At 42.5% G+C, this 70,647-nt stretch overlaps 5 protein-coding genes and 1 long non-coding RNA gene across 14 annotated transcripts; 2 read left to right on the top strand and 4 right to left on the bottom strand.

Moving 5' to 3' along the window:
• Positions 1 to 256: 256 nt before the first annotated feature.
• On the top strand, positions 257 to 6,182 carry LOC311034982 (uncharacterized protein). Of its 4 annotated transcripts, none has more exons than XM_084043025.1 (8): positions 257 to 1,256; positions 1,658 to 2,736; positions 3,008 to 3,203; positions 3,392 to 3,444; positions 3,665 to 3,801; positions 3,912 to 3,976; positions 4,270 to 4,349; positions 4,943 to 6,182. In XM_084043025.1, the coding sequence occupies exons 5-8, from the start codon at positions 3,742 to 3,744 to the stop codon at positions 5,059 to 5,061; spliced, it is 324 nt and encodes a 107-aa protein (XP_083899151.1). In that variant the 5' UTR covers positions 257 to 1,256; positions 1,658 to 2,736; positions 3,008 to 3,203; positions 3,392 to 3,444; positions 3,665 to 3,741; the 3' UTR covers positions 5,062 to 6,182. The 4 variants fall into 4 exon arrangements, with proteins under 4 accessions (XP_083899151.1, XP_083899152.1, XP_083899153.1 ...); XM_084043026.1 differs by lacking the exon at positions 257 to 1,256 and having other exon boundaries at positions 1,355 to 2,614; positions 2,686 to 2,736; XM_084043027.1 differs by lacking the exon at positions 257 to 1,256 and having other exon boundaries at positions 1,355 to 2,614; positions 2,665 to 2,736.
• Positions 6,183 to 13,337: 7,155 nt separating this feature from the next.
• On the bottom strand, positions 13,338 to 19,699 carry LOC311035350 (uncharacterized protein). 6 transcript variants are annotated; one of them, XM_084043502.1, is made up of 8 exons: positions 19,660 to 19,699; positions 16,783 to 17,861; positions 16,316 to 16,511; positions 16,075 to 16,127; positions 15,718 to 15,854; positions 15,543 to 15,607; positions 15,171 to 15,250; positions 13,338 to 14,577 (listed from the first exon to the last, which is right to left on the bottom strand). In XM_084043502.1, the coding sequence occupies exons 5-8, from the start codon at positions 15,775 to 15,777 to the stop codon at positions 14,459 to 14,461; spliced, it is 324 nt and encodes a 107-aa protein (XP_083899628.1). In that variant the 5' UTR covers positions 15,778 to 15,854; positions 16,075 to 16,127; positions 16,316 to 16,511; positions 16,783 to 17,861; positions 19,660 to 19,699; the 3' UTR covers positions 13,338 to 14,458. The 6 variants fall into 6 exon arrangements, with proteins under 6 accessions (XP_083899628.1, XP_083899627.1, XP_083899630.1 ...); XM_084043501.1 differs by lacking the exon at positions 19,660 to 19,699 and adding an exon at positions 18,263 to 19,262; XM_084043504.1 differs by lacking the exon at positions 19,660 to 19,699 and having other exon boundaries at positions 16,783 to 16,833; positions 16,905 to 18,164.
• Positions 19,700 to 30,472: 10,773 nt separating this feature from the next.
• Positions 30,473 to 34,143, bottom strand: LOC311034758. Its single transcript, XR_014599628.1, has 4 exons — positions 34,114 to 34,143; positions 33,681 to 33,748; positions 33,332 to 33,429; positions 30,473 to 30,545 (listed from the first exon to the last, which is right to left on the bottom strand). It is a non-coding gene; the product is annotated as an uncharacterized lncRNA (long non-coding RNA).
• Positions 34,144 to 49,178: 15,035 nt separating this feature from the next.
• LOC311035251 (uncharacterized protein) lies at positions 49,179 to 55,847 on the bottom strand. Its single transcript, XM_084043344.1, has 7 exons — positions 55,745 to 55,847; positions 53,667 to 53,885; positions 52,740 to 52,882; positions 52,420 to 52,508; positions 51,659 to 52,244; positions 51,394 to 51,430; positions 49,179 to 50,168 (listed from the first exon to the last, which is right to left on the bottom strand). Exons 2-7 carry the CDS (start codon positions 53,881 to 53,883, stop codon positions 50,125 to 50,127), a joined length of 1,116 nt encoding a protein of 371 aa, XP_083899470.1. The 5' UTR covers positions 53,884 to 53,885; positions 55,745 to 55,847; the 3' UTR covers positions 49,179 to 50,124.
• A 4,648-nt stretch (positions 55,848 to 60,495) lies between these two features.
• On the top strand, positions 60,496 to 61,185 carry LOC311034438 (polyubiquitin-B; the record flags this gene model as incomplete). The annotated part of the gene is made up of 1 exon (XM_084042318.1): positions 60,496 to 61,185. One exon carries the CDS (start codon positions 60,496 to 60,498, stop codon positions 61,183 to 61,185), a length of 690 nt encoding a protein of 229 aa, XP_083898444.1.
• Positions 61,186 to 63,115: 1,930 nt separating this feature from the next.
• LOC311035233 (uncharacterized protein) lies at positions 63,116 to 68,486 on the bottom strand. The gene is made up of 5 exons (XM_084043320.1): positions 68,427 to 68,486; positions 67,237 to 67,956; positions 66,946 to 67,065; positions 65,151 to 65,176; positions 63,116 to 63,554 (listed from the first exon to the last, which is right to left on the bottom strand). The coding sequence occupies exons 1-5, from the start codon at positions 68,479 to 68,481 to the stop codon at positions 63,417 to 63,419; spliced, it is 1,059 nt and encodes a 352-aa protein (XP_083899446.1). The 5' UTR covers positions 68,482 to 68,486; the 3' UTR covers positions 63,116 to 63,416.
• Positions 68,487 to 70,647: the final 2,161 nt, after the last annotated feature.

Raw genomic sequence — 70,647 nt, 5'->3', positions numbered from 1 at the left:
TAATTTGTTGTTTTTATTTTTGTTTCAATTAATCAATTATTTTATTTTCCTTTTAGTTTTATATAAAAGCCCTTTACATAGACTCACCCACAGATAAGCAGTTAAAATAATCAGACAACTTGTCTTTGTCTTGTCTCAGAGAACTGGGTGCTCTGCTAAGCAATCCCCTTCACACTCTGCAGTGCACATTCAATTCAAGTACATGGCTTTTCTCCAGTAGCCTAATGTTATGCAAAGCAGCCAGGTAGACGCTATTGAGAATGTGTCGCCACTGACGGCGCTAACCTTCAGAGGCTATTGTTTAAACTTTAAGGTGTTAACGACCGCCGCTGACGGTGAGTGCATGTTGAGCACGCGCGAGCCCCCAGCCCCCACAGTCTCATAACTAAGGGTACGCCGTACCCGCCCGTACCCCCTAGAGCTCAACCCTGGAAGAAACGGAAAAGAAATCAATAGGAAACAATGCTGTCGTCTTACCTCACACATGTGGTCATATTGGGGCCGGTGATGAAACCTCCATCTTCTCCATAGTACCCGTTCAAGTGAAGAGCCACAGGGAGACAGTGTTGCAAACATATGCATTTTTGGACCATGGAAGCACATCCACATTCTGCACTGAAAACTTAATGAGAAGGCTAAACATTACCGGACAAAAAACTAATATTCTTCTCCGCACAATGAACCAAGTGAAGCCTGAGACCAGTCACCATATCTCAGGTTTGGAAATAGCCAAGTTGGACAAAAATGATTTCATACAACTCCCTAATGTGTTCACTCATAAAACCATGCCTGTCTCACAACACAATATTCCAAAAACAACAGGGCTTGTCACCATGGCCTTATTTGAAACATATCAAACTGCAAGAAATAGACTCTGGTGTTGACCTACTGATTGGCAGAAATGCTTCAAAGTTATTGGAACCTTTTTGGAGGTGGTTAACAGCCAGGCAGATCGACCATATGCTGTGAGGACCCTATTGGGGTGGGTCATCTATGGTCCCTTGATAGGAGACAACAATGTCAGGGATGAGACTGGCTGCACTGCTGCGGCTGTCAATCATATCATATATCCAGAAAAACAATCAGGACTTCAGTGAAAGAACAAGCAAGGAAATGGAAGCCAAGTCAGGGTAGGATGAAAGATGGACTACTGCGTGAAACGGATCTGTTCCGCAAGGTGGCTTGCCTCCCACAAGAAACGTTGGTGGTTATGTCCTCATACCCTTTCGCCATGGTCTGGAACAGCAATATTAAAGGTTACATTTTATTTTTCTTTCAGCTAGTTCCCGTCATGGCTGCACCTTCCTCGATCATCACCTGCTTGTCTCTCTCAGCACACCCTAAATTTGCTATTTGTCTTGCGTTTCAGCATCCTTCTCCCTCCGCCTCAGATAAACCATCTCTACCTCACCTCTCGCTTTATCCACCTCTCTTGCTTTATCGTCTAACCTTCTAACCTGGGCTTATACTCAAATGTAGTCATTTCTGTTCTCATCCCTCCATGTTGCTTCTAATGAGAATCGTAGCATTTTCAATCCGGCCGCCTCTAGTTCTTTGCCCTCTACTAACATGACCACTTGCCCGGTGATTTATTGACTATGGTTCACATAATTTATTTTCTGATATTGCACTAACATGTTTGTGCTGTCTTTTTCAGGTCATGTATGCCAGGGATGTGTGGTTGGAGGATGGAAAGGAGACAGAGGGTACAATTCCTAATAATTGGATCGACAGGGGTAAGGGAACCATTAGATGGCCAAATGCCAAACAAACACAACTTACAAGATGAGAAAGGACCCCCAGGAGGACTGGCTGACGTCCCAGTTAGTCAAGATAAAGATGACTTCAGGCAGGTTTTTGGATCATTTACTCAATAATTCAAGTACAAATAGTTGAATCAATGTTTACAGTTGAATTGTATAACTTCTAGTTAAAGCTTGTGAATGTGACAACTACAACCTGACCAGCCAAGCAGAGGAGGAAGAGGAGGATGTGGATGTGGTGATAAGAGGGAAGAGGAAACCTGTTAAAAGACAAGATGATGACTGATGTAGAGTTCATATGTTTCTCAAGTAACTTCTAAATATGAAATGTGTTAACAGAAACTGGGCCTCACATTGTAGACCATTCATGTTTTATATGACGTTTTGGAGCATTATGGGTAACTTTCTTCTATAATCAATTTATAAGTCCATTGTCAAAAATGACAATCAAATGCTTTAATAAGCCGTATAGGTGCCCTCCTTTCCTATCGCACCAAGGAAGTTGCAGTCCAGCCAGGACAACAATGTGTTACTCAATGCTTGTTGAGTATTGATGTCAATTTATGAAATACCAGTAAGACTCCCTAATCGGGAGATAAGCGACCGTAGGTCACATGTATACAGAAGAGGGCTGTAACGGCGATTGGTTCCTAGTTGTGTGGAGGGATTGTTTGTGGGGGGCAAGCCCCCGAGTTACGGCATTTTATGTGAGCTGCAGTGGCAGGGGGTCCTTTATGTTTCAGACTCTGAAAATCAAGCCCTGGATGGCCTGGTGGATGTCGTGGTGGACACCATGTCTGTCGAGTTGGAGCATGCTGAGGGGTCTTGGCACAGGGAGATGTCTACACACAGTGAGTATGAATCACATTTAAGCAGTCACCTTTTGTATTTGGTATCTAAGAACATTCTTTGTCTTTTCCAGGCTCCCGACATGCAAGTGTAGCACCTCGGAGCAGAGAAATGTCCACACCCCGTGAGTATTCACTTTCTCCATTGCACCAACACATTTTAAGTACAGTCAGTACAAGGTGTTACATGTTGTGCATACTAAAGAAATCATTACCATACCTAATTCACAAGCAATGAGTAAGTAGTTACAGGCTCAATGTGTTGAACTATGTGTATCAGAGGAGATGTGTGATTGTCAACATCTAAGACCAACCAGTAGGGGTAGTCTTTTTCAGTGTGACATGGTGTTGTAGTAGTATTATGTCCAAGTATTAAGTCTTTAGTGATGGCTCCAGCCATCAGGCACAGTGATGGCTCCAGACACAGTGTCGGATACCGGCACAGCATCAGGACCAGCCACGACTCCAGGTACAGCAACAGCTCGGAGGCACTCTGTCAGGTCCAGACATGATGACAGGTCCCACCGCAGTGATGGGTCGAGGAACACGGTCAGGTCCAGACATGACAGATCCAGGGACACGGTCAGGCATGGTGAGTTGTCCAAAGGCCCCAAGTAATCAAAACCTTTACAATTCAGCAAGTAGTATCGTGCACCCCTAATTGTTACAATATGACATATTTATTATTTCTCATCTAATGTATAGTCATCTGTCTTGGAAAGTTTTAATGCAAAAATATCACTTTGTAATTTCTAAAATGTACTTTTGTTCTTATTACAGGTGCTATGCAGTGACTGAGAGGCCAACATGGGCATTCCCATTGCCAGCACAAGGTAAGTTCTGAGCTATTTCAATGAAGACCCCCAACAAACTGGGGGACACTTAATTTGCAACCCTTCTCTCTTCTGCCCATTCTCTCCTTTCTTCCTTTACTGTTCTCTCTGTCTCCTCTCCTATCGGGACACAAAAACTGCTCTTCAATTATATCAGTTTTTGTATCATTGTAGGGTGGTGTCTATAACATGTCTCTGTGTACACTTACTTATTTTTCAGTATACCAGAAGAAAGTCCTGACCATATCAATATTCACTAAAGAACCTGCCTCTTCAGCGGCCAGTCATGTTGAGAGAATGGAGGACTTCCAGAGAGAGGAGCAACTCCTCAGTGATGTCCAAGCTTTTAATACCCTGGTAGGCTTTTCAAGAGTCTGGAAGTAATGAACAGCATAAGATGCACTCGCACACTTTTTACGTTCCTCTGGGATATGTCAGTGAAAGTTTTCATGGACTTATTCCAACAGGTGCTGCAACTTTCCCGTTATAGAGGGAAGGACGTTAAGGACTGTGTCCACAAAGTTCTTGACAGGTATGTTTCAACATACACTATGAATTAACCCCTGTGTGATGTTTGGGTGCGCTGTGGTTTTCAATGTGTGAACACTTATTTGGTTAATTCTTCTAGATGAGCGCCTGACTGCATGTTTCCATTAATTTGCCTTTTTTTTTTTTTTAGCTTAACACCTGAATCCTCTGTTATGTCATGTCAATGACATAATGGTTGAACATTAAGTGAAAATTAGTAGTATAAAGGGTTTATACCATGTTTTACAATAAATCCTAATCCTACTACATTATCAAATGTATTTTGTTTTTCTTAAGGCTCTTCAGTAACAGTCTGATGGCACAGTTGAACATGAAGGGGGAAAAAGAGAAGACTGCGGCTTTCAGCGCAATACAAGGTAAGCCCATATTTCATGTTGACCAAGGACAAAATCAAAATGTAATTGGGTAAAACATGTCCTTTCCGGTTGACATAAAAAAAATACAATGCCAACTGTCTACCGTTACCGTTGCTATCATAACATTTTAAATAACTGGTGGTTAGGTGTAGAAGGGAGATGGCTTTGTATTAAACTAGTTGTGGATGTACAAGCATTTTTGCATGTCAATATGGAGACTCGCAATCAGTTTTATTGTCACTTCCACAACACACACTAGGCAAACAGGGGAGCAAAATGCCATTCTCCTCAACTCATGATGCACATTAAAAAGAGGCAAACATTAAAAAGTAAAGAGCAGACAACATTGGTAAAAAGTGCTGATGCATTCAAAGTGCAATCCATCTTTCAAGATGTTGGTTTTGGGGGCAATACATGGTTCAGGGTTCTGATGGTTTGGGGCAGCTGTTGGATGACCTGCTGGTGCTTCCCCCTGAGCTCTTGAACCTCCTACCAGATGGCAGGAGTTCAATCGAGCTGTGTATTATGTCAGATAGGGACTAGGACAGCATGTTGCCTTTGCACATTTTTTATTGCCTTTTTCTACTATGCAGATGCAGTCATGAAATTCGACCCAGAAGCCACAGAGGACCTCATAAGGCAGCATGCCGCAGACCACCTCAAGCATGCTCCAGCGAGAAGGGGAGGACACACAGCAGGCACTCAGGACTGATTTAACTTGAACTTTCACTGTCCATTGTGGGGGATCTTAGTGTCACAGTATTGTACAGTGTTGTGTAATTTGAACTTGTGTTCTGTTCAACGAAGTAGCTCTGGTTGGACCTTACCCTGGTAGCTCACTGGCTATTCAGTACAGCACTTGTTTAATATGTTTCAGTTGTTGTGGAACCGGCCCAAGCAAAAAGGGTGTCCCTGCAAAGTAAGCTGTGCTATTATGTTTTATTATTATTTTATTTTCATTCGACTAGTGACGTGGACTTGGACTTAGCCCCCCTCGGACATACCTGTGGACTACACCAGGTACAAATGACTTTTTTGTTGCTCTCCCTCATGGAGCTACTTGCGGATTATACCAGGGTCAGTCCACCCTAGGTGGACACGCACTGACCTTTTGCACCTTAATCCCATGTATAACGCACTGACTTTTTTTGTCTTTTTTTTTATTGTACTCTTTTTCTCTAAGCACCTTAACGTCATAAGTATATCATGCACAGTATACGTACATTGCTGCTATGCTCAGGCACCTTAGTTTTTATTATCTCAGGTACTTTGTAAATATGTAGATAACTTGTTTGGCCTTCTGCTGTTCTCTTGTTTGATCTCCTTCCCACTTGCCCCCCACCCCTCTTCTTCTTCCCCCCCTCTTCTTTCTATGGAAATTAACGTTGCGCTGGGAACGATGTACAAAAACGAATTTCACCCACTTTTGTACCTTGTAAACCTGTGATGTGACAATAAACCTGATTCTGATTCTGACGTGTAAAAAAAAAAAAGAGAAGTTAACTGCTCTGTTCTGGATCAAGCTTAATCAGCCCTGGTGACTGCTTTGTGTGTGCTTTGTGTTAAGTGGCTGTCCCGCTTCTGTTCTGTCAAAAATAATTCAAAGCTGGCTTGATCTGCTGTTTGTTTGAATACTTAATTAGTCAGATAGGTAAACGTCATGAGGTACGTTAAGGCTAAAAGGATAACACAAGTCCTGGGGACTTGTTTCCATTGTGGTCCTATGAACTAGATTCCATTTCAGGGGGTCTAGTTCCAGTCCACAAATATTCCACAATCATATGGAATATTTGTGGAATACTGTAATTGTGGAACATTTGTTTGCGCAGCTGTGTATTCACAAGAAGAATAAAGAGATAATAAGGAAATAAGTGTGTATTGAATTGTGATTTGTTTGTAAACCTCTGTGTACTGTATTCCCAGTTTTCAGAAGGTGGCATAACCATTTGATCTTGTTCATTTTCCTGTAGCTTTGTTTGATTAGCTTAGCAGCATGTTAACTACTAACTATGTTAAAGCTACAGGAAAATGAACAGGAAATGGGGATTACAGTTATGCACCGAGCCTAGAAGAAGTGGATTGTTTGATTTGGTTTATTGAATATTAAAATTCAAAAGGATAAAAAACACAAGAAAGCCCGTAGGCTTGTTTCAATCGTGGTCCTTTGGGAAAGGGGACATAGGGAGCTACAATACAATACAATATAATAACATAAAAAACATAAAACAAGGCCAAATAAAACTTACAAATTCAAAAAGGACAAACAGAAGACTAAACATCAACTAAACAAAAATTAAGATTGGGGTAAAGATGTCTATAATTAGTCTAAATTTGACGTAGAAAAGATGACCACATTTGGACTAGAATAAGCCCTTATGTAGAGGTTTGGACGTTCAGAAGACATCCGACAAAGACGCAATTAAAACTTTCATTCTGCACCCTTCAGGGACCAAAATGGGACGTTCAAAAATGACCTCATTGCACATTGGGAATAAAATAATATACTGTATATGTGAAAACATCTGTTCCATTCCTGTTGTTCCCTGAAGATGAAATGGTCGAGCTCGTTTGCCTGACCCCCAATTGTTATAATTGATCGTTCCTTCCGACCGACCGAGAGGCATACCGGACCGAGGTGGAAGGGCAACACTGCCCTCTAGTGGATACATCCAGTTTGTACACGCACATGTTAACCCAGAGTACAGAAGTCCTGACGTCACTCGTCCATCCCCTGGGTCGTAAAGTCATTTCCCTATGGAGAATAACATTGGGTCATCATAGAATCGTCTCATAAGAATTGTGGTCCAAAAATAAACAAACTGCCTCGGCGATATTGTCAGGGAGGAGCCTCGGCATTGTTTATGATAGTCAGTCACTCATATTTGAAAAAGTCAGTTTCTGGCAAATTTAACTAATTCGGCAGAAGTAACATTAGCGTTTTCTCACCGTCAGTTGATGCTTCATATCCATAAGAGTAAAACCGCCGGGGTCATTTGTTTATGTTTGGAACACAGTTCTTATTTGACGCGATATTAAACACGTCTATGGGAATTCAGAACAGGGGGGAAAAGGTTTTAAAGGTTTACGGTTCTAGAGGTTTTACATCTTCTAAAGCTCTAAGGTATTCTCTAAAATTCAAATGGTAGCCGATATGTCCTAAGTAGGCCGAACGTTGTAGAGTTGGAACGGAGTTTGTAGCTAAAAGTATGAAGGACTAGTTAGGGGTCAAAAAACGGGCCGAATACGTAGTGACAATAACGTCAGTGTGCTCGCTAAGTATATACTGTTAGGCACATACGTGAAATGTGGCCTCTGCACTTTAACAGCCTCCAATCACTCTAAGATTGCCACATTGTTGACCTGACCTGGAATCGTACCCAGCACATCCAGGACCTCTGGTTCACCAGGCAGGCCCACTAACCACTCAGCTATAGCACTCTGATTAACATCATGTCAGAAAATGAAATGAAACAGAGGTCTGACTATACTGAGTCAGAGTCAAGCTTTACAAAATGTAAGTTGTGTAAAAAAAAGTCTCACTATACTAAGTTGTTATTTGTTTGTTTAAGTCAGGCTATACTCTACTCAGAGTCATAAGTTTACAAAATGTACTAAAGTACAGTGAACGTCTGTGCGGTTTGTCTTCATCACTGAAAATAACGTACATGTAAACAGATATAAAACTGCTGTCATGTGCAGTTGGGGTGAAGAAACACAACCATTTCACTCCTAATAGTACCTATTTGATTTGACATCCTGACTTGCTGCTGTGGCTGAGGCTTGAACCTGTTACCTGCGGCTCACTAGTCAGTGACTCTATCCATTCACCTACAGCTGTTTCCTTGTAATCTGTGGTTCTAAAACGTTTTGTTGTCAACCCCCCAAATTGACATGTATTTGGGCAGTGGACCCCAATGTGAAAAGATGTAGTGTCAGGGCCCCCCATGAAAAAGATTTATATTTATGCTGTAACACATTTTAAAGTTATTTGTCTTGTTTGTTGTTCAAGTCAAAGCACCAGGAAGGCTGTACTTGAGAGCCATCTGTTAGCTCAATGGGTTGAGACACAGTATTCATGATCCAGAGGCCATGAGTTCAAATCCCATTGATGTCTTTCCTATGAGTCTTTCCTTTGCAGACTGGCTTCCAGAAGATCAAGTGAAAACCATCAGGAAGGCTGTATTTGTCATCCAACTCTTAGCTCAATGGGTTGAGACGCAGTATACATGATCCAGAGGCCATGAGTTCAAATCCCACTGGTGTCTTTACTGTGATGCTTTCCTTTGCAGACTAACTTCTAGAAAAACAAGTTAAAAGCACCAGGAGACCTGTAACTCTCAGCCAACAGCATAGCTCAACTGGTAGAGCGTCTGTCCAATAACATGACTTGACTTCACTTGAGTGGGTTTGATTCCCACTTGAGTGAAGTTTCCCCGGTATCTTGGGGCAACGGATAAATTGACTGATATCCTTAGTGATGCTTCCCTTTGCAGACTAACTTCCAGAAAACAAGTTAAAAGCACCAAGAAACCTGTAACTTTCAGTCGACAGCATAGCTCAACTGGTAGAGCGTCTGTCCAATAACATGACACTTCACTTGAGTGGGTTCAATTCCCAGTCCAGTCAGGTGTCCCCGGTAACTTGGGGCAACGGATAAATTGACTGATATCCGTAGAATAACTTGTAGGAGTGTGCTGGTTCAAATCCAGTTCAACCCAGGACCGAGCGGTCCTGGGTTCGATTCCCACTAACGTCAAGTCCCCGGTAAATTGGGGCAGCGGATAAATTGACTGATATCCGTAGAATAACTTGTAGGAGTGTCCTGGTTCAAATCCAGTCACCACCTTAGTAACTGAGACCGAATCTGGCCAATTCGGTCTCAGTTACTGAGATAGATAGAGGGTGTGTAGAGTGGGCGGAGTAGAGTAGGGGTAGAGTAAAGAGGGAATGTAGTGGGAGGAGTAGGACTAGGGGGAGGATTAGGAGTAGGACTAGGGGGAGGAGTAGAACTAGGGGGAGGAGTAGGACTAGGAGTAGAACTAGAGTAGGGGGCCAGAGTAGGAGTAGAGGCCAGAGTAGGAGAAGGGGTAGGGCTCAGAGTAGGGGGAGGAGTAGGGCCAGAGTAGGAGAAGGGGGAGGGCCCAGAATAGGGGGAGGAGTAGGGCCCAGAATAGGGGGAGGAGTAGGAGAAGGGGGAGGGCCCAGAGTAGGGGGAGGAGTAGGGCCAGAGTAGGGGGAGGAGTAGGGCCAGAGTAGGAGAAGGGGGAGGGCCCAGAATAGGGGGAGGAGTAGGGTCAGAGTAGGAGTTGTCCTCTAGTTGTCCTCTAGTTGTCCTCTTATTGCAAATCTCCACACACGCGATATTGCAAATCTCTAATAAAATTTCACCTCCATACAGAAACCAAAACCATATCCCTCTCCTGGCTCCCTACTCTGGCCTCTACTCCACCCACCTACTCCTCCCCCTATGCTGGGCCCTCCCCCTATTCTGGGCCCTCCCCCTTCTCCGGCCCTACTCCTCCCCCTATTCTGGGCCCTCCCCCTACTCCTCCCCCTTCTCCTACTCTGACCCTACTCCTCCCCCTATTCTGGGCCCTCCCCCTTCTCCTACTCTGGCCCTACTCCTCCCCCTATTCTGGGCCCTCCCCCTTCTCCTACTCCTCCCCCTATTCTGGGCCCTACTCCTCCCCCTATTCTGGGCCCTCCCCCTTCTCCTACTCTGGCCCTACTCTGGGCCCTACCCCTTCTCCTACTCTGGCCCTACTCCTCCCCCTACTCTGGGCCCTCCCCCTTCTCCTACTCCTCCCCCTATTCTGGGCCCTACTCCTCCCCCTATTCTGGGCCCTCCCCCTTCTCCTACTCTGGCCCTACTCCTCCCCCTACTCTGAGCCCTACCCCTTCTCCTACTCTGGCCTCTACTCCTACTCTGGCCCCCTACTCTAGTTCTACTCCTAGTCCTACTCCTCCCCCTAGTTCTACTCCTCCCCCTAGTCCTACTCCTAATCCTCCCCCTAGTCCTACTCCTCCCACTACATTCCCTCTTTACTCTACCCCTACTCTACTCCGCCCACTCTACACACCCTCTATCTATCTCAGTAACTGAGACCGAATTGGCCAGATTCGGTCTCAGTTACTAAGGTGGTGACTGGATTTGAACCAGGACACTCCTACAAGTTATTCTACGGATATCAGTCAATTTATCCGCTGCCCCAATTTACCGGGGACACTTGACTCGACTGGGAATTGAACCCACTCAAGTGAAGTGTCATGTTATTGGACAGACGCTCTACCAGTTGAGCTATGCTGTCGACTGAAAGTTACAGGTTTCTTGGTGCTTTTAACTTGTTTTCTGGAAGTTAGTCTGCAAAGGGAAGCATCACTAAGGATATCAGTCAATTTATCCGTTGCCCCAAGATACCGGGGAAACTTCACTCAAGTGGGAATCAAACCCACTCAAGTGAAGTCAAGTCATGTTATTGGACAGACGCTCTACCAGTTGAGCTATGCTGTTGGCTGAGAGTTACAGGTCTCCTGGTGCTTTTAACTTGTTTTTCTAGAAGTTAGTCTGCAAAGGAAAGCATCACAGTAAAGACACCAGTGGGATTTGAACTCATGGCCTCTGGATCATGTATACTGCGTCTCAACCCATTGAGCTAAGAGTTGGATGACAAATACAGCCTTCCTGATGGTTTTCACTTGATCTTCTGGAAGCCAGTCTGCAAAGGAAAGACTCATAGGAAAGACATCAATGGGATTTGAACTCATGGCCTCTGGATCATGAATACTGTGTCTCAACCCATTGAGCTAACAGATGGCTCTCAAGTACAGCCTTCCTGGTGCTTTGACTTGAACAACAAACAAGACAAATAACTTTAAAATGTGTTACAGCATAAATATAAATCTTTTTCATGGGGGGCCCTGACACTACATCTTTTCACATTGGGGTCCACTGCCCAAATACATGTCAATTTGGGGGGTTGACAACAAAACGTTTTAGAACCACAGAGTCACTGACTAGTGAGCCGCAGGTAACAGGTTCAAGCCTCAGCCACAGCAGCAAGTCAGGATGTCAAATCAAATAGGTACTATTAGGAGTGAAATGGTTGTGTTTCTTCACCCCAACTGCACATGACAGCAGTTTTATATCTGTTTACATGTACGTTATTTTCAGTGATGAAGACAAACCGCACAGACGTTCACTGTACTTTAGTACATTTTGTAAACTTATGACTCTGAGTAGAGTATAGCCTGACTTAAACAAACAAATAACAACTTAGTATAGTGAGACTTTTTTTTACACAACTTACATTTTGTAAAGCTTGACTCTGACTCAGTATAGTCAGACCTCTGTTTCATTTCATTTTCTGACATGATGTTAATCAGAGTGCTATAGCTGAGTGGTTAGTGGGCCTGCCTGGTGAACCAGAGGTCCTGGATGTGCTGGGTACGATTCCAGGTCAGGTCAACAATGTGGCAATCTTAGAGTGATTGGAGGCTGTTAAAGTGCAGAGGCCACATTTCACGTATGTGCCTAACAGTATATACTTAGCGAGCACACTGACGTTATTGTCACTACGTATTCGGCCCGTTTTTTGACCCCTAACTAGTCCTTCATACTTTTAGCTACAAACTCCGTTCCAACTCTACAACGTTCGGCCTACTTAGGACATATCGGCTACCATTTGAATTTTAGAGAATACCTTAGAGCTTTAGAAGATGTAAAACCTCTAGAACCGTAAACCTTTAAAACCTTTTCCCCCCTGTTCTGAATTCCCATAGACGTGTTTAATATCGCGTCAAATAAGAACTGTGTTCCAAACATAAACAAATGACCCCGGCGGTTTTACTCTTATGGATATGAAGCATCAACTGACGGTGAGAAAACGCTAATGTTACTTCTGCCGAATTAGTTAAATTTGCCAGAAACTGACTTTTTCAAATATGAGTGACTGACTATCATAAACAATGCCGAGGCTCCTCCCTGACAATATCGCCGAGGCAGTTTGTTTATTTTTGGACCACAATTCTTATGAGACGATTCTATGATGACCCAATGTTATTCTCCATAGGGAAATGACTTTACGACCCAGGGGATGGACGAGTGACGTCAGGACTTCTGTACTCTGGGTTAACATGTGCGTGTACAAACTGGATGTATCCACTAGAGGGCAGTGTTGCCCTTCCACCTCGGTCCGGTATGCCTCTCGGTCGGTCGGAAGGAACGATCAATTATAACAATTGGGGGTCAGGCAAACGAGCTCGACCATTTCATCTTCAGGGAACAACAGGAATGGAACAGATGTTTTCACATATACAGTATATTATTTTATTCCCAATGTGCAATGAGGTCATTTTTGAACGTCCCATTTTGGTCCCTGAAGGGTGCAGAATGAAAGTTTTAATTGCGTCTTTGTCGGATGTCTTCTGAACGTCCAAACCTCTACATAAGGGCTTATTCTAGTCCAAATGTGGTCATCTTTTCTACGTCAAATTTAGACTAATTATAGACATCTTTACCCCAATCTTAATTTTTGTTTAGTTGATGTTTAGTCTTCTGTTTGTCCTTTTTGAATTTGTAAGTTTTATTTGGCCTTGTTTTATGTTTTTTATGTTATTATATTGTATTGTATTGTAGCTCCCTATGTCCCCTTTCCCAAAGGACCACGATTGAAACAAGCCTACGGGCTTTCTTGTGTTTTTTATCCTTTTGAATTTTAATATTCAATAAACCAAATCAAACAATCCACTTCTTCTAGGCTCGGTGCATAACTGTAATCCCCATTTCCTGTTCATTTTCCTGTAGCTTTAACATAGTTAGTAGTTAACATGCTGCTAAGCTAATCAAACAAAGCTACAGGAAAATGAACAAGATCAAATGGTTATGCCACCTTCTGAAAACTGGGAATACAGTACACAGAGGTTTACAAACAAATCACAATTCAATACACACTTATTTCCTTATTATCTCTTTATTCTTCTTGTGAATACACAGCTGCGCAAACAAATGTTCCACAATTACAGTATTCCACAAATATTCCATATGATTGTGGAATATTTGTGGACTGGAACTAGACCCCCTGAAATGGAATCTAGTTCATAGGACCACAATGGAAACAAGTCCCCAGGACTTGTGTTATCCTTTTAGCCTTAACGTACCTCATGACGTTTACCTATCTGACTAATTAAGTATTCAAACAAACAGCAGATCAAGCCAGCTTTGAATTATTTTTGACAGAACAGAAGCGGGACAGCCACTTAACACAAAGCACACACAAAGCAGTCACCAGGGCTGATTAAGCTTGATCCAGAACAGAGCAGTTAACTTCTCTTTTTTTTTTTTACACGTCAGAATCAGAATCAGGTTTATTGTCACATCACAGGTTTACAAGGTACAAAAGTGGGTGAAATTCGTTTTTGTACATCGTTCCCAGCGCAACGTTAATTTCCATAGAAAGAAGAGGGGGGGAAGAAGAAGAGGGGTGGGGGGCAAGTGGGAAGGAGATCAAACAAGAGAACAGCAGAAGGCCAAACAAGTTATCTACATATTTACAAAGTACCTGAGATAATAAAAACTAAGGTGCCTGAGCATAGCAGCAATGTACGTATACTGTGCATGATATACTTATGACGTTAAGGTGCTTAGAGAAAAAGAGTACAATAAAAAAAAAGACAAAAAAAGTCAGTGCGTTATACATGGGATTAAGGTGCAAAAGGTCAGTGCGTGTCCACCTAGGGTGGACTGACCCTGGTATAATCCGCAAGTAGCTCCATGAGGGAGAGCAACAAAAAAGTCATTTGTACCTGGTGTAGTCCACAGGTATGTCCGAGGGGGGCTAAGTCCAAGTCCACGTCACTAGTCGAATGAAAATAAAATAATAATAAAACATAATAGCACAGCTTACTTTGCAGGGACACCCTTTTTGCTTGGGCCGGTTCCACAACAACTGAAACATATTAAACAAGTGCTGTACTGAATAGCCAGTGAGCTACCAGGGTAAGGTCCAACCAGAGCTACTTCGTTGAACAGAACACAAGTTCAAATTACACAACACTGTACAATACTGTGACACTAAGATCCCCCACAATGGACAGTGAAAGTTCAAGTTAAATCAGTCCTGAGTGCCTGCTGTGTGTCCTCCCCTTCTCGCTGGAGCATGCTTGAGGTGGTCTGCGGCATGCTGCCTTATGAGGTCCTCTGTGGCTTCTGGGTCGAATTTCATGACTGCATCTGCATAGTAGAAAAAGGCAATAAAAAATGTGCAAAGGCAACATGCTGTCCTAGTCCCTATCTGACATAATACACAGCTCGATTGAACTCCTGCCATCTGGTAGGAGGTTCAAGAGCTCAGGGGGAAGCACCAGCAGGTCATCCAACAGCTGCCCCAAACCATCAGAACCCTGAACCATGTATTGCCCCCAAAACCAACATCTTGAAAGATGGATTGCACTTTGAATGCATCAGCACTTTTTACCAATGTTGTCTGCTCTTTACTTTTTAATGTTTGCCTCTTTTTAATGTGCATCATGAGTTGAGGAGAATGGCATTTTGCTCCCCTGTTTGCCTAGTGTGTGTTGTGGAAGTGACAATAAAACTGATTGCGAGTCTCCATATTGACATGCAAAAATGCTTGTACATCCACAACTAGTTTAATACAAAGCCATCTCCCTTCTACACCTAACCACCAGTTATTTAAAATGTTATGATAGCAACGGTAACGGTAGACAGTTGGCATTGTATTTTTTTTATGTCAACCGGAAAGGACATGTTTTACCCAATTACATTTTGATTTTGTCCTTGGTCAACATGAAATATGGGCTTACCTTGTATTGCGCTGAAAGCCGCAGTCTTCTCTTTTTCCCCCTTCATGTTCAACTGTGCCATCAGACTGTTACTGAAGAGCCTTAAGAAAAACAAATTACATTTGATAATGTAGTAGGATTAGGATTTATTGTAAAACATGGTATAAACCCTTTATACTACTAATTTTCACTTAATGTTCAACCATTATGTCATTGACATGACATAACAGAGGATTCAGGTGTTAAGCTAAAAAAAAAAAAAGGCAAATTAATGGAAACATGCAGTCAGGCGCTCATCTAGAAGAATTAACCAAATAAGTGTTCACACATTGAAAACCACAGCGCACCCAAACATCACACAGGGGTTAATTCATAGTGTATGTTGAAACATACCTGTCAAGAACTTTGTGGACACAGTCCTTAACGTCCTTCCCTCTATAACGGGAAAGTTGCAGCACCTGTTGGAATAAGTCCATGAAAACTTTCACTGACATATCCCAGAGGAACGTAAAAAGTGTGCGAGTGCATCTTATGCTGTTCATTACTTCCAGACTCTTGAAAAGCCTACCAGGGTATTAAAAGCTTGGACATCACTGAGGAGTTGCTCCTCTCTCTGGAAGTCCTCCATTCTCTCAACATGACTGGCCGCTGAAGAGGCAGGTTCTTTAGTGAATATTGATATGGTCAGGACTTTCTTCTGGTATACTGAAAAATAAGTAAGTGTACACAGAGACATGTTATAGACACCACCCTACAATGATACAAAAACTGATATAATTGAAGAGCAGTTTTTGTGTCCCGATAGGAGAGGAGACAGAGAGAACAGTAAAGGAAGAAAGGAGAGAATGGGCAGAAGAGAGAAGGGTTGCAAATTAAGTGTCCCCCAGTTTGTTGGGGGTCTTCATTGAAATAGCTCAGAACTTACCTTGTGCTGGCAATGGGAATGCCCATGTTGGCCTCTCAGTCACTGCATAGCACCTGTAATAAGAACAAAAGTACATTTTAGAAATGACAAAGTGATATTTTTGCATTAAAACTTTCCAAGACAGATGACTATACATTAGATGAGAAATAATAAATATGTCATATTGTAACAATTAGGGGTGCACGATACTACTTGCTGAATTGTAAAGGTTTTGATTACTTGGGGCCTTTGGACAACTCACCATGCCTGACCGTGTCCCTGGATCTGTCATGTCTGGACCTGACCGTGTTCCTCGACCCATCACTGCGGTGGGACCTGTCATCATGTCTGGACCTGACAGAGTGCCTCCGAGCTGTTGCTGTACCTGGAGTCGTGGCTGGTCCTGATGCTGTGCCGGTATCCGACACTGTGTCTGGAGCCATCACTGTGCCTGATGGCTGGAGCCATCACTAAAGACTTAATACTTGGACATAATACTACTACAACACCATGTCACACTGAAAAAGACTACCCCTACTGGTTGGTCTTAGATGTTGACAATCACACATCTCCTCTGATACACATAGTTCAACACATTGAGCCTGTAACTACTTACTCATTGCTTGTGAATTAGGTATGGTAATGATTTCTTTAGTATGCACAACATGTAACACCTTGTACTGACTGTACTTAAAATGTGTTGGTGCAATGGAGAAAGTGAATACTCACGGGGTGTGGACATTTCTCTGCTCCGAGGTGCTACACTTGCATGTCGGGAGCCTGGAAAAGACAAAGAATGTTCTTAGATACCAAATACAAAAGGTGACTGCTTAAATGTGATTCATACTCACTGTGTGTAGACATCTCCCTGTGCCAAGACCCCTCAGCATGCTCCAACTCGACAGACATGGTGTCCACCACGACATCCACCAGGCCATCCAGGGCTTGATTTTCAGAGTCTGAAACATAAAGGACCCCCTGCCACTGCAGCTCACATAAAATGCCGTAACTCGGGGGCTTGCCCCCCACAAACAATCCCTCCACACAACTAGGAACCAATCGCCGTTACAGCCCTCTTCTGTATACATGTGACCTACGGTCGCTTATCTCCCGATTAGGGAGTCTTACTGGTATTTCATAAATTGACATCAATACTCAACAAGCATTGAGTAACACATTGTTGTCCTGGCTGGACTGCAACTTCCTTGGTGCGATAGGAAAGGAGGGCACCTATACGGCTTATTAAAGCATTTGATTGTCATTTTTGACAATGGACTTATAAATTGATTATAGAAGAAAGTTACCCATAATGCTCCAAAACGTCATATAAAACATGAATGGTCTACAATGTGAGGCCCAGTTTCTGTTAACACATTTCATATTTAGAAGTTACTTGAGAAACATATGAACTCTACATCAGTCATCATCTTGTCTTTTAACAGGTTTCCTCTTCCCTCTTATCACCACATCCACATCCTCCTCTTCCTCCTCTGCTTGGCTGGTCAGGTTGTAGTTGTCACATTCACAAGCTTTAACTAGAAGTTATACAATTCAACTGTAAACATTGATTCAACTATTTGTACTTGAATTATTGAGTAAATGATCCAAAAACCTGCCTGAAGTCATCTTTATCTTGACTAACTGGGACGTCAGCCAGTCCTCCTGGGGGTCCTTTCTCATCTTGTAAGTTGTGTTTGTTTGGCATTTGGCCATCTAATGGTTCCCTTACCCCTGTCGATCCAATTATTAGGAATTGTACCCTCTGTCTCCTTTCCATCCTCCAACCACACATCCCTGGCATACATGACCTGAAAAAGACAGCACAAACATGTTAGTGCAATATCAGAAAATAAATTATGTGAACCATAGTCAATAAATCACCGGGCAAGTGGTCATGTTAGTAGAGGGCAAAGAACTAGAGGCGGCCGGATTGAAAATGCTACGATTCTCATTAGAAGCAACATGGAGGGATGAGAACAGAAATGACTACATTTGAGTATAAGCCCAGGTTAGAAGGTTAGACGATAAAGCAAGAGAGGTGGATAAAGCGAGAGGTGAGGTAGAGATGGTTTATCTGAGGCGGAGGGAGAAGGATGCTGAAACGCAAGACAAATAGCAAATTTAGGGTGTGCTGAGAGAGACAAGCAGGTGATGATCGAGGAAGGTGCAGCCATGACGGGAACTAGCTGAAAGAAAAATAAAATGTAACCTTTAATATTGCTGTTCCAGACCATGGCGAAAGGGTATGAGGACATAACCACCAACGTTTCTTGTGGGAGGCAAGCCACCTTGCGGAACAGATCCGTTTCACGCAGTAGTCCATCTTTCATCCTACCCTGACTTGGCTTCCATTTCCTTGCTTGTTCTTTCACTGAAGTCCTGATTGTTTTTCTGGATATATGATATGATTGACAGCCGCAGCAGTGCAGCCAGTCTCATCCCTGACATTGTTGTCTCCTATCAAGGGACCATAGATGACCCACCCCAATAGGGTCCTCACAGCATATGGTCGATCTGCCTGGCTGTTAACCACCTCCAAAAAGGTTCCAATAACTTTGAAGCATTTCTGCCAATCAGTAGGTCAACACCAGAGTCTATTTCTTGCAGTTTGATATGTTTCAAATAAGGCCATGGTGACAAGCCCTGTTGTTTTTGGAATATTGTGTTGTGAGACAGGCATGGTTTTATGAGTGAACACATTAGGGAGTTGTATGAAATCATTTTTGTCCAACTTGGCTATTTCCAAACCTGAGATATGGTGACTGGTCTCAGGCTTCACTTGGTTCATTGTGCGGAGAAGAATATTAGTTTTTTGTCCGGTAATGTTTAGCCTTCTCATTAAGTTTTCAGTGCAGAATGTGGATGTGCTTCCATGGTCCAAAAATGCATATGTTTGCAACACTGTCTCCCTGTGGCTCTTCACTTGAACGGGTACTATGGAGAAGATGGAGGTTTCATCACCGGCCCCAATATGACCACATGTGTGAGGTAAGACGACAGCATTGTTTCCTATTGATTTCTTTTCCGTTTCTTCCAGGGTTGAGCTCTAGGGGGTACGGGCGGGTACGGCGTACCCTTAGTTATGAGACTGTGGGGGCTGGGGGCTCGCGCGTGCTCAACATGCACTCACCGTCAGCGGCGGTCGTTAACACCTTAAAGTTTAAACAATAGCCTCTGAAGGTTAGCGCCGTCAGTGGCGACACATTCTCAATAGCGTCTACCTGGCTGCTTTGCATAACATTAGGCTACTGGAGAAAAGCCATGTACTTGAATTGAATGTGCACTGCAGAGTGTGAAGGGGATTGCTTAGCAGAGCACCCAGTTCTCTGAGACAAGACAAAGACAAGTTGTCTGATTATTTTAACTGCTTATCTGTGGGTGAGTCTATGTAAAGGGCTTTTATATAAAACTAAAAGGAAAATAAAATAATTGATTAATTGAAACAAAAATAAAAACAACAAATTAACAATGCAACAAAATAATAAGAAATATAAATACATTAATAATCACATGTTGAATACAGTATTAGTAAGTGGCTATGTGCACATGCCTGCGTACGTGACGTCATAAAATACAGTACCCTTAGTTCAAAAATCCACAGCTCACCACTGGTTTCTTCAATGTGGAGTATATCAGGATGGTTTTGTTCACACGTATCACAGGTTAAACGACTTGTGCAGTCTCTGCTTAAGTGTCCTCTTTTCAAACAGCCAAAAACAGACACCCTTTTCCTTTAAGTAGTGCATCTTCTCTCTGTGTCTTCTCTATTTCATCTGTGGACACCGCTCCAATGTGTGACCACTTTTATTGCAGAAAAGACAATCATTATGATAGCTGATGAATACACTTCTTTCCACTCCATTTGACTGCACTGCCGTTTCTATGGGTGTTACTGTTGTGGCAAAACTGCTTCTTGGAATGTCTCTTGTGTCTCTTGGTTTGATGATGGTTGAGGTTTTGACAGTTGTAGTTTGCTTAGCATCTTGTATGTTTCCAAACAGTGGGTCAGACAGTATTTTTTACCTGTCTCTCTATGAATTGTACAAGGTCAGAAAGCTTAGCACGATGTCCATGCCTCTCCTGTAGCTTGCATGCCTTGTTCCTCCAGGTTTATCCGAGCTTGTATGGATGGCCTTTTGTATATTGTTCAAAGTAATGTAAGCAGTCACTGTAATCGTCAGTCTTTTTCTCCACTCCTCTCTCAAATGCCCTGATAAACATTTCATATTGCAATGGGTCACCATCATAAACTGGAATGTCTCTTGGTGGTAAAGTGGAATACAGATTTTGCTTAACCAGTAAAGCAGTTTTTTCATTCTGTCTTCGTAGCACATTACAAATATCACCTGCAGGGGGTGTAGTGTGAGTGACATGACCTTGAACATTCTTTTTCCCATGAAGCTGTACATTTTCAGTTTGCACATTTTGGTTTATTATATTTTCGGTTTGAACATTTTGCCTGGGGAGAGAGTATTGCATTAGAGGAGTCATGTAATGAGCTTTGGCAGATTTTTCATGAAGTGGTTGTTTTGGTCTCACAACCTGTGGCTGGGAGGGAGGCTTTGTGGTTTCCATTGTTTCCTTTTTAGGTAGGTAGGTATGTATTTGCATTTGGGTTGAATGGGGTTGTTTCCTTTGGAGCAGCAGCTCCTTTCTTTGAGTTTGTCCCACTTGACACTCTTGATGAGTTCCTTGGCCCATGGTTTCCAGTACATGGGCCTTTGCATTTGCTGCTTCCAGCTGAGTCTCCATTTCCAGTTGCTCCTTTTGCATTCTGAGTTGTCCCTGTTATGCTTCAATTTCATATTTTTGTGTAAGCCAGCCACCTGTTCCATGAGAGCAGCCTTTTCAGCCTGAGCTATGATGAGCAGATGTTGAAGATAAGATAATTTTGATGGAGTGGATTTGTGTGTGGATTTTGATACATTTGATATACTGTCATGGGGTCCAATGTCATCAGAATGTACAGCACTCCACATTTCACTTTCAGCAGTGACCGGTGTTTGTGGCTCCTTTTCAACAGTGACATGTATTGGTAGTTCCTTCTGAATAATGACATGCATTTGCTGTTTCACCTCTGATAGCCACAGGTGTACATCCTGTACAAAACCTTCCAGAATATACATTTTTGGTTGAAACCATGAATTTTGCCTTGCAATTTCCTCCTCAGGTAATGGCAAAACCACCAATGATGAATGACTTTCCCTTGCTTCATCACACAGTTTGATTAATCTGAAGGTCACTGCAAATCAACAGCGAGACAAAATTAAACATATTACAAACATAAACAAACAGATAATACATATATTACAATATATTAAAAGCAGAAGTGATACTTAGGCGTCTTCCTTCTTGCGTGTATCATCATCAGATGTCCAGCTCAATGACGTGCAGCCACTCCCTCGTCTCAGGTCCCACATGGTCTGTACAGGACACAGAGGTGATTATGTGATAGGCAGTCTGCATAAGCATACTGTGCAGTCTGTCAGGCCCAAACTGTGGGAGTAGTAGCGCGGCAAAATAAACTTTATCTTGAAAGAAAGAAGAAGAAACCCGGAAGATCTATAGTCTACTATAGTCAACACTAAATCGCGCACACATACACACTTTGGTAGGGGTTTGGATTGTGTCGTTACCTTGCCATGATGCAACTCGAAAGGTCACTGAAAATCAACAGAGAGACAAAATGAAACATATATTAAAAACATAAACAAACAGATAATACATATATTACAATATATTAAAAACTGAAGTGATACTCAGGCGTTTTCCTTCTTTCGTGTGTCATCATCAGATGTCCAGCTCAATGACGTGCAGCCACGCCCTCGTCTCAGGTCCCACATCAAAGAGACCGGCCTCCGATGGTGGCCTGTACAGGACACAGAGGTGATTATGTGATAGGCAGTCTGCATAAGCATACTGTGCAGTCTGTCAGGCCCAAACTGTGGGAGTAGTAGCGCGGCAAAATAAACTTTATCTTGAAAGAAAGAAGAAGAAACCCGGAAGATCTATAGTCTACTATAGTCAACACTAAATCGCGCACACATACACACTTTGGTAGGGGTTTGGATTGTGTCGTTACCTTGCCATGATGTAACTCGAAAGGTCACTGAAAATCAACAGAGAGACAAAATGAAACATATATTAAAAACATAAACAAACAGATAATACATATATTACAATATATTAAAAACTGAAGTGATACTCAGGCGTTTTCCTTCTTTCGTGTGTCATCATCAGATGTCCAGCTCAATGACGTGCAGCCACGCCCTCGTCTCAGGTCCCACATCAAAGAGACCGGCCTCCGATGGTGGCCTGTACAGGACACAGAGGCTGTGCAGTCTGTCAGGCCCAAACTGTGGGAGTAGTAGCGTGGCAAAATAAACTTTATCTTGAAAGAAAGAAGAAGAAACCCGGAAGATCTATAGTCTACTATAGTCCACACTAAATCACGCACACATACACACTTTGGTAGGGGTTTGGATTGTGTCGTTACCTTGCCATGATGTAACTCGAAAGGTCACTGAAAATCAACAGAGAGACAAAATGAAACATATATTAAAAACATAAACAAACAGATAATACATATATTACAATATATTAAAAACTGAAGTGATACGCAGGCGTTTTCCTTCTTTCGTGTGTCATCATCAGATGTCCAGCTCAATGACGTGCAGCCACGCCCTCGTCTCAGGTCCCACATCAAAGAGACCGGCCTCCGATGGTGGCCTGTACAGGACACAGAGGTGATTATGTGATAGGCAGTCTGCATAAGCATACTGTGCAGTCTGTCAGGCCCAAACTGTGGGAGTAGTAGCGCGGCAAAATAAACTTTATCTTGAAAGAAAGAAGAAGAAACCCGGAAGATCTATAGTCTACTATAGTCAACACTAAATCGCGCACACATACACACTTTGGTAGGGGTTTGGATTGTGTCGTTACCTTGCCATGATGTAACTCGAAAGGTCACTGAAAATCAACAGAGAGACAAAATGAAACATATATTAAAAACATAAACAAACAGATAATACATATATTACAATATATTAAAAACTGAAGTGATACTCAGGCGTTTTCCTTCTTTCGTGTGTCATCATCAGATGTCCAGCTCAATGACGTGCAGCCACGCCCTCGTCTCAGGTCCCACATCAAAGAGACCGGCCTCCGATGGTGGCCTGTACAGGACACAGAGGCTGTGCAGTCTGTCAGGCCCAAACTGTGGGAGTAGTAGCGTGGCAAAATAAACTTTATCTTGAAAGAAAGAAGAAGAAACCCGGAAGATCTATAGTCTACTATAGTCCACACTAAATCGCGCACACATACACACTTTGGTAGGGGTTTGGATTGTGTCGTTACCTTGCCATGATGTAACTCGAAAGGTCACTGAAAATCAACAGAGAGACAAAATGAAACATATATTAAAAACATAAACAAACAGATAATACATATATTACAATATATTAAAAACTGAAGTGATACGCAGGCGTTTTCCTTCTTTCGTGTGTCATCATCAGATGTCCAGCTCAATGACGTGCAGCCACGCCCTCGTCTCAGGTCCCACATCAAAGAGACCGGCCTCCGATGGTGGCCTGTACAGGACACAGAGGTGATTATGTGATAGGCAGTCTGCATAAGCATACTGTGCAGTCTGTCAGGCCCAAACTGTGGGAGTAGTAGCGCGGCAAAATAAACTTTATCTTGAAAGAAAGAAGAAGAAACCCGGAAGATCTATAGTCTACTATAGTCAACACTAAATCGCGCACACATACACACTTTGGTAGGGGTTTGGATTGTGTCGTTACCTTGCCATGATGTAACTCGAAAGGTCACTGAAAATCAACAGAGAGACAAAATGAAACATATATTAAAAACATAAACAAACAGATAATACATATATTACAATATATTAAAAACTGAAGTGATACTCAGGCGTTTTCCTTCTTTCGTGTGTCATCATCAGATGTCCAGCTCAATGACGTGCAGCCACGCCCTCGTCTCAGGTCCCACATCAAAGAGACCGGCCTCCGATGGTGGCCTGTACAGGACACAGAGGTGATTATGTGATAGGCAGTCTGCATAAGCATACTGCAGTCTGTCAGGCCCAAACTGTGGGAGTAATAGCGCGTCAAAATAAAGTTGTTGTTTAGTTGTTGTCCAAGTCGAACCAACGCAATCCACCGTGTTCACTCCACTGCTTCGCAGCTGGCTTGTGAGTTTAGGATTCACATTCTCTAAAATGAGTTTAATGACGTCCTCCTCACTGATCTGAGGCTGCCAACGTTGGCACAGAGACCTGTACATATAGGCAAAATGTCTAAGGCTTTCGTCTTCACCCTGTACTCGGGTTCGAACTCTCAGCCAATTCGTCCTCATAGACCAACACGCCCAGGTGTTGGTCTCCTGGCCTACTACATCCCACTAGTCTCTGGCAGTGCCATGAAACACATTCCTGAGTGTCACAATGAGTTCCTCATCCAACAGGGGCTGCATGGCGAGAAAGTCACGGCACTTTTCCAAATAACGCAATAGATCTGAGGTGTCCTCACGCTGTCCAAAGGTGGTTAATTGGAGTTTAATGGGAGATTTGCCCATAAATCCTCCTCGCAGGTCACCTTGTACGTTCTCCCGACGTGTACCTCCACCAGTGCGTAGCGTGGACTGCAGATGTTGATGCGCCTTACCAGATGGTGCAGTAGGTGGTATGACAGGAGAACTGGTTTGTAGTGTGGTTTGAACAGCAGTTCCAGCCACTGAAGTAGTGTTAATATTTCTGTATTCATGGTCTCCAGATTTTTCAAGCATGTTGCTACTGATGATTGAGTGTGTTCCAAATTGTGTACAATAGGGGCAGAGCAGTATTTACAACCCTCAGAACTTCAGTATGGCGTTTCAATTTCCAGTTCATGCTCACTCATTGCAGTTGAATGTCCATCCGGTTCATTGATCTGATTTATTTCACTTATTGCAGGTGAATTTCCATCCGGTTCATTGATCTGATTTATTTCACTTATTGCAGGTGAATTTCCATCCGGTTCATTGATCTGATTTATTTCACTTACTGCAGGTGAATTTCCATCCGGTTCATATATTTGAGGCTGGTTAGCTTGAGTTGACATTGTTTGAGGGTGGTGGTGGTGGTGATGATTTGTTTGAGGGTGGTGGGTTTGACACCAACACGGGTGCTGAGTTTCTATTTCATCAAAGACCCACAAGTTTCCATCAAACTTTTCCATTTTGAAATTGCAAATGTTCCCTTTTTGATCGCGTTTGAATAAATAAAATTGTTATTTCCCACTGAGCTTGTTTGCACAGTTTTGCTTGTTTGTTCCTTTGTTTGTTGAAAATGATCCGGTTTTGCACCTGTGAACTCAGTTGTTTTTGCTTGAGATTGAGGTCCTTTTAAACATCTGGGGTGCCACTTTTTATGTAACGGTTTAGCTTTGATATTACTGTTTGGGGTGCCAGTTAGGCCAAAGCCTAACACGAATTTAGTCCAGTCTGGACAAAAAAAACACTTTTTTAAAAGCCAACCTTACACAGGATTTAAATGCACAATTAGTAGAACCAAATGAACCTTAAAACCTGAAACCAGGGATTGATTACCCACAAAAGAATACCTTCAACTCAATAAACAACAGAATGAATGAAATACACAGACACAAAAAAACTCAGTTTGACTTTGTATTGTAAAATAATCCCCAATCCAGTCCACAGTTTGTCCAATACCACGCAGTTCAGTGTCAGTTCACAGAAAGTCACTATTCACAACCCACTGTTCCTTCAAAACAGGTTATTCACAAATGTATTGAAACCTTGGTTAACCAAAATGAAATAAAGACAAAATAAAAATGCCCCACAACCTTTACCGTGGTGGCGAACGAATGAATGAGGCAACCAGCTGTACACCGTGTTTGTGTGAGAGAGGAGGGGGGGGGATAGCTCCAGGAATCCACTCCACTTTTTCCGGTGTGCCTGTGTGTGTGTGCGGTTTGGATTGTGTAGTTACCTCGCCATGATGCAACTCCAAAGGTCACTGCAAATCAACAAAATGAAACATATATTACAAACATAAACAAACAGATATTACATAGATTACAAACAGAAGTGATACTCAGGCGTCCTTTTCTTTCGTGTGTCATCGTTAGACGTCCAGCTCAATGACGTGCAGCCACGCCCTCGTCTCAGGTCCCACATCAAGAGACCGGCCTTCGATGGTGGTCTGTACAGGACACAGAGGTGATTATGTGATCGGCAGACTAAATAAGCATACTGTGCAGTCTCTCAGGCACAAACTGTGGGAGGAGTAGCGCGGCAAAATACAGATTATCTAGAAAGAAAGAAGAAGAAGAATAAAGTTGGGAGATTACTATAGTCCATACTAATAAACACAGATCATTTGTGGTGCAGTTGATTAGTTACAACATATCCGTCATAACCACAAATTAGACAGCACGGCACTGTACCAAATCCCATTAAACAATAATCTCTCAAAAGAAAAATAACACAAACAACAACTTATGTAACCCACATGGTTGTGTAAATCTAAGCATAAGAAGACATCCCAAATCACCTTCACACAACAAAGTTAACTAATACAGGTCTAAGGAGTTAATAATCAATAGAGTCACACTTACAGACAATGCTTGCCTGGCACAACAACAGAAATGGCAGCAAGGGTTTTACATGCTTTGGTTTTGGCTGAATAGACTGGGATCTAACTCTCTAACCTGTGCTGACCTACTGAACCGGGGAATATACCATTTGTCAAGATAGAGGGAATACAAGTGTTGTGGAGAATATAATACCTTGTGAAAGCCATCATTTTGTTCTAATTTGAATTTGTAGTTATTTTACAGTAATTTAATAACATAATAATCAATGCTGTAGACATGTGACAGATCACATTCATGATTTTATTTTATGAAGCACATGTCTTGTAACTATTCAATTTGGAAAATAGCAAGCAGCATATCCTTTTAATGCTTGCATGTATGATTGAAAATAATGCCATACCTTGCTATACCCAATTGACGCCCCTGATAGACCAGTAGTGGAAAAAGTACTCAAATGTTTTACTTAAGTAAAACAATCAATACTGCAATATAGAAATACGTAAGTAAAACCAGAATTCTAAATTGACTTGAGTAAAAGTAAAAAAGTAATGGCATAAAGTACCAAAGTATATGTACTTAAAGTACCAAAAGTAAAAGTACTCATGTAGAATGTCCCTTTTCAAGTTTTCAAATGCATAAAAACCTTTTGAAAATAGTTATAGCCGATCTACAAGCTCATAATGCATCGCGATGCGACACATTGTGAGCTTGTAGATCTGCTATTTTCAAAAGATTTTTATACATTTTGAAAACTTGAAATGGGACATTTCTGCAAAAAGTACATTTTGATGCCAATACTTCTGTACTTTTAACTCGAGTACATTTTGAATTCCAGACTTTTACTTGCTTTACTTTTACTTCTGCTGCTGGGGCCTTTCAGTAGGCCTGTCATGAGCCTCTAGCTGAGGTTGGCTTGGGGGTCCTCTGGCTACTGAGAACCAGGCATCAACATCTTTAATGAATCCATCTTTATATTTATTGACCTTTGAGAACCAATCATTTTGCCTTTCTTGTTCATCATGTGGAATAAGAGGCATCAAAGAATCATGCAGTGCATTGGAATTTTCAGACAATTTCATCAAGTTGTGTGTAGCGGTCCCCACCGAAAGATATAAGACTTGAACTGATCATGAATTGATTACGATCCAAAGATCAACGTAAGAACTGGCAAGACAGTACAAAAACAAATAAAAGACTCTGTTAGTTTCCCATACTGTGTGTAAGAACAACAGGTGGCTATCATAACACTAGCTCACTTAAGCTCCAAATTTAAATAATAGAACATTCAAACTGTACTGAAAGTGCTTTTTAACATGGCTTTGACGATCAGTCAGCATTACTATAATTACTTTACAATGAATTAAGGCAGATGACTTCGACATCATCACTTATTCTAATGAACTTGTCTTTTTTCTTTTTTAGCAGTTGTTTTTAAACTCATGAAACACGTTTTTTAACCTTTTTCAAGTGCTTATAATGACGTGTTTTTTAACCATAATGTATGAAATACAGTCATATCAAATACCTTCCTTTGCTATGTACAATTCAAACCTTTCATTTTCAACACACTTTACAGAAAGAGTAGCAAACTCAACTCTGGTTTAGTTTGTTCTTATTATCCATAGCACCACATTCCTTTGTTGCAGAAATACATTTCTTTCATTCAAAGTCCTTCAATATACCTTATGCTGAACAAGAGGTAAACAAATCAAGCAATGCATTTTTAGCAATGGTCCTGTCCTTGTATCACTACAAAACACCTGCTTAGCTGCTAAAGTAGCTAACAAAAGTTTGTAGCAACTCACCAATGTTATCAGAAAGGAACGCTTAGCCCTCTGGCAAGACTGAGATGATGGGCAAGGTGTGTGTGCTGTCTTGTGTGGCTTCCATATGTATTTAGATTAGTATTAATTTGTTTGGGCTCTGTGACTCTGTCACTCTCAGTGATCTCTCCTGCAGTGCAGCTGCAGTGCAGGTTGCCAGGTTGGTTCTGTGGGAATAGGGATTCACAGCAGAGAATGTGGCAGAGACAGAGAACGGGCGGGGCAAGTAGTAGAGGGGTGTCATGTGATTGGGGGAATTCCTCTGTCAGTCTTCATATCCTTGGCTGGCTATGCGCTTGTAGATATGCTATCTTTGTCGTGAAAATATGTGCAAATTGTTGAATATATATTTATATATTTTTAAGTGGACATTTGTAACTCAAATCTTTGCTTCTGAGGGAGTCTACAAATTGTTTTAAAAAATGATGCTATATCAGTGGTTCTCAAACTTTTTCATGTCAAGGACCCCCAAAGTGATATGTATTTGAACACGGACGTAGGGGAGACCATGTTGTTCCAGGGACCCCCGCCTAGAAGGAAAGATTTGAGTTACAAATGTTCGCTTTAAAAGAATATACATATTCAATACATATATTTTTTAATAGCAGTTCTACAAGCTCATTGAGCTCAGTTCGGGGCTCTCCCCCAGGCTGGCAGAGGGAGAGTAGTGCCCAGGATTACAGCTTAGTCAATTGGCACTGGGTGAAAAAAAATGGGTTACAAAAATCGTGGGATAAAAAGAGAAAAGAAAGTGTATTTGAAACAAAACATTAAACAGATCACTAATAGGCTTACACACCTAATTAACACTCAGTGATGTTTGTCATTTTTTTATAATACTTTTCAATCTGTATTTCATGAACTGATAACAAACCAAGCTAACCGTCCATAAACTCAACACAATATTAGTCCGGCCGTTTCGAGCAAAAATCGTACACTTTACGATAAAAGCATGACATTTGGCACACCGTTAGGGCATGCCATAAGGAACATTTTTGGCTATAGGGCCATCGCAGTTTTGTCCTGTGGTAACTATGGCAGCCATTTTCCAAAATGGCCACCACCTGCTGTCATTTTACCAATAACTCAGGTGCTAGACCACCTAGGATCTTGATTCTGGTGACTAATCCTACATTTTCAAGGATGAGGAATACAGTGGTACTATTTACAACATGCTACTACCTAACTACATATATCTGGCATTCAGTTAATTCAATAATTGTAAACCCATCAAAATATGTAATGATGTAGTACAGTAGCCTACATGTTTTCAAACTGACACGTGAGAGTCAAGAATGCAGTACTTCACTGTTTTCACTCTTTTATTAGTAGTCGCATTGCATAATTATTTTAAATGGACTATAAGACACAACAAAGACAGAGTACTCATGAGTCATAGCATAATGGCATATAGACCAATTATTTGCACTGGTTTCACCCAGCGCAAATACACCCCAACCCCCTCTTGTGTGTTGGCTAGTGAGGTGCGTCCTAGCGAGACCTGATAGAATGGGTTTCATTGCGCACATACTGGTTCCGCACATATTGGTTCTTAGCAGTGTGACGTCGTCTGTTAAGGGGTCTATTCAATAAAGCCAGATAATCTACACAATGTTAGTTGCACAGTCCACCACAGTAGCAAAGGGCAGTACACTGAAGTGCTGTCTTAACACATCTGCATTGTCCACTGCATCCCTTTTTGCAACCACAGCGGAAGAGTTCCCGACAGGCCAGGCTCGCTTCTGTGTGGTCCAGTGCACTTCCCATCCTCCTGTCAAAATTAGAATCAGCTTTATTGTCAGATCACAGGTTTACAAGTGTAAAGAAGCGGATTAAATTATTTGCATTCACCTGTCTCCTTCCTCTTCCACCCCCATTCACCTGGGGATGGGAGTTCAGGGGCTGCAACCATCGCCTGTCCCCAGCAGTGGCCAGCTTGGTAGGCTGCCCTCTTTGTATGTTGAATCAGTGCAGCTCGTGTTGGGGGAGTCCATCAATTGTTCTGCCCTTCTAGGTGAATAGCTGCTTCCGTGCCTGATTCACTGATGCCTGGCCGCTAGTATGGTCATAGAGCAATACCACAAATGGTCAGTATCATTATCATGGTCAGTATCATGGTCAGTACCAAGGTCAGTACCATGGTCAGTACCATGGTCAGTACCAGTACCATGGTCAGTATCAGTACCATGGTCAGTATCATGACCGGTATCATGACCAGTATCATGGCCAGTATCATGGTTAATTATGGTCAGTACCATGGTCAGTATCATGGTCAGTATCAGTACCATGGTCAGTACCATGGTCAGTATCAGTATCATGGTCCATACCATGGTCAGTATCATGGTCAGTATCAGTACCATGGTCAGTACCATGGTCAGTATCAGTATCATGGTCAGTACCATGGTCAGTTTCATGGTCACCATGATACTGACCATGATACTGACCATAATTAACCATGATACTGGCCATGATACCGACCATGATACTGACCATAATTCTGACATTAAACTGACCATGATACTGACCATGAAACTGACATTCTACAGACCATGATACGTACATGATATTGACATTATACCGACCATGATACTAACCATCATACTTGCCAGGAAACAACAATTTGAGCCGTTATTGTCTCCGCCAGGCCGAAAGGCATGGCGAGAGTGTATGTTTTACCCCTGTCCGTCCGTCCGTCCGTCTGTGAACAGCTAATCTCTGGCACCGTTAGCCCGGTTTATTACTGTAAATGTATTACATTATGAGCAGTTATTACATTATGAGTTGCTACAGCAACTCATAATGTAATAACGGCTCATAATGTAATAAACGAAATGTAATAAAAGCTCATAATGTAATAAACTAAATGTAATAAAAGCTCATAATGTAATAAACTAAATGTAATAAAAGCTCATAATGTAATAATCAGCTCATAATGTAATAAAATCATGAGCCCATAATGTAATAATGTGTTACATTAAGAATCTTGCGTAGCCACTCATAATGTAATAACACTGCATAATGTAACCAGAAAAAGTGCTCCCCGGAGCACAGGTCTCCGCCAGGTCAGGGAGGTTATTGTGGCCTCCTGGTGGCGCTATAATAGGCCAATGTGAAAAGGGTGCTATTTCTTCTTAGGCCTTTCAATCGGACACTGCATTCATGATTTGAGGCATTTTGTTCCAAAAATGTGTTTTGCTAAATTAGACCTGCTGGTGGCGCTATAACAGGCCAATGTGAAAAGGGTGCCATTTCTTCCTCGGCCTAGTGGGAAGGTGTGCGCAAAATTTCACGGCAATCGCACACTGCGTTGATGATTTGAGGCATTTTGTTCAAAACGAACCAATCCTGCAAACTTTGGAAGCCAATCTTAGCCAATCAGGATAGAATATAAAAATCGGAGAGACCCGTGTTGATCACATGACTATATAGATACTGTGTACCGATTTGCGTGAGGTTTGGACAAAATCTGTAGGAGTGATATCCAAAAATGTGTTTTGCACAAATCGGCCTCCTGGTGGCGCTATAACAGGACAATCTGAAAATTTTGGGGCAGATGTTCGGCTTTGGCATCCAGGGAGTGTGTGTGCACAGTTTCGCAGCGGCCGGGCTAACAGACACACGGACGGACGGACGGACAGACAGGGGTAAAACATACTCTCTAGCCATGCCTTTCGGCCTGGCGGAGACAATAACGGTTCAAATTGTTGTTTCCTGGCAAGTATGATGGTCAGTATCATGGTCGGTATAATGTCAGTATTATGTACGTATCATGGTCAGTATCATGGTCTGTAGAATGTCAGCATCATGGTCAGTATCATGGTCAGTATCATGGTCAGTATCATGACAGTATTATGGTCAGTTTAATGTCAGTATCATGGTCAGTATCATGGTTAGTATCATGGCCAGTTTAATGTCAGTATCATGGTCAGTATCATGGTCAGTATCATGTCAATATAATGTCAGTATCATATACGTATCATGGTTAGTATCGTGTCAGTATCATGGTCAGTTTAATGTCAGTATCAAGGCCAGTATCATGGTCGGTATCATGGCCAGTATCATGGCCAGTATCATGGTTAATTATGGTCGGCATCATGGCCAGTATCATTGTGACCATGAAACTGACCATGATACAGACCATGATACTGATCATGATACTGACCATGATACCGACCATGGTACTGACCATGATACTGATACTGACCATGGTACTGACCATGGTACTGACCATGGTACTGACCATGGTACTGACCATGATACTCACCATGATACTGACCATGATACTGACCATGATACTGACCATGATACTGATAATGATTATTATGATGTAACACTTTACTTTTCTCAACAATATGAGACATTATTACATTATGAACTTTTATTACATTATAAGCGGCCACGTGAGATTTATAATGTAACACATTATTACTGTAGTAACTGAGTAGTACCACTGTAATATGCCTGACTACGCCACCTCCCGCTTGTGGAGGGGGCAGGAGGAACCCTTAAACCTTATTCTGTTCAACTTCCCTTAAACAGGAACAATTATTTTACTAGAGGCAGTTTGTGGAAAAATATAACAACTTTATTACCATAAAATTACAAAACACATCACTGTCTATTACAAACTAGCACGACAATTAAGGTATTTAAGGCAAGGTATTTAGTATTAAAATGGCAATCTAACAGTTACCTCTCACATTATAAGGAAGGGCGGGTGCACACAGTGAATACCAAAATAACTAGGGGAAAAGAAAAGGGGACAGGCCTCAAAGAAATCATGCAATATAAATACAAAACTCAAATACAAAACATGCAGTGCCAGGTTATATGAATACACACCAATAAAACCAAAGGGGTCCCCAGTGCAGTCCCAAGCTGAGAGGAGAGCCGTGTGCAGCAGGGCGGACCCGGCCTTGAACAGGGTTACATGAATTAAACTGTAACAGAACAGAGGAGAGAAACAGTTAAAATATGCCAATATGGATAAATGTTAAAACCTATGCCTACAGTGTACCTTGGCTAGATGGCTCAAACAAACAAAACAAAAAGAGTAAATTAACAGTGGAAAACAGTGGCCGGTGTGGTCCCTTTAAGGAGACAAACAAAACGCATTAGTTGCCAGCCCTAGTATCACACTATAAAACATTATATTCAAATCATTAAAAGAACAAAACAGCTTAAAACCTACTTTGTGTTGCAGTAACGGTGCACACAATATAAGGCCAAGGCGAGGGGGCAACCTCAACACCAGAGCTGCTGTATAAAAGACAGTGATGTTACAAACTAAAATACACTAAAATCCACAAAGAGGCAATGCATAAAATGTATACTGCTTTACCCGTGTCTCCAGGTAGGGCAGATACACCAGGAGGTCACTTCATTTGTAAAACTGAAATAATAAATAAATGCATTACAAGATAATAAAACACAATGCTGTTGGCTAAATTAAAGTGCTAAAGAGCATGGGAAGCCTCCATGTGCTCAACAGAAAATAGGCAACCAAACAAACAAAAGCCAGTAGTAACATGTGCTCAAACAATAAGCTAAACATTAGCATGAGCTACAACAAACAAAAGGGTCGCACAAAGTAGCAGATCTACAAGGTTCAGTTTTTGGCCTACCATGTGTTCTCCTTCTCCCTGCATGAACCATGCTGCCTACAGCAGAGACAAATGGCTCTCTACTGGGAGGAGCTGGCTTTTATACTTCCTGGTCATGGTGGTCAGGTGCAGTGGGTGCACCAGTCACCTAGATTCCCACATTACATTATAGAAAAATCTGTTATTACGTTATGCGCTAATTCTTTTATTACATTATGAGCTGATTATTACATTATGAGTTTTTATTACATTTAAATTATTACATTATGAACCATTATTACATTATGAGCCGTTATTACATTATGAGTTGCTACAGGGTCTTGTTTCCTCGCTGAGGATGGTCTTCTTCCCTCTATGGCCTGAGCCGATTTCATGTCTCTTGGCTATGGTTTCGCTGGGTAGGGGACAGTGGGAATCTCGTTCGATTAACTCGGGCTCCCCCTGCTGCATACGGATCCCCTCGCCGAGCCCCGTGATGGGGCTCGAGGCGAGGCCGACCGCGGGGGGCCTCGGGCGGTCCGTTGCAAGACAGTGGGAATCTCGTTCGATTAACTCGGGCGCAGCCACTGCTGAGTTGCGGGACAGCTGGGGCGCCGGGCACGACCAACATAGATACGTAGCTGCTCGCAGGTTCATGTCAAGTTCCCCCACCCCCAACCCCATCAAGGTAACTTGCCTTGCGGGTCTACTATCGGGAACTCCTGCGGGCGCTACCTGTGCGGTCTACACCCATATAAGGTACTGTCCCGGCGTGGGCACTTGGCAGTGCCTGCAAGCCCAACTCACACACGTCCGCAGCGCCCTTTAAGACAAGCATATGCTACTGGCAGGATCAACCAGGGGCCTGTTCCTCAAAAGGTGAATAAACTAAGCCTGGACTTAAGCCAAATCCAGACTTGACAAAGTCGGGTCCATATAAGCCTCGTTTATTCCGTTCCTCGAAGCAAAGCCAGGCTGAAAAGGAGCGACTTTGTCGAGCTAGGCCTTGTCAAGCCAGGCTATGTCCAGCCAGGATAATGAAGCCAGGCTTCACGTATTTCTATAAAAGACCATGAAAGTCGATAGCAGAATCCTTGAACTTGACCAATCATGGAGTCCAAAACCAGAGCGGCGTTCCTCTCTGTGGCTGAACAGCAGCATTGCAGCAGCTCATGAAATCATACAAGGAAGTAAAATCTAAAATGTATTATAAGCGAGAAAGGAAACGCGACCGCAATAAATAGATCCAGGGAGAAAGCGTGGCAAGGTATTGCAAGCACACACAGAGTGTGTGTGTGTGTGTGTGTGTGTGTGTGTGTGTGTGTGTGTGTGTGTGTGTGTGTGTGTGTGTGTGTGTGTGTGTGCGCGCGCGCGACGGTACGGGACGGCAACGGGACGCACGGGACGGGACGCCGCGGGGGGTTGCTTCCGGGGCACAGTTGCTTCCGGCAGTCGACATGGGTGGTCGCATCAATGATCGCTCTCGCGTCCTGCGTCCTCGCATACCTTTCCTTATCCTCATCCTGTGGATTATGGATTTACACCTCAACTCCGCATGGATTATACACCAGAAGGATATGGAATCATACGAGACAGAAAAGGTAGAATCACACAATGACTTCTACCTAACTACTGGAACCGAGAAAAAACACCCAGGTTATGGAACCACGGCGATCCACTCGACTCTCACAGCCAACCCGAAGCGAAGAAACAAACCCCTGAATGGTAGATGTAATCGGAAGACGTACTTCTGTTTAATTCTACTACTTTCCGGAGACGTTGAAGTTAACCCTGGCCCTGTGACCACAAGGCAATCCGCTCGGCTCATAGCTGAAACCAACAGGCTAGCGGCAAACGTTGCCACAAGCAACGGGGCAAAACAACAACAAAGCCATGCTGGAACAAAGAACTTCCGGAGCACCGGAGCTAGCCTAGCCAACGTTGCTACCGAAGCTAGCCTCGACGACAACACCAACGGCTTCACACCAACTCGACTAGGCGAATCAACCCAAATGATCAACCTAAACACCGACGTCGTATCCACTGCAGCCGTCGACGAGGACGCTTGCACCGACGCACAACGGCGATCAACCGGGAGATGCAGCGTAGCCGAGAACGTGGAACCAAGGAGTCACCTAGCTGTTTTCACCGGAGCAGAGACCTTGATGCACCGCTACAAACCTACGGTTCGTTCCAGGGCCAGGGTCCCAGCAGAGACCGTGATGGGACCATTAGCAGAGGCCGTGCTGGGACCTCCGCGCCCCATCCCCCCCCAACCCCCCAACCCTCCCCAATCCCCCAACCCCCCCCAACCCCCACTGCTGGCTGCCCACGACGGAACAATGGCTTTGATGGACACTACACCCCCCTCCCCCCCCGAGACTGCTCCTAAACATCTCTCAGTGGATAAACACCTATCCATTGAAAAAATGATCAAATCGTTTGGCGTTGGCTTGCACATGATACATCTTAATGTGAATTCTCTAGCAGGAGACAAGCTAACACAAATCAAGCAGATGTTTTATGATGGTAAGGTTGACATTTTAACTTTCTCTGAAACAAAACTTGATCAAGCGATAACTGATTCTGTGATTGAGATTGAAAACTACAAACTCTTCAGGAAAGATAGGAACAGAAACGGGGGTGGTGTTTGCATGTATGTTCATACTGACAATGTCTGCATCCTTCGGGAAGACCTGATGGATGAAAACATTGAAGCTGTGTGGGTCGAGATCATTTTTAAACATGCCAAACCTGTGCTAGTCGGTACCATATACAGACCTCCTAACCAGACTGATTTCTATGATAGACTTGATGAATGCTTAGCTAAAGTGGACCATGCGGAGACGATTCTTCTTGGTGATTTTAACACTGACATACTCCGCAAGGAAGCGTCAGTGTATAAGTCATTCAAGGCGTGTTGTGATCGGCATTCACTCCACCAGCTGATCACTCAGCCCACAAGGCTGTGTGTTTCCTCTCAAACTACCATAGATCTCATTCTAACAACGGACAAGGAAAAAATCCTAAATAGTGGTGTTTCCACCTGTGGCATATCTGATCACAACATGATCTTTTGCACCAGAAAGAAACGTAAACCTAAGACCGGTTACCACAAAACAGTCACAATCAGAGACCTCAAAAATTATAAGAGTGAGGACTTAGATCACAGACTGGAGGAACAGGATTGGTCCGACGTTCTAAACAGCACACAGGTAGACGAATCCTGGCTTTGTTTCAAAACCAAATTCATTCAAATTTTGGACAGTGTGGCTCCCATGAAAACCATCAGGGTCAAAACCCGCTCGGTACCATGGATGAATTCGGACATCCTTACTGCCATGAAAGTCAGAGACAAAAAGTGTTCTGAGCTTCATAAAAGTAGGATCAAACTAGCCAAATGTTTTAACAAAGGTCTCGAATCCCACGTAGCTAAACTTGAAAAGGAAAAAAACAAGCTAAGAAACAAGGTAAATAGCATGCTCCTGTTAGCAGAAAAAAGCTACCTCGATGACAAGATTGAGGAAAATCAAAAAAAAACACGAGAGCTTTGGAGGCTACTCAAGAACCTACTAGGCTGCAGCAAAAAATTGAAAACCAGGCTTTCAAACTTAAGCCTCAAGGTGAATGACACTCTCATTTCATCCAAACACGAAGTGAGTAAAATCCTCAACATATTCTTCACGACCGTAGCCTCAGATTTGGTTGAAAAACTTCCTCCACACTCTGGGAGATATGGTGAGGAGTATGTTGTCTCATTTTACGAAAAACAGGGTGTTTGCAAAGATGACTTTAAACTCTCCCCTGTGAAAACAGAAGAGGTGTTTAAAAAATTGAGTGCTCTTCATCAACACAGAGCCACAGGCCTCGACAATATCCCCCCCAAATTTCTAAAAGACTCAGCCGCCTCCATTGCTCCAATCATTACCCACATATTCAACCTCTCCACCACACAGGGACAGGTCCCCAACGACTTCAAAAAAGCAAGGGTGACCCCTCTGTTCAAAAAAGGAAACCAATTAGACCCTGGCAACTACCGCCCTATTTCTATTCTAAGCTCCATCTCGAAAGTCATGGAAAAAATAGTCTATGAACAGGTCGACAAGTATCTTGCCGAGAAAAATCTAATCTACAAATTCCAATCTGGCTTCAGAACAAACCACTCCACTGACACATGCCTTCTCTATTTGAACGACTCTATCAAACAAGAGATTGAAAAGGGCAAATATTGCGGCATGGTCATGCTGGACCTCCAGAAGGCTTTTGACACCGTTAATCACCCGATTATGATCAATAAGCTCAGAGCAATAGGTTTTGATGACACGTCAGTGAACTGGATGAGATCCTACCTGGAAGGGAGGGAGCAAGTGGTGGAAGTAAACGGCACCCAGTCCCCCCCCCTCCCAGTGACTTGTGGTGTTCCCCAAGGAAGTATACTAGGACCCTTACTGTTCCTGATATATGTGAATGACATGTCGTCAGCCTGCGACTGCAACCTGTTCCTGTTCGCAGATGACTCGGCCCTGCTAGTCTCGGACAGGGACAGGCTGCAGGTTGAGAAAACTCTCAGCTCTGAACTCAACAAGATCTGCATCTGGCTCTCCGACAACAAGCTCTCATTACACCTGGGCAAAACGGAATGCATCCTCTTTGGGTCCACTCCTAACCTCAGAAAGGCAGAGAGCTTCACGATCAAAGCGGGTGATGATATCATCAAAAGAAAAAACGAAATTACCTACCTGGGCTCTATCTTGGAGGCTGACCTCTCTGGTGACAAAAATGCTGAAAAAACGATCAAAACGGTCCACAAAAAAACACGCTATTTGCGGAGTATTGATCGTAAAGTCAGTAAGAAGACTCTGAAGACTCTTGCAGTGGCCCTCATACAAGGTCATTACGATTATGCATGTACTTCATGGTATCACAACACCACCAAGGCCTTAAAAACAAGGCTCCAAACATCCCAAAACAAACTTGTAAGGCTACTTCTTGGCCTCAACTACAAAATCCATCTAACCCCTGATCATTTTGATAGGATTGGATGGCTTAGGGTTGCGGACAGAGTACAGCAACTTGCTATGGGCCTGGTCTTCAAGATATATCACAACATTGGGATCCCCCTGTATTTGTCAAAATACTTCCAAAATGTTAATGATGTCCACGATCACAATACCAGAGGCAGCTCCACAAACCTTGTCCAACCCTTTTTTGGCTCAACAAAGGGAAGTAACTCGTTCTCATGCTATTCATCAAAAATGTGGAACGCCCTACCAAAAGGAGTAAAGGAGTGTAAAACCCTACTCTCTTTCAAAACAGCCCTAAAGATACACCTTCAGGAGGCTGCAATTGGAAAATGGCCCCTGTCTAAGTCCTAACCTAACCTACCCCCCTACCCCCCCCCCCCCTCTCTCCTTCTCCTTTTGTACATATTTCTCACTCTTCATACCAGTAACCTGTAAACTGATTGTATGACATTCTATAGTTCAATCAGAAACACTCTCGTCTTAGTAGATAAAGAACCATTTATTGCCACAAATGGAATACAGTTAAGCTTGGCGTTAAAGCTCCGCTCTTGGGAGAATATTCACTGAATTTTGTCGAAGCAGCCTGCTAAGCATATATTCAGAGAATGCTTAAGCAAATCCCCCATAGGGATACAATGACAACAATAAGCAATACATTAACATATTCGTTAGAATTAGCAGATATACATGATAAACACAAGTATTTGAGCCTAGCAAGATTTTAAACAGCAGATATACATGATAACCACAAGTATTTGAGCCTAAGCCAGACTCTAAACAAAGCAGATATACATGATAATCACAAGTATTTGAGCCTATGGCACACTCTAATCAAAAGGTGGAGGCTGGGGTGGAGGAGGAGCTAGCAAAATGCATTGGTTCAGCAACCAAGAAAGACCTAGAGAATATGAAGCCGTATTTATAGGAACCTCTTTGCTCAAGCGTGAGCTGTGATTGGATAATGAGTGTGTGATGTAATGACCAGCTGGGCTGTGAATGGGGAATAGAAAGCTGATGTTCACATCAGCTGACTGACTGCTGGTTACAGCTTTGGCGTGCACGACTTCCGTGTCCTGCATGAACTAACGCTATGCTTCATTTCAATCAGAAACACTCTCGTCTTAGTAGATAAAGAACCATTTATTGCCACAAATGGAATACAGTTAAGCTTGGCGTTAAAGCTCCGCTCTTGGGAGAATATTCACTGAATTTTGTCGAAGCAGCCTGCTAAGCATATATTCAGAGAATGCTTAAGCAAATCCCCCAAAACCAATAAATGCATACTCTCTGGTTTCAGCCAAGCGGCAGCTAGGATACTCAGAGAGTGCATAACAGAAATCCCCCCCAACACACGGAAGCCAACGCCAAGCCTAAAAAACGCCTTTATCAGTCATACTATATTATGTGAAGTAGCAAGACTGCTACTGACTTAAAATAGAATGCGCACGCAAATGCAAGCATGCATCTTAAGACTATGTGTTCAACAGGCCTGATGAATGCAGAAACCTGTTGATTCCTGAACTCAGGAGTCCTAGACGGTATCGTAAAGCGATGCTCACTGCTATGCTGCACCGCGAATAGGATTCGAAAAGGACATTCTATTTCTTTTTAAAGAAATCTGATATATATAAATATATATGTATGAGGTCATCCTATGATGAATGATAACTAATGTTTATCATTCATGATAAATAAAGTGTACTAACTATGTGTAACAGCAGCTTGCTGTGGACCTCAGCATTTAATTATTTAAGCTATACTAAAAGAATGCAAGCATGCATCTTAAAACGAGGTCATCCTACAATTAATGAGATATATACTGTGTGTGCTCAACAGCCGTGTTGATCCTGTACGTCAGGAGTGCTTTAAATGTAAGCATGCATTGGTGTGTTAAACAGCCATGTTGATCCTGAGCTTCAGAAGTTCCTCAGCATTTGATTATTAAGCTAAACTAAACAAATGCAAGCATGCGTCTATGTGTTCAACAGGCCTGATGAATGCAGAAACCTGTTGATTCCTGAACCTCAGGAGTCCTAGACGGTGTCCTAAAACGATGCCCACTGCTATGCTGCACCGTGAATAGGATTCGAAAAGGACATTCTATTTCTTTTTAAAGAAATCTGATATATATAAATATATATATATATATGTATGAGGTCATCCTATGATGAATGATAACTAATGTTTATCATTCATGATAAATAAAGTGTACTAACTATGTGTAACAGCAGCTGCTGTGGACCTCAGCATTTAATTATTTAAGCTATACTAAAAGAATGCAAGCATGCATCTTAAAACGAGGTCATACTACAATTAATGAGATACATACTATGTGTGTGTTCAACATCCATGTTGATCCTGTACTTCAGGAGTGTACTTAAGCAGAATGTGTACTATAGGGTTGAGATTCCTTGGTTGCCCCTAGCAACGGAACGCCCCTGTAATCACCACTGATTAATAACATATGCGTGTAACAGCAGCGTGCTGTAACTTCCTATCCGCTCAGATAAGAGGGATGCAAGAATGCATCCGTAAAAGGTCAACTATCTTCATCAGAATGAACCCATGCCATTGCCAACCACTTTTGAATGCAGACTCTATTTAACTGTCTCCTCATACAGTACATGCCACTCATTGCTTTTGAGCAACTTCAAGTTTAAGCCTAGACCAATGTAGCTGCGCCAATGCAATGCGGAAATGAGTGAGAGGTATACAGCTGCGCAGCAGTCCACATCTTTTGTAGAGGAGACAGAGCCGGGCCGTGAACCATGACCTTGGCTTTCCCTTGCCGGTCAGGAAGAACATTAGTCTTGCCTCGCCAGAGGACGTCTTTGCAGATACTGGATCATGGAGAACAGAGACAAAACATGGTTTTAGTTAGGGTTAGGGTTAGGGTTAGAAATTATGACGTTTGCACCTCCCCCCCCCCCCCCCTGTCTGATTTAAGATTTAAGAGTTTAAGATGTTAAGTTCATCCTACAAAAGTGTGAAACTATGTGTAGCAGCAGCATGCTGCAGACCTCAGAAATTATTTTATTAAACTAAATTAATGAGTAAAATGTAATAACTATATGCGGCAGTAAGCATACTGCGGACCTTACCCATCACGCACAGATAAAGAAATGCAAAACAAAACAGAATCATATTACCTAAATCAGTGCAGTGGAACCGTTAAGTTCATCCTACAAAAGTGTGAACTATGTGTAGCAGCAGCATGCTGCAGACCTCAGAAATTAATTAATCAAGCTAAACTAAATTAAAGAGTGTAAAATGTAATATCTATATGCAGCAGTAAGCATACTGCGGACCTTACCGATCACGCACAGATAAAGAAATGCAATACAAAACAGAATCATACTACCCAAATCAGTGCAGTGGAACCCAGCCAACACTTTCAGCAGCATACTTATGCCTGATGTCAATCTCAGATACGTAGATAGCGATCCACAAAAGCTTCAAGTTCCACAAGCATGCAGAACACCACCTAGATGAACTTTTGGAAAGACACACACAAGAGCAAGCCTTCTCGTCTGGACGCTGTGGAGATCTGCAAGCAAACAGCTGGATTATCTCATTCACTCATGGTGAACGTAGTAGCGTTCATGGCTGCAGACCGGCAACCTGCTGCTTCATTGTGAATGCTGGAACCAAGCAGCTGAAGAGTACTGTAACTGTACCGTTTGCAATAAGCAGACCACAATGCATCTTTAAGACTTTGTTTGCAATAAGCAATTATTTTAAATTGCAATTATCATCATACGTTTTCTTCTTTCTGCAACCATCCAATGAAACTTAACCCAGCAGCACCTGTATGAGTCAGAGACAAGTAAACCCCCTTTATCCTTGCAATGAATAATGACTATTATATGATTTCCGCCTTTCACCTGCTGTGTTTTTTGTCCAACTCGAGATGTGTTAGCTAAAAGTGAAGTAACATGCAAATTAATTCAATGCACTATGAATCCGCTCCCTGCATCTAAGTCATAAGCTGATAGAATTGAAGCAACAGAGAATCAGATTAACCTTTGCTTGCCCTCTAAATGGCACCCCCTCGAGGACAACCCACTACAATTGAAGCAACCGCCCCATTTCACAAGACTTTAATCCACCATGAAGTAATTATCTATTTAAGCATCTGCAAACTAATCCACCCACAATAGTTACCTGAACTTGAGCGATAAATTAAGTGAATAGAACAGGAATGCAGAAATAACAGCTTCACTGAGTGGATTATATTAACTTGAATATCCCATGATAGTTGTGTACCTTATTTAACATGACATGATAGTTGTGAACCTTATTTAACATGACAGTTACACTGCCATAATGCCTGCACATGACCAGTTAAGAAAGAAAACACCCTTGCCTTCACCTTATTCTCACACAGTAGCATTGAACTGAATTGACCATGATATGACCGTGTCAGTTGCATAGACTACAATACCCAAGATGCATGCTGTATGTATGAGACTTCCTGATTACTCCCAAGGAGTAGTCACGTGACACCACCACGGCGTGTTGCCAGATTGTAAGAGAAACAAGCGCCAAGTCTATAAAAACAAGTCGCAAAACAAGTGTTTAGAATATTAAACATTTTTTGTACCATGATTACATATGAATCTGGGGTTCCTTCACATGAACCCTGTTTAGTAATCATATTTGCTAGTGACTTAACAGAGCACAATCCCAAAGTCGCTTATAATAAGCAGACATGGCAACACTGATTTGATACACATGCTGTGATTTCCTTTCCTGGCTTGAATACATGTCTGAATTTGACTTCTTGTCTTATATTATGCCCCGTTGCACACAGATTGTCTACAACAGCTTTGATAAGTAGAAGCATTTGTGCTAGCAGAGCACTACAACTGTTGGAAGCTCTGCTTGAAGCTTTAGAGCCAACTAGATGGTACTGCACCATGTATTGTGGGTATTCCCAGAGTCAAGAGTGCCTCAGCAGAACAGCATTAGAACTTAGAAGCAGTACTTATTTTGTAAAAAAAATCAACTTTCGGCCCAAAAATTTAGCTCCATATATTTCTATACCTGAAGCCATAAAAATGCTAAAATAGCCACGTTTCATTACCTGATGAAAGCTCTTTAAAACCACTGGAATGTCTGCTGCTGGGAATAAAAGAAGTAGCCTACATGGGGAGCAAGGCTGCTGTGTTAACTTTGCAGCACTGTACAAACAAATCAAAGCTTTTACATGGCAGCAAAGCATGCTGTTAGCTTTAAGCTACAAACAATTCGAGCTTTCCACATGCTATGTTACCTTTAAGCTATAAACAATTCAAGCTTTCCACATGTTATGTTAGCTTTAAGCTACAAACAATTCAAGCTTCCACATGGGAAGGAAGCATGCTATGTTAACTGTGCAGTTCTGTATAACAACAAAGATTCTACATGCAGCAGCATGCTATGTTAGCTTCTAGCTACAAATAATTGAAGCTTTCCACATGGGAAGCAAGCATGCTATGTTAACTGTGCATTGCTGTATAACAACACAGCTTCTAAACATGGCAGCACGCATGCTATGTTAGCTTTGAGCTACAAACAATTGAAGCTTTCCACATGGGAAGCAAGCATGCTATGTTAACTGTGCAGTGCTGTATAACAAACCAAGCTTCTAAATGCAGCAGCATGCTATGTTAGCTTTAAGCTACAAACAATTGAAGCTTTCCACATGGGAAGAAAGCATGCCATGTTAACTGTGCAGTGCTGTATAACAACAAACTTCTAAATGCAGCAGCATGCTATGTTAGCTTTAAGCTACAAACAATTCAACTTACCACATGGTGAAGAGAGTAGCCTACAAATAAATCAAGCTTCTACTGTCTGGGCAGCAAGCATGCTGTATTAGCTTTGTGCTACAAACAATTCCTAATTTCTGCATGGCAGCAAGCATGCTATTAGCTTAAGCTATGAGCACATTAGTGTTTGGCAGCAATAATAGAAGAAGCATTGGCTGCTGTAGCAGTGGTAAAAGTCAGCATCATAAGCAGACTCATCTCATATAGCACCAAAATATCATAGAGCAGCGCACAAAGCAGTAGATGAGCAGTAGATGAGCAGCAGATGAAGCTCGCAGCAGCTAGCAAAATGCATTGGTTCAGCAACCAAGAAAGACCTAGAGAATATGAAGCCGTATTTATAGGAACCTCTTTGCTCAAGCGTGAGCTGTGATTGGATAATGAGTGTGTGATGTAATGACCAGCTGGGCTGTGAATGGGGAATAGAAAGCTGATGTTCACATCAGCTGACTGACTGCTGGTTACAGCTTTGGCGTGCACGACTTCCGTGTCCTGCATGAACTAACGCTATGCTTCATTAGTTGTGTATATCTGTCTGTCTCTTATATGTCATCATGATTTGTGTGCATGGGGAACTCATTTGAAACAAGCTCTGTGCTTTTATGAGTCTTCCAGTTTAGTAGACCTTGTATTGTGAATTTGTACTTCCATGTACTGTTGTTCTCATGTCTTACTAAATAAAGTACATCAATCAATCAAATGACCGCGACTGGGGGCCGCGACGGGATGAGCGGGGGACAGGGGGACGGGGGGGGACGTGTGGGGGGGGGGGGGGGGGGACACGCAATAACCCCACATTTGCAAGATCACTTTGGTAGAGGTTTGGGTTGTGTAGTTACCTTGCCATCATGATGTAACTCCAAAGGTGGACAAGAAATAAAAAATAATTTCTCCATTGACTAGAAATTGATCATTTAAAATATGCTCCTCATTGACTTACATTCAGTGAAAAAAAAAATCTGTTATATATTATCAAACATCTAACAACAATATGAACTACAGTATAGTGTTAACAGAGTGACAATGACATCCCATGAGTCATTGTGAAACAATTATGATTCATGGTCACACACTATTTCAGTAATATAATTAATTTGATTATATCTGATTGTATTTATTTCATTTTATTTGAATGCAAGGTCATTAAAATGAGTCCATATTCAAACACATGTGTTGAATTAACTGTGGAAAAACTTGAAGAACAAGGCACTGGATTAAGTAAGCTTGGCTGTTAGCCTGCTCCTGACCAGGCTAACTTCACAGCTAAATTGCCATGGTAACTAAGGTAGGATTGCTTCAATTCTCTTTTGAGGAATCGGCTCATGGCTAAACTTAGCCTGGGTGAACTGGCTAAACTAATCTTCAAGCTAATTCAGCTTTTGAGGAACCGATTCAGCCCTAATCCTGGCTAAATTAAGCCAGGATAGGTGTTAAAGCCAGGCTTAAGCTTTCATTCTCTTTTGAGGAACAGGCCTCAGGTAGGCCTCCTGTTCCGCCACGACAGCGCGCCCAGCTGAGGCGCGCGCCGTGGGGTTCCCGGTCCGCGGAGGCCGCCAAGGCCTCCCGTGAGAGGGGCGGCTGTGTCTCCCGGCGGCGCGCACTGCGACGGTCTCCACTTCCTCCTTTGCCCCCTAGCCAGGTCGATGGCATGTTACGGGGGATCGGCCCCGTGTCCCGTTGCGCAGCTGTTTGGTTGGTCGCCGGAGTACGCGACACAAGCAGGGTTTGTGAAATGGAGTCTCCGGAGCGCGCCTTCACACCCCCACCGCATACGGATCTCCTCACCGAGCCCCGTGATTGGTCTCGAGGCGAGGCCGACTGCAGGGGCCCTCGGGCGGTCCGTGGCAGGACAACTAGGTTAGACGGTCTCACTAGGACAGGGTCGGCGACGGAGGAGTGCGGAGGAGGCCGGGGCCTCTCCGCATGTGGTCCTTCCGCGCCTGGTCGACCAGGCGCATCGGGCCCGAGACGCCCGAGACTTTCCCACCTCCCCTATCGGGGAGGCGGGAAAGGGACCCATGGCCACCACTAACGGCGCCCAGCTCGGCCCGCCCGGGTCGCCCCGAGACGGAGCCTCGTGCCGGGCCTCGACGCGGCCAAGCTCCATAGGTACGTTCTGGAGCAAGTGGGCGTCTCTACCGAGGGACTTTTTCAAAGGAGGGAGGCAAGGGCGAGCCGGGCACCTCCAGGGCCCGGGGAGGGGACAGGGAGGTACGATGCGGAGATCCAGGGGAAGGCGGCTCGCGCCGCCCTCCCCAGACGTAGCCTCGCGTCGGGCATGGCGACGGCCAAGCTCCATAGATACATTCTGGAGCAAGTGGGCGTCTCTACCGAGAGACTTTTTCAAAGGAGGGAGGCAAGGGCGAGCCGGGCGCCTCCAGGGCCCGGGGAGTGGACAGGGAGGTACGACGCGGAGATCTAGGAGAAGGTGCCCCGGTCCCGGGCACGGTCCCTAGCTATCCTCTGGCCAGGATGTCCAGCCACCGGGGGCCTCGCCACACAGTGCGATTTCCGCCTTTTTTCTGGGTTTTTCGGCCGCGGTTTGCCCGGGCAGCCACCCCGGGACCCGAGGGGGGCACCGCCGCGTGCGCACCCCCGGCCCGGATCCAACGAGCCCTCAGCCGGCCCCGGGCGACCCACGGTCTGGGAGGTACCGGCCGTTTTGGCCCGAAAAAGAGCAGATCAATAAAACAAAAAGACAAGCCAAAAAAAGTTGAGATTTTCAGCCGGGGGTCCTCCAGGGGGTCCCCGGGGACCTCTGGAGGCCATACAAACACAGTGCGATTTTTGAAATTTTTCAAAGAACCATGATTTTGGGCCTCGCTGAACCCATCGCCACCCCAGGACAGAGGCCTCTGTCCTGGGCATAACTATCCGATGGCACCAGTCGGCCTTCCAGGCACCTCCAGGAAAATTCCCGGAGGCAGGAAGGCAGGGGCTGACCTCCTCGAGGGCCCTGGACAGTGGACACTTACAGTAGAAGAATTTTCGATTTTTTTTTTGAGAACCAGGATTTGGGTCCCTCGCGGCCCCGACTCTGCCCCAGGAAGAGGCCTCTATCTGGGCATGGTCCCTACCTATCCGATGGCACCAGTCGGCGGTTCTCCATTCACACAGGGGAAGGGCCAGGGAGCCTCACGGCACACTGCCGGGTGCACACTCGCCCGCTCTACCCGCCCCGGGAGGCGGGAGCCACCGTCCCTGGGCACGGAGGTGGTCCACCGGGGACGGCGCCGCCTTGTGGACGCCGGCGGTATTGCGCCCCGCGGCCACCACAGGCCTATCCAGGATTGTGGATCTGCTCTTTTTCCACGGCAGGACTCTGTTTTTTTCCAGACACCCGACCAGGGACCCCCAGGGACCCCCGGGGAGGCCTCGACCCAGCCCAGGGAGCCCCGAAGCTGGGTACTCGCTCCTGGCCGGGGACCCCCGCGGGTCCCTGGCTCCAGAGGCTCCACCCTGGCCACTCGGCCGGTCGGCTCAGGCCCACGCCCCCCAGGCCGGATTCCGGCTTTCGGACCCGCGGGGCGTCGAAACAGCGGGGTGTAACCCTGTGGACGGACCCCACACTGACTACCCACTTCATTAATATCTGCTGCTACTTGAACAATAGACTGAGGAACTCTTGTGAAAGTACTCCTTTTTTATTTATTTTAGTACACTCCTTTGATATTGTTTGTTATTTGATATTTTCCCTTTTCCCATGTTCTCTTCGCTTTTTACTGTTTGTTAACAGTTCACATGGGTTCACAAGTATGGGACGACTGGGATTTCAACCGGGAATCTTCTGGTTAAAGATAAATGTTAATCCCTTCAGTGACTATCTTTCCACAGTTCCCAATGTGTTTGTTTTTAAGAATGTTTTTTGGTCCCAAATTGTAATCTACAATGAAAAATGTACAACTTACTGTAGCGCTTCAATTCAGGTAGTTAATGAGGCACACTGCTATTCTATTTACTTGACTGACTGAAAGCAGTAACCTATTTCTTACTATCGTTATTTTGTCTTTTGTGTGTCTGTTTGTGGGTCATCCCTATTTACCGGTTTCTATGTTCCCCGCTTACCAAAGGGATTATGGTTAGGGTTAGTGTTAGCTTTGTGTGGATGCACAAGAAACAGACTAGCCAGCATATGGCAGATTTGTCCCAGACGTGGAACAACATCCTTGACAAAGGTGGCGAAGTGTACACTGTCGCACTGGACATTAAGGGAGCATTCGACCAGGTCTGGCACAATGGCCTTTGTGCAAAGCTCTCTTCAAAGGGCATAACTGGAAGACTGCATGTCTGGCTACAGAACTACCTTCAAGGAAGATCCAAGTTGTGCTTTCTGGTCAGTCTTCAAGCTGGTAAAAATCATTCAAATGCATTCAAGTTCACCAGCAGGGGGAGTCAATCCCAACAGAATTGGTGCTAGGCTTACAACAAATGAGATTCTAACCCACATACTAGGGAACATAAAATGTGGGACTGAAAGCTAGATGACTACCTGTAGATAAGCTGATGGAAAGGTTTTTTTCAGCAATATAAAAATACCAACTTTATTAAAGCAATACAAATAAATCTGAATAATCAATAAATAAAGCCTCAGTTAAAAATAGAACTGTAAAACAAAGCAAGGGGATTAGCTTGTGAAGGCAAGTCTGAAGAGGTGTGTTCGAGGGCCATTTGAAAAGAAGAGAGGGTGAGGGCTGCTTTAATGTGGTTTGGAAGTGAGTAAAAGATAGGGGTTGTGAATTGTACTTCCATGTACTGTTTCTCATGTCTTACTACATAATCTTACTAAATAAAGTACATCAATCAATCAATCAATCAGTGACATGAGATCCGATTCCTAACACATTACACTCTGCCTATGAATGTAAACATAATGCTGAGACAAATCGTGCAGCTAAATGTATGTACAATTCTGTACATACATGAATATGATTGCTACTGACAGTTACTAATGTTCCAAATAAAACATTGTGACACAGAAATATACGTACAGCCACAGAAGTGGCAGAAGTACAGAACTGACCATATTAACACCTATTTGAATATTCACATATCGATGTTGTTTCTTACTCAGGAATGGGAAACACCACCCAACAGGGTCAACAATAGATTTTATGGATGTTGTCTTTAAAAAACTGTATTTGAAGAAGTTGAAAGGGTCCGTAGTACTGTATGTCTACAAGATGTGATGAACGAAGGCAGCATTTCCCCCAATTTCTTCAGAGGTAGTTGAGGAGATATGAGAACAGTATAAACAAAGGACCTGTTAAAAAACAAAAAACAAAAGTAGTTTCAGATACACATCAACATATCAACACTCTTCATATTCCTCAGAGGCACCTCTCTGAACACAATTATGGATTGATGCACTGCAAAGATTTGAACAAGAATCATGAAAAAATACAAGAAAGGTAAAAAAAAAACACAAGAAGGGTCAGAATTATTTTCTATGGAAACATCAATTAAAATATGTTACTCCCGAAACTGAAAGAATCAACTCAGCGCAACATCAGCTACACTGCATGGCAACATTTCACATACATCTGATGTTCATGGTTCATAGTTCAGCAAGGGATGGTAACACATACCTAGCTGTAGCATCCCTATTCAAAATCGGTAAACATTCTGTGAAAATAGCAGATCTACAACCTCACAACAAGTCACAACACAACATGATGCGAGTTTGTAGATCGGCTATCGGCAAATAGATTTGGTGTAGAGGGGATCAACTATAGAATCCTGGGGGACCCTGGTCAACTAAGTAGAGTATGTGGTTAAAAGCCAATATGAGCTGTGTTTGCACCAGCCTGATTTATACTTTGTTGTATGGCGGTTTGGGAAAAATAGCAGATGTAAGCTCACAACAAGTCAAGAGGTGACCTCTACTCCCTGTACACCTATGACTGTGTGGCCACGCACTGCTCCAACTTAGAGGTCAAGTTCACTGGCGACACGATCACATGAGACATCCTACAGGAGTGGTGGAAAACCTGACACAATGGTGCCAGGAGAACAACCTGATCCTCAACGTCGACAAGACTGAAGAAATGACCGTGGACTACAGGAAGTCTGGCCGAGAGCACTCCCCAGTCTACATAAATCAGTGGAGTTCAAATTCCTCGGCGCCAACATCACTAATGATCACAGATATGATCTTCCCTACATTCAAGACATACGATGGATGTTGTGTCAGCAAAGCTCGTAGGATAATCAAAGATCGCATCCATCCCAGCCATGTACTGTTTCAGATGCTGCCACATGGCAAGTGGCTCTGTAGCCATCAGGGTTACACCTAAAACGCTAACCGCTCCGTCTCTATTTGTGCTCAGAGGAAGGCCCCCCGTTTGACGGTCGCAGACCTGTAGTTATGAAAATCAAATCAAACTGTTCAAAAGCTCGTCTAAGGACGAATCACTAGCATCTACAACTGGGGAAGGGTTAATAGAGAGCTCAAGCTTGGTATCAAAAAGGAGAAGGTAGGTCAGTACCTGCAAAAGTGGTAGCGATGTTCTCTCCTGAATTTGGAGAATTTGCAGGGGGTGGACTAGTTGGGGGTGGAGCAGTGGCTGGACTAGTTGGGGGTGAAGCAGTGGCTGGACTAGTTGTGGGTGGAGCAGTGGGTGGACTAGTTGTGGGTGGAGCAGTGGCTGGACTAGTTGTGGGTGGAGCAGTGGCTGGACTAGTTGGGGGTGGAGCAGTGGCTGGACTAGTTGTGGGTGGAGCAGTGGCCTGACTAGTTGGGGGTGGAGCAGTGGCTGGACTAGTTGTGGGTGGAGCAGTGGCTGGACTAGTTGTGGGTGGAGCAGTGGCTGGACTAGTTGTGGGTGGAGCAGTGGCTGGACTAGTTGTGGGTGGAGCAGTGGCTGGACTAGTTGTGGGTGGAGCAGTGGCTGGACTAGTTGGGGGTGGAGCAGTGGCTGGACTAGTTGGGGGTGGAGCAGTGGCTGGACTAGTTGTGGGTGGAGCAGTGGCCTGACTAGTTGGGGGTGGAGCAGTGGCTGGACTAGTTGTGGGTGGAGCAGTGGCTGGACTAGTTGTGGGTGGAGCAGTGGCTGGACTAGTTGTGGGTGGAGCAGTGGCTGGACTAGTTGTGGGTGGAGCAGTGGCTGGACTAGTTGTGGGTGGAGCAGTGGCTGGACTAGTTGGGGGTGGAGCAGTGGGTGGACTAGTTGTGGGTGGAGCAGTGGCTTGACTAGTTGTGGGTGGAGCAGTGGCTGGACTATTTGAGGGTGGAGTAGTAGCAGGGGTGCCAGTGGGAGGTGCTGTTGCAGATGATCTGGTCACTCTAATGCTAGGTACTGCAACCCAGTATGTTAGCGCAAACTGCATGAATGTTGCTCTGTGTGAGATAAATTTATGATTAGCAGAGTTTAAATTGAAAACACTAGATACAATAGTACATAATATTTTAATGATAATTTTATGTAAAAAGAAACATCGGAAATTGTATTATATATTTATGAATTGTGATTATTATGATTAGGAGCGTTGTGGTGCACCTATATATGACTTACTTAAAAACAATGTCGCTGGTATTGGAGGCTGTCCAAATTAGGTGTACACTGCTCAATTCAAAATTGCTTAACTGAATCACTGCTCCTTTCTGCATGGTTCAGTTAAGAAACATGTAAAGCAAAATGATACATTTCATAGTTAGTTCTTTTCCCCCCCTTTTTGTACAGTATGTTCGTTTGCTTGTCACACTGTAGTATCATGTACCTGCCACAAAGGGGTGGTGAATCTACAGGTATGTAGGAACTCAAGTCCTCTCAGAGTGCCATTAACCCATCAAATCAAGTATTTTATAACGATAGTACAGAATGGTTTTACTCACTGGATTGTTGTTACAATTCATTAATTTGAAACTTCTTGGATCGAGCCCAGAAAAGTTTCCCACTGCATCACTACTTCCCACCTCATGGGCCTCGACTTGAAACCCTATGAATGTGAATGATGAGTCATTTCCCGATATGGTCACTGAAAAGGAGAATGTGAGATATTGTCAAGTAACTTCACTTTTGACAAGGTATGGTAATTCACAAATAGTATTATTATTCCATTTCTAAGCTTTGGGGAGAGACAGTGTGTAAACCAATTGATTCACAAACATTGTACCATATTATAATGAGCATAAGTGAGGACCAATTATGAAGATAGGTTGAAAATGGGAGCAGTCGTCCTGTAAGTGGAGCTGATCGACGCGTTGTGAAGCAACCCATTGTCACCGCCAACACCGCCAGTAATCTGTCAGTAATCTGTTTACATCATGATACTATTTTCTATAAGCCTAGATAAGGGAGTTGAGTCATTGGTACTGTCAAGAACCAATGGTGTAAATAGATACCAATAGATTGGTGACTTACCTGTTGGTCTTTCCATTCAAACATTCTGGGTCACTCCCACATACTAATATGACTTAATGATCCAACCATGTTGGCCTGCTGCAGATATACATCACATGACACTGCTTTTTGCCTGAAAGGTAGACTATAGGCCCAGACAATGGCATTGTTTATTTATCTGTGACATGGCCAAATAAACCCTGGAGTTTATGAGGTATCGTCTCAGCATTATTTTCCTAAAGCTAAGTCAATACCCTCCATATTTTGGTGTTTTTTGCTTAGTTAGCTTCCCTTTGGACATATATCCAACTGCACAGTAACAGCAACTGTTTCACCATCTATAGGGTGGCAACATATGACATGATATTTTCACACTTTAGTTTTTAACTGTGATGTTATGTGTTGTTGTAGTAACTCACCGTTGATCACATCTCCTGGTATATAAGTACTTTGGGAGACAGTGACTTTGTAAGGTGGGGTGGAGGTTTGTACAGGACTATTATGGAGATTTGGACTGCCGGTAATTGGTGTGGTCGGATCCAAATTCCCACAGCATTCTGTGAAGGATCTAGTTGCAAATCCCTGCACGAGGGCGCTATTCCAATACAGGAGCAGGCAAAGAAGACCCAGGAGCATTTCTATAGTGCAGAGAACACATGGAGACATTGCTCATTACACAGTATTAACCCTACAACAGCTATCTTGTAAAAACAGTAAACACAACCCAAGTAGTGAGAAAAAGAGAAAAGGGGTCCATTGCAAAAATATACGTACAAACACTTAAAATGGCAAAACTGGGATGCAGTTAACAAATCATACAACCAAAAGCCACTGAGTATTCACCCCTACAGCAAATTCAGGACCTGGTGATATAAATGTTGTGTGTGCACATGCATTTGAATGCCTTTTGATGCTCATTGTGAACATGATCCAAATTCCATTTTAATAGTTGAGTCTACAGAATATATAAATATATATTCTGTTTATGAGCGGTTCCACAGTGTCAGTATATGGTATTTTCCTAAAATGTTCAACACAAAACTTAATCAAGACAGTTCTTGTTATATTAAAATGTTATATAAAGAGACACACCTTTCCTCTTGACAGTATCAAAATTAGCAATCACGGTTCACCACTTCTCTGGAAAGCCACTTCCTTGTTATGTCTAAATAAAACAACCCGCAGGCAAACCCAAAGACAAATATTTCAGACTTGAAACCTAGTGCTCATTTTATTTAGTGCATACTTGTATAGTATATGGTCCAGTGTCTTGTTATGATCATTGGTAAGGGGAAACGGCACTGGGATATCGATCTGCAGTAGCAATGACACCACACTTTAATTGACTCATCTTTCTGTGGTAAGAATTCTGGATGCTACAGTATGTGTTGTTTATTTTGGCAGCTAGCCAGCTCTGTTTAATAGTTTCAGCTTGTGTGTGTGCATCAATTTTATGTAATAATAAAAAAAATCTTTTGTATCCTCTTTGTTTTTATTTTTATTGCTCATTATAATTTTTTTTAAACAACAAGCAGGGCTGTTTGTAGCGGAGACATGGGCTACACGGGGGACACATGTCCCCTGCAGTTTCTGTATCAGTCACATGATACTGCTTCTTGCCTGAAAGCTAGACTATGGGCCGCCCAAATTCAGTGCTAACTTTGTGACAACTCACAGTTCTTGTTATATTAAAATGTTATATAAAGAGACACACCTTTCCTCTTGACAGTATCAAAATTAGCAATCACGGTTCACCACTTCTCTGGAAAGCCACTTCCTTGTTATGTCTAAATAAAACAACCCGCAGGCAAACCCAAAGACAAATATTTCAGACTTGAAACCTAGTGCTCATTTTATTTAGTGCATACTTGTATAGTATATGGTCCAGTGTCTTGTTATGATCATTGGTAAGGGGAAACGGCACTGGGATATCGATCTGCAGTAGCAATGACACCACACTTTAATTGACTCATCTTTCTGTGGTAAGAATTCTGGATGCTACAGTATGTGTTGTTTATTTTGGCAGCTAGCCAGCTCTGTTTAATAGTTTCAGCTTGTGTGTGTGCATCAATTTTATGTAATAATAAAAAAAATCTTTTGTATCCTCTTTGTTTTTATTTTTATTGCTCATTATAATTTTTTTTAAACAACAAGCAGGGCTGTTTGTAGCGGAGACATGGGCTACACGGGGGGGACATGTCCCCTGCAGTTTCTGTATCAGTCACATGATACTGCTTCTTGCCTGAAAGCTAGACTATGGGCCGCCCAAATTCAGTGCTAACTTTGTGACAACTCACATTGTTAAAGTAGAATATTTAAATAACCAGAAAAAGACACACTAACATACCAACTGGTAACATACCATCAAAAGTGACCAGCTATTCGAATCCAATGACCTACACAGAGCGACACCTGGCTACAACATCTCCGCGGCATATACATTTGCTAAAAGACTTTGAGCAAGTGGAGATAGGCTACTTGTACGATGTCACCTTACTGTGCCTGTTTCTTCCACTGAGGCTTAAAGAAGCTTTAGTGGTCTTCTGAGGGGAAAAACCTGGCTCTGAAGCACAATGACAACGGTGCTGTGTGTCATATCCACCAAGACAAACTGGACAGCCTACGTACAGTAGATAGGATACTAATTGCACCAAAGCATTCTCTGTGTAAGCAATTTATCCACCATTGTAAAGTTACAGTATGAATACTACAGTATATGTTAGGAACAAGGCCTATATGGAACCTGCCTGATTATTTGTTTGTTTGTTTGCTTGTTTGTTTGCTGGCTTACAGTATTTATTAACCACTTTACTAGCAGTTGTAAGTAACCTACAATAATAACCAATTATATGTAACAGGTTTTGTTTTTGTTGGACTAGAAAGAATACGAGCACAACTCAGTCATAATAACTATTTGGGAGGCATGCGTTAATCCGACAGACCGGTTGCACAGCTCAGGAGAGTTCCCTTAAAAGCTATATCTATCTATAGCAATTGTAATCTATAACAAAAAATACAACTTACTGTAGCACTTCAGGTAAGGTAGTTTCAGTGGAACACTGCAACAGACAATGGATCTAAAGTAAGCGCCCAATTGTTTTTATACAAACAGACACACCTTTCCTCTTGACAGAATCAAAATGAGCAATAAGGATTCACCACTTCTCTGGAAAGTCACTTCCTTGTTATGTCTATTTAAAACAGCAGGTAAACACAAAGACAAATATTTCAGAAATGAAACCAAGTGAACTTTGTGTTGTTTATTTTGGCAGCTAGTCAGCCTGTCTGTTTAATAGTTTCACCAGGATGTAATATACTGCTGTTTTCCATTGCTTTGTTTCAGCTTGTGTGTGTGCATCAATTTTATGTAATCTAAAAAAAAATCTAATAAAAAAATCCTAGTAATTCTTTTTTTTAACATATCATTTGCTCAATATTTTCTTTTAAACAAACTCATCAGACGGGGCTGTTTATAGCGGACATGGGTTACACGGGGGACATTTGTCCCCTGCAGTTTCTGTATCAGTGTCCTCTGTCCCCCACAGTCTCACAGCCTCTTGGAGCTGCATTCACACCAAAAGTGACAAAAAGTGGCCATCAATGTTATTCATTTCCAATATGGTAGCTGACTTACACAGAGTGATGAGACACCTGGCAACAACATCTCCGCGACATATACAATTGCTAAAAGACTGCCTGTCTCTTCCACTGAGGTTTAAAGAAGCTTTAGTGGTCTTCTGAGGTGAAAAACCTGGCTCTGAAACACAATGTGGTGTGTGTCATATCCACCAAGACAAACTGGAAAACCTATGTAGGGAGACAGTATATAGTATAGGAACAAGGCCTATATAGAATATCAAAAGTATGTATTAACCACTTTATTAGGTTCTCTTTACTAGTAGTTGTAACCTACAGTAATTGCCAATTGTATGTAGTTTCACCGATACCATTTCCTTAACAGGTTTTGTTTGTGTTGGACTAGAAAGAATACGAGCACAACTCAGTCACAAGTAACAACTATTTACCGGTTGCACGGCTCAGGAGAGTTTAACTTAACTTAAAAGCAAAAGCAAAAGAATGTCAGCAATCACAGAAGTGCCCTTTAGATAATTATATAGACTAGACCATACCCGGTGAAGGGCGCAGACGAAAGTAATTGCAAAGTTGGGGTTAATGCACGTCCTGTCGCGCGGTTTCTCTCCCGCACCCCCCCCCCCCCCCTGCCCCCCCCGCCAGACCCACCCAAGACACCGCCGTGAGATTACTAGAATTATAGTAGGATAGGGACACATTTCAGCAGACTTAAAAATGCATCTCTGCTGAAACGCTGTGCTGATACTGTATGTGCTGGTATTTTCTATTCATACAGCTCTTATTATTAGAATCCGGATCACAAGATCGGGCCTCTGATGGAGGCCAGATAGAAGAGGAGGATACAGTAGCTGTTTGGTGCTGCAGCATACTCCACACGGCTAACTTCTTTCGGCTTCTCGAACCAAAGAAAGTTCGGACGAAATATTTTCATACTTGCTATGCTCGGTTCTGAGTTCTGGACGTTACTCACCAACACAGTAGTATGCCCAGCAACACTGTGGCTTGGGCTTGCTCCTTCACTCGAGCCACAGAAGCATGGAACCAGGTTTACCATCTGGATTTACCTACAATGCGCTGTTTCAAACTTTGGTGCTATAATGCAGTGGTTCTCAAATCACTGGCAGAGACCCCCATACAAGATTGTTATTTTAACTTTTTGAAGGCTTTTGAAAAGAAAATTAGCCAATCTACAATTTCACATAGCAATGACAATATTATCTTGTACCTTAAAGGGGTTAAATTGATAACCCCTTAAATTGAGAACAGAATAGATACCAGTCATCCCTGTGGAGAGCCCTGCCAAGGCAGAGTGCAGTAACTACGAAAACAAAAATCACTGAAAAATGGGTTTAAAAGTGATTCAACTAGTCAGCCAAATGAGATATTGGCATATAAGTGATATTACACTAATTGTACATCTGTTCTTGAGGTAATTGTTTATCCCCCAACATCACAAAGGCTAATTTGACCTTTGGGCAACCCAAATAAGTCGGTGTGTCCAAAAACGTAGTTACTGCTCTTTGGCTTGGCAGGGCAGGACTTTTGATTTTATTGATGATGTTTTCATTTTTGTCTACCTGTCTTTGTGTTCTTGTATGTTGTGTTTTAGAATGGACCATTAAGGCCTGCAATAAAGCTTTCAATCAACCTCTTGTTCTAAATCATGTTTAAATCAAAATGTCCAATGATTTTTTTAGAAAGAAAGAAGGGAAGGAAGAAAGAAAGAAAAACATGTGTACAATAAGAGTCTTTCAAGTGCACAATAGACTTCTCTTCGCTATATATTTTCAAGACAAAAGGAAATAAGAAATACACAGAGAAGAAAGAAGACATCCTGGAACATGAAATATTTATTTATGTCCACATAAACAGAACTACAAGAAATATAGTTATTAATATGAAAGGCCGCAAGGTTAATTAAAAGCCATGTGCCAGCCACCGTACTAGGTCCAGAGTCAGTATGTGCGCATGCGTGGGAAGAGCAATAGTAGCCTACATAAACAGAAGTACAAGAATGCCTTGTACAAAGGACATAAACACTGCCAGTGCAGTCAGACAATAGGAAAACAGCCAGTTACAAAGTGCCTAAAAGGCAGAACATTGTTACATACAATATCGGATCATCAATCATGGATGAAGGACACAACGCCTCCTCCAAATTGAGCGCCTTCCTATAATAGCTGATACTGAGCAGTAGGCTATCTTGCTAACTGTTTGGCCCTCCTTTTGGAGAGGCCGGCCATTTCAAGGCCCCTTACAACGAACTAGTGCACTTGCCCTAGAGGCTGCCAAAGATAAAAACTAAAAGTTTACATCTGTAGCCTAACTGTGAGATGGTCTGCCCTTGATGATTATATTTTAGCAGTTTGGTTAGAAAGGCTTCACCTATACTGTAATCAAAGGTACACACAGAACAATGCAATAAAACAAGTACATCCTGATGAAACCACCACCCAACTACTTCCAAATGAAAGCAAGCAAATGAAAACTCACACAGATAAAAAGTAAAGAGAGTGAAAATGCGCTTTGCCATACAGTGTCATATTTTGTCTGTTGCTACACCTACAGATGGTGAAACTGTTGTGGTTGTCACCATGCAGTTGGATGCAGTTGGATGTCCAAAAGAAGGCTTTTAGGCTGTTGCGCTAAACCCAAAACGGTCACTTAGTCCAACCAAAATAGGATCAATAGAAAGCTCAAATCCCTTAGTTACAGAAAACTGTGACCTGTAAAAACATTGCCAATTTCCCTTTAGTGCATACAGTATACCGACTTGCAGATTAAATGCATCGACTGTATCTGATTATGCTTGATAATATGATTATTGTCCATATCCTTTATGTTGCCTACTTTTGCCTGCAGTTATGAAATCTAATCTAATCTATTCTAATTTGAGCATTTATGCCTTTAATATTGTCTACAAGATTTTGTCAATGATTATATGTGGTTCCATCTAACCTTGAAGCAGCTTAATGGTTGCACTTAAACTAAATTGGTAGGGTCTGAATTAACAGCCCAGCTTTGAGCCATCATGAAGCTCTTACATACCGTACTTCAGCAGTTTCACTCTATGCTTAGCCCTGGGGTAGTAAGACCCCTGTTAGACACAAGGCTTTACTCTTTACTTAAAGTTATTTGCTCAAGTTGGGATATTTCAAACTTGCGTCATTCAGATCCTTCGCAAATCTTCCTAGAGTTTAGCTTAGCCTAGACTAGAGCTTAGAAATGCAAATGTGAAAAGTGGAGGCCCAATGCGGTGGGAAGTAGTGATGCTGTGGGAAGTTTTGTAGTGCCACCAAATCACACAGCTTTAATGACATGTAACAACGATCCAGTGAGTAAAACCATTCTGTACTGATACCTCTTGTCATACAAATGCCGTGAATGATCCGTAGCCTACTGGCTTTCTTTATCTGCCTCCGCTCAACGCAGTAACAGGTCACCATGAAATTTGCAGCTGTGAAGTGTAAAACAAATCTAAGAGATCCAATCACAGTGCAAGGTCAGAACTATGACATAACTGTGACATCATTGTCAATATAAGAGAGAGTATGTTCAAGAATTCAGTGCAGTTTGCAGAGTGTTGGTTGCAGGAAATAGAATACTAGGAAACAAAGCTGAAAGTATACAGGTAGCAACGGAAATTCTATAAACATGCAGATTTTTGTGAAGACCCTCACTGGCAAGACCATCACCCTGGAGGTTGAGCCAAGTGACAACATTGAGAATGTCAAAGCCAAGATCCAAGACAAGGAAGGCATTCCCCCTGACCAGCAGAGACTGATCTTCGCTGGCAAGCAACTGGAAGATGGACGCACCCTGTCTGACTATAACATCCAGAAAGAATCCACCCTACATCTTGTGCTGCGTCTGAGGGGAGGAATGCAGATCTTCGTCAAGACCCTCACTGGCAAGACCATCACCCTGGAGGTTGAGCCAAGTGACAACATTGAGAATGTCAAAGCCAAGATCCAGGACAAGGAAGGCATTCCCCCTGACCAGCAGAGGCTGATCTTTGCTGGCAAGCAACTGGAAGATGGACGCACCCTTTCTGACTACAACATACAGAAAGAATCCACCCTCCATCTCGTCCTGCGTCTGAGGGGAGGAATGCAGATCTTCGTCAAGACCCTCACTGGCAAGACCATCACCCTGGAGGTTGAGCCAAGTGACAACATTGAGAATGTCAAAGCCAAGATCCAGGACAAGGAAGGCATTCCCCCTGACCAGCAGAGGCTGATCTTTGCTGGCAAGCAACTGGAAGATGGACGCACCCTGTCTGACTACAACATCCAGAAAGAATCCACCCTCCACCTTGTGCTGCGCTTGAGGGGAGGGCAGTAAATGATTCCATAATCCTTTTATTTTACCGTACATGGCTTACAAAGATTTAAAATGAGGGTTTGTAATGCACATGACAGGGGGGCCTGGGGAAAGATGTCACGACCAACCTGATAATCAATTACAATAACTAAAGAAAAAATACCAAAAACAAATATTGTAAGTTTGGTACAGTAAATTGGCAATATATTGGCAAAAAAAAAGTCTATTAAAAAGAAAGATAAAAAGAGGCAAGCGTGGTGTCTCACCGAGTAAGAGTTCATATCCCGTGACGACATGCATTAATGTGCCTCGGGCAGATTAAAACCGTGGTCAGCTGCAGTCAGAAGGAAGGACCGGAGCCTATATCTCTGCTGTCCGGCAGGAACCAGCTAACTCCAAAATGTACATTTTTCAGGAAATGGGAAAAAAAATTGAGTTAGGAGGTTTTGTTCATTATTGATAAGAACAGCTGAATGGACCTCCAAGCTCACAATGAGGTTGGAAGTCAAAAGGGGGTGGAGCCTGTAGTCAGCTAAACCAGCTAACTCCACCCCCTTTGCTGGAGTTAGCTGATTTAGCAGAAAGTTTGAGGATCCAACAATGGAGTTAGCTGCTTTTGTCAGAAGCACTTTTTAATACTTTTCATTGGTTCAATATATTTTTTTTTTACCAACACACAGTCGTAAAGGGTGTTCAATAGCACTGATTTATGGAAAGAAATGCAAAAGCAGAAACATGGAATTAGCTGGTTCCTGCCGGACAGCAACGAGTATGTGCTCTTACTTTGTGACCCACAAGGCGCCAAAAAAAGAAAAATCTCAACATCCAACCCTACATCCTCGTTGTGAGAGGTGGAAGCAGGTAATGCTGACTAACAGGGCTCTGGTAAAACATGCATGGCTAATCACCTGTGCAGTGGAGATAAATGAAGATTACGTACTGTAGACATTAACAGGACTGGGTCTGATAACGGTGTGTCAGTCTATGATGATGTCAGTCATACTGTACATGCATATATGACGTATCTATGATGTATGACTTCAAATGTGTTTGAAGTTTCAGCCCAATCCCAGCCCCATTGAATTCCATTATTATGACTACAGAAAATATAAAACGTGAAAAAAAATTGCGGCAATAAGTGTGCCTACTGGCTTTTGTAAATATCAACCATCAATGTTTCCATTGCAATTTCCTCTCAAATGGATTCAAACCTTTAACACTGAACTTCTATATGAGGACCGCTTGTCATGTTGACAGGTAGTACAAAACGAAAAGAAAGAGATGAACAATTCATCACAGGCATCCTCCCTCACATGTGAGGGCCACGAAGGAAACAAAAAAGATTTCCAGGTTCCACCACAGTGCCACCGTGAAGCTCATATGCCAAGGCTAAACCACCTGTTTTGTTTGGCTTCAAGTCGTGGATACATAGACACTAGTCTCGTGAGCCAGACTGTTCCCTCCCACAAATGCTTCCGTCATACTGTCTGGAGCACGGAAGCTCTGAAATTGGTAATGCGGATGTGACGCCTCCTCCCTACTTCCGTTTCGTCTTTACAGTCGCTCAAATTTATCTGAGTGAATATAAATCAAAATCATCTAAGCATATCTCTTGCTACTTAGCAGAAATGGAAAAAAAATGTTAATGTACAGATATTTTAAGATATATTTTTGTGAACGGAAATGATGATCAGATGGCAGCTTCCTGTCTCGGATTTCGGGAGGTGTAGTTCCAGACTCTATAGCATTCGGAGATTGTGAATAGTTGTCTGGCTACACGAGACTACATATTAAGACAGATTAAGAATCTTTGGGTACCCAGATTGCATTGACACAAGAAAGGCAACCCATGGGCAAAGGATATTGATCAGTTTTATTGTATATTATTGTATATATGACAAAGGTGAGAAAATAGAGTAATAGATATATTAGATATACTGTGATGTTTTTCTATTATAAAAGGAGGCGAAGGAGAGGTGGAGGATAATGAAAACATAAATGCATACTGGAGTAGTTGAACCTAAAGTGTGAGGGGAAATGAGGTGTTATGCACCTCTCTGTCAGGAAAGGAGGTGCCTGCTCGCTCTGTGTTAGTAAACGATGCATACTGTATGAGTGCCCTCGAAGTGCCCTTAAGTAAGACACTTTAACCCCCGACTGCACAAACTATTGTTAATCTGCAGCTAAAACAGCTAAAACAAGATGGGCGTGGATTCTCCTCTCCATAGTTCTGATGGTGTTCCATACCGCCGTCACTCCTGCTGAAGGTATCTGACATCAGAATAGGTTGCAGTGTCTCTGTTGGACTTCACTCTGTCCATCCTGGAGGAGGCAGGGCCTCTAGAAGTGAAAGTCACGGCTGCATAGCTGACATCCTCGCCATTCTGAGGCTGTAAGGGTGGAAACAGAAATACATTAAAAACTGCTTTAGTGCAAAAAGAACCATAGCAGGGCCTATAGTCAATTCAGACACGTCAAACCACAGAAAAATAACTAAAGTAAAATAACTTAGTGTAATATTTTTACTTACAATATCACATTAACGTTAATATGATATTTGATACACCTGCATAAGCTAAGGCTAAGCGTTAATAGCATCGTAAACATGTTTGTTGTTAGATCATAAGACATTTATAAGTGCTTATAAGAAACTAGATAACCGTTTATAGACCGCTTAAGAAGCTTAAAGGACAATTTTGTTTTTTTACAACAAGGGTTATTTTATTAGTTTGTAATGATGATAATTAAAAGATGAGTTTTAAAAAAAAATCATGTATTGCTTTCTATCGTTTTTTAATGTTTTGATGATTTTTAACTTGGGGGCGGGGAATTTGATCCATTGGTAAATAGTCATGAACGCAGCCTCCGATTTCCGTGAAACTTTGTACGCACATCCCCACTAGGCCAAGGAAGAAATGCCACCCTACATTTTTCAAATTAGCCTTATGGTGGCGCTGTAACAGGCAGATTCACGTTTTGGCCTATTTATAGGCCTATTTATAGGCCAAAATGTGAATCGGCCCGTTACAGCGCCACCATGAGGCTAATTTGAAAAATATTTTAAAAAATAGGGTGGCATTTCTTCCTTGGCCCAGTGGGGATGTGCGTACAAAGTTTCACGGAAATCGGAGGCTGTGTTCACGACTATTTACTAATGGACCAAATGCCCCCGCCCCCCAGTTAAAAATCACTAAATCATTAAAAAACGATAGAAAGCAATACATGATTTCTTTTTAATACTCATCTTTTAATTATTATCATTACAAACTAATACAATAACCCTTGTTGTAAAAAAAACAAAGTTGTCCTTTAATAAAAGTCTTATACGTTTCTTAAAGTTGTTTCTAATACTGTAGCATTACAAACTCCTATTAAGTCTACGGTGTGGCTCTGCAGGAGTCTGGCCGTCTATAAGAGGGTTGGTCTGTGTGTCTGGAGCTTGCAAACCACTGGACTGAATCAGCACCAAATTTCTTGTGCACAACGCCAATAGGCCACAGAAGTACTTTCACTATTATTTTCACATTATGTTGAGATCCACATGATTAGATTTTAATCAATTGATTAATTAATTAATTAACATTAATTAATTTACATCTGGATCCACAAATCCCTCGCTGCCAAACATTATTTGGTAAAATGAATGAATAAATAACACTTATTTATAGTTGTTAAAAAGACAAATATTGAAGCTCCAGTCCTGGATTTCCACATGTTCAAACTACAGCAAATAAGACAGAGCATAATGTCAAGTTTCTGTAGGCTAGTTGGTCTCAGTTAACTGGCGGATAACGTGAACATGAATATTTATTTATGAACATTTAACTTTTTTTTAAAATTGAAGATTTTCCAAACATAATATTTGGAAATAATAAAAAAAATGTAATGATGGGAATGTAGTTAAATTGGATACTATGATATCCAATGTGTGATATGAAGGTAGGCCCAAAATTATCTTGGATAATATTAAAATGTGTTCAAATTACCTGAGAGGAAGATAGGTCTGTATTCCCTGTAAATGCAGATAAAGAATTACATTTTTGCATCGGTTCTGGTCTACACATTTATTTTAGTTTTCACCACAAAAGATGTGGTTGTGATACTGATGCTGTGACATACGGCACATACTGTACAGTACAGCACAGATACAGTAAATGGGCAGTTAATGTTTATGTTTGACAATTATTCTACCCTTGACCAAAACAGCAGCAGTAAAGATACATAATATTTACTGTCAAATATTCATACTGTGTACACATTTAGACTTAAATTATACACAAAACATGATCAATTATACAATTTTATAATTATTATTACAAGGAATGGAGCAGTCCAAATGTCCCATAGCCTGCATGTCCCAGCCACCCCACCCCCACCCCGGCCATGGAGTTGAAATTCCTGGTTTCAGATAGCAGATCGAGAAAAAAACAACAACACTGAACTAGGCAAGACATCATACAACCCATTGCCAATTATTTCATTAAAATGACATTTAAGTTTAAACAGTATTGTATTTGTCTTCTTCAACTAACATATTCAATGAAAGGCAGTAGCAGGTGTTTACATACTATTGCAAAATGCATGATAGATTGATATGTTGGATACAACCGGATATATATTGAACTGATTCATTAAGTCTTGATTAATGTTCAAAAATATGATGTACATAATGCATGCTTGCTAGTGAGCAATAAAATATCAGAATGCAGTTTGATGTGACATTCTCTTCAATACACAGACAGAAAGAAAGAATGGAACAGATTTGTGCCACTGATTTTCTGTTTAACCATTCTATACCATTAAAAATATATATATATACAGTATAGCCCCTTGTTGTCTCCGCCAGGCCGAAAGGCATGCCGAGAGAGTATGTTTTACCCTCCGTCCGTGGTGTGTCCGTGTGTGTGTCCTGTCCGTGTGTTACCAGCTAATCTCTGGCACTGTTGGCCCGGTCGCTGCGAAACTGTGCACACACACACCCTGGATGCCAATTCAGAACCTCTGCCTCAATTTTCTCACATGGGCCTGTTATAGCGCCACCTGGAGGCCGATTTGTGCAAAACCAATTTTTTTACATTTCTCCAACATATTTTATCCAAACGTCATGCAAATCGGCACACAGTATCTCTATAGTCATGTGATCAACACGGATCTGTCCGATTTCCCATATTCCATCCTCATTGGCTAAGGTTCGCTTCCAAAGTTTGCAGGATTGGTCCTTTTTGAACAAAATGCCTCAAATCATGAACGCAGCTTGCGATTTCCGTGAAATTTCACAAACAAATTCCCACTAGGCCAAGAAAGAAATGCCACCCTTTTTCACATTGGCCTGTTGTAGCGCCACCAGCAGGTCTAATTTAGCAAAACACATTTTTGGAACAAAATGCCTGTGTCCGATTGCCGTGAACGACCTAAGAATAAATGCCACCCTTTTCACATTGGCCTATTATAGCGCCACCAGGAGGCCACAATAACGTACCTGACTTGGTGGAGACCTGTGCTCCGAGGAGCACTTTTTCTAGTAATGGGCCTTTTTTCTGCCACGACTAAACTTTGGAACTGGAATGGCAAAACCAGATATTGTAGTCATTAACCACAATTAACCCTATTGCATCTCTAACCTGGGGCGAACATTCAGCTTAAATCTGCAAGGGGAAAAAGCAGCGGACCAAGTAGAGCCCTATAGGGTTTGGTCAACTAAGTATAGGCCTATAGGGCTTAGAGGTTAAAATAAGAGGTCGTAAAAGATCACACTCTACATTCATTAGAAAGTGTTCATACCTTTGCGATCTTTGCTCCATGACTTCCAAAGAGCCCATGCGAGTAGAAGGGTGGACATACCAAGAAGTACGTTTGAAACCACCAACACAGCGACGGTTGTATTCACATGATCCTCATGTACTGAAATTAAGGCGGGTTCATTATTAGTCCATATTCACCACTTCAGATGAGAACAAGAAGCATCGTTTTCACACTAACACTCCAAGGAAAGACATAGTAACATAGAAACATTAGCCTGCTGTAATTCCATGATTTTAAATCTATAATGCTATTCCATGAATGTGCAATTACCTTGATTAATATTCAGCGTTGTTCCATTTCCAAAGAACATTTCCCCGCAAAGGGTCACACCACAAATGTAAGCTCCATCATCTGCAACAGTGACGTTCCTCTTGGTGAGTTCGTAGACACAGCTCTGTGTAGACTGTCCAGATGTATTAGTCTTCTTGCAGACTTCAGTCTTACTATGGGTGTAAATTACTCCAGGTTCAGATTCTGTGGAGCTTCTGAACCAGTAGACACTGTGTTCTCCATCACAGATCTCAGTGTGGACGGTACAGTTCAGAGTCACAGAGTCTCCTTGCTCGACTGACTCGGACACTGGCTGATGGATGACAGCTCGAACGTTGGACCATGAACCTTTTACACTGAGAATAGCCCCGTCTGAAAATGTGATGGGTTCGTAGTAGCGGATGCTCACACAGTAGTATGTACCTGAGTCTGAAGGATGTAAAATTGAGATCTGCAAATGATTTGTGCCCTTTACTGCAGTGTGCAGTGACAAGCGTAGATTGTCCTTGAATTCACCATGAAGATCGACATTTTGATTTAACTTATAGAAGGTAGACACAAGCTGTGGTTTCTGTCCCAGTGTTTGCTTGTACCAATTAAGGATTGGTGCACCACCAGTACTATTCCCATAGAAGCAGTGCAAAGTTACATTGTATCCAATGTTAGCTGATATATGTCCACTATCTTGATGGAAGGCCGGGGCTTGTTTCAGATTACCTGCTGTAAAACAGAGAGATCTAGCATTTATCCTGTACACAGTATATGGAATACATTGTGTTGTAAATGTTTTATAGTAACATTCATGAAAAGGACATTATTCAGAGCTCAATTCAATCTTTGTTAGCAGGCTCAGGTCCATAGAAATACATACAAAGAATAAACATAAAAGAAACACGACAGGCAATACAATCATTACAAATGTAAAATAAATATATAACTTAACCCACAGGCAGAACACACAGGCATTTTAGCCAGTACACCCTTAGTCTGGATGTATAGCGTGAACAGCTCACTATAGGGCTTCAGAGCGCCACAAGGATGCTGTTTGCAAATACATCCAGCCGTTGCATGAACTTGAACATTACATTTCTTAGAAGTGCTTTAAAAGTCCTCACTCTAGCAGTGACAAACATCTGACTAGCAGTGACCTCCGTTAAACACAAAATGGTTGCACAAAAGGCACAACTTACCCAGTTTCCCAAAGAACAGAAATGCAACACACAGTGTGAACTTCGGAGCTGTCATCTTGTTCAAATGTCTGCATAGAATGGAAAGAAATTCATACATACTCCTCTGTTCAGAGATGAGGGCGACTTTGATTGGCTAACCAGATCTTGGTTGAGTTTGGGCAAATGCCTTATTTGGGTAAAACGGACCACCTGTTTCACTATGATGTTGCTTGCAAACATAGTTGTGGAAGTATTGGTTTGTGGAGTTAGTTGACTTTAGAAAAACAGTATAAGACCTGGCATCCTTCAAAAAAAAAAAATATAGGAAAAATATCATGCCAAAAAATCATTAGGATCACAGAAAAAATACATATTTCTTCACTTCAGCTACAGTGAAGGGTCTTGTTAATTGTAATTCAGATAGTCAGTGAGTTAACCTACAATTACAACTTTCAGAAATATATAAACCAGGTAGGTAGCTCATAGCATAATTTCATTCTCTCAAATGTTTGCCGATTAACACATTAAGACCTGAGGCCGATTCTACAAATGCCTTCTTAAATCAGTAGTTCTCAAACAACTCTCCATCTGAAAATGTTTTGTGCCAGGACCCCCACCCCACCCCCCAGAAGAGAATATTTGTGTTAAAAAGTTCAAAATTATTCAACACTTTCAAGATGTTTTCAAACATGTGATGGAACAGTGTAAGCCTCAAGGTCCTTACACACCGGGGGCAAATTTTTCATGCGAATAATATGTTTTTTTAAAAAACCTTATAAAGTCAATGGAAGCTTCCATGGAGCGAAAAAGCGAAAAAGCGAAGCGAAAAAGTGTCTTTTAATTATTTGGAACGAGTCCGAATTTTGCGTATATTCACATAATCGCCGGTGTGTAACCGCCTTAAAACTGGAAAATATTTAATGAGGAAAATTCACATAAACTTCAAATTCACGTGCTGTTCTGTTGACCTTAGACTGTACAGTTTATGTATTATGAACATTACCAATCTTTTACAATGCTTTATTCCAGAAAACCAATCTACAGTATAACACCAAAGGGTGACAACAAGTACGGCATGTATTGTGGGTTGTCACAGATTTTTACGGATGAGCTATGCTATCAGACAAAAGTGCTGTTTATGGCAGATATAAAGGTCTTCAATGGCCTAAGCTTCTTGTGTGTGACATCACAAAGCCTGATGCCATGAAAGAGATACAAAGCAAGAAGATGAAGAAAGATCCAAAGGACCTGGTGAAGCCTCCTGGATGAAACATTGGTTCATGTTGTGGGAAAATAAAGATTGGGACTGTGCAATATATTGTGTGCATTCATATTTTATTGTTTTAAATTTAAGTAAATTAATCTTTTCTACATCCCTAGACCACTGTAATACTTACAGTTTATTTTTGCCTGGTCTGATATTCAGTGTCTGACATACTGCAATAATTAGTGGTAGGCCACCTTCTTCTACATGGTCAGTGACCTGTAGAATGACTAGATAAATCAGCCTCACAAATGTGAAAATCACATTTCATCTTATGGACTTCTACTGCCTCTGCTACACTGTATGATGCTGCAAGATGCTGTACGTGACCTTGAGGTTGCAGACCAGTCTTCCTGTCCTCGCTTCACATAAGTTTCCACCAGTGGAAACTAAACAACTGTAACCACACAGGAGTGAGACTTTTCAGCTGAGACTTGGTTGAGCTTGAAAGGTGCAAACTGCATCAACATTTATGATCAAGAGAAAGTATTTATAGGCACACGAGAGTCTAAGGTTGTTATTTCCTTGACCATGCTGTATCTGTGTGGAATAATAACGGGTATGATTCAGTTATTTTCTGACTGCATGCAAACGTCACATCAACAACCAAACTCACCATACATACAGCCCCTCCGCTAGCAGGGCTAAAGTAATATGCAACTTCTAAGGTTAATGTGAAGATATATTTTTTGAACTCTCACTTTTGTCTGCACACAGGTCATTTTTTCCTGTTCATGTTTTAGATGATGTAATCCAAGACAAAGATGGAGATCAAGGAAACTGCCAATTCTGCACCCGTCCCATACACCAAGAGTGTATGGGACTCACTAGTGTTGACACTGTGGTCAACACTAGTGAGAGAAAGATATAAGGGGAGGGAGGGAGGGAGAGAGAGAGAGAGAGAGAGAGAGAGAGAGAGAGAGAGAGAGAGAGAGAGAGAGAGAGAGAGAGAGAGAGAGAGAGAGAGAGAGAGAGAGA

Source organism: Gymnoscopelus microlampas (assembly GCF_963454915.1).
Source record: "Gymnoscopelus microlampas genome assembly, chromosome: 19".
Taxonomy (NCBI): Eukaryota; Metazoa; Chordata; class Actinopteri; order Myctophiformes; family Myctophidae; genus Gymnoscopelus; species Gymnoscopelus microlampas.
This window is presented reverse-complemented; position numbering and strand designations above follow the sequence as displayed.

What these genes read in the sequence shown, in the direction of transcription:
- LOC311034982 (XM_084043025.1), top strand. Translation starts at nt 3,742, where the DNA reads ATGGAGGACTTCCAGAGAGAGGAGCAACTCCTCAGTGATGTCCAAGCT. An exon ending in GTCCACAAAGTTCTTGACAG is followed by an intron (nt 3,977 to 4,269) that starts GTATGTTTCAAC and finishes GTTTTTCTTAAG; the next exon opens with GCTCTTCAGTAACAGTCTGA. An exon ending in GGCTTTCAGCGCAATACAAG is followed by an intron (nt 4,350 to 4,942) that starts GTAAGCCCATAT and finishes TCTACTATGCAG; the next exon opens with ATGCAGTCATGAAATTCGAC.
- LOC311035350 (XM_084043502.1), bottom strand. Translation starts at nt 15,777, where the DNA reads ATGGAGGACTTCCAGAGAGAGGAGCAACTCCTCAGTGATGTCCAAGCT. An exon ending in GTCCACAAAGTTCTTGACAG is followed by an intron (nt 15,251 to 15,542) that starts GTATGTTTCAAC and finishes GTTTTTCTTAAG; the next exon opens with GCTCTTCAGTAACAGTCTGA. An exon ending in GGCTTTCAGCGCAATACAAG is followed by an intron (nt 14,578 to 15,170) that starts GTAAGCCCATAT and finishes TCTACTATGCAG; the next exon opens with ATGCAGTCATGAAATTCGAC.
- LOC311035251 (XM_084043344.1), bottom strand. Translation starts at nt 53,883, where the DNA reads ATGCTCCTGGGTCTTCTTTGCCTGCTCCTGTATTGGAATAGCGCCCTC. An exon ending in TGAATTGTAACAACAATCCA is followed by an intron (nt 52,509 to 52,739) that starts GTGAGTAAAACC and finishes TGAACCATGCAG; the next exon opens with AAAGGAGCAGTGATTCAGTT. An exon ending in CACCCACAACTAGTCCAGCC is followed by an intron (nt 51,431 to 51,658) that starts ACTGCTCCACCC and finishes CCTGCAAATTCT; the next exon opens with CCAAATTCAGGAGAGAACAT.
- LOC311035233 (XM_084043320.1), bottom strand. Translation starts at nt 68,481, where the DNA reads ATGACAGCTCCGAAGTTCACACTGTGTGTTGCATTTCTGTTCTTTGGG. An exon ending in TCTGTTCTTTGGGAAACTGG is followed by an intron (nt 67,957 to 68,426) that starts GTAAGTTGTGCC and finishes TCTGTTTTACAG; the next exon opens with CAGGTAATCTGAAACAAGCC. An exon ending in ATGGAGCAAAGATCGCAAAG is followed by an intron (nt 65,177 to 66,945) that starts GTATGAACACTT and finishes CTGCATTTACAG; the next exon opens with GGAATACAGACCTATCTTCC.